We start from the raw sequence: 72,089 nt of genomic DNA, 5'->3' as shown, positions 1-72,089 counted from the left end.
CAGATAGGAAGGGATGGAAAGAGAGAAAGATAGTGTGACAAACAGTGTGAGGAAGAAGCATAGGTAGAACAGGGGCCCATAACACAAAAACTTAGCAATCATAGAACACTTACTAATGATTGATTGCATTGACTACAATGACCCATTAATCGCAAAAATTAAATGTACAATTAATCGCTAACCTTTGTGTTACGGGACCCAGGTCGGAGAGAGAATGGAGGGAAACAGAGACAAGGAGGAATGGAAGAAAAAAGAGGAGAGAGAAAAGGATAGACAGTGTGAGGAAGGGAGGGACAGAGGAAGGGAGGGAAAAAGAGAAAGAAGGTAAAGAAAGGGGAAAAAAGAGAGTAAAGACGGTATGTCAGAGAAAGAAGAATGGAGGGAAACAGAGAGATAGAGAAAGGAAGAGTGAAAGAAGGTAAGAGAGAAAAGATGAAAGATAGCAGAATAGCTGGCAAGAACAGAAAGAAAAAAGAAAGACGAAAGCATGAATGTACACAAATCTGAAATCTACTATAATTACCAATATGCAAACGATAGACCACATACCTTCCTATCTGTGATACCCTTATAATGACTTACCTACATAATTTTTATTACACACGTTACCTTCACAAACCAAACTTGATGTTTTAATGAAATATCTTTGACAGCTCTGGGTGAATATAATCTGCAAAAACAAAGAAGGAAAAAAATATAATCATCATTACACATGTGTGTAGCTCTCCATTAGAAATTTGTGCAATTAGATAAAAATAAGTGTCCTCATTCCTGAAATTGTTCTGCATGTGTACAACAAATAATGTGCAACTTATTCTGAAAGAATAGTCCTCAATAACGACACCTAAGAAAAGAAATCTTGCTGCTCTAAGATTATCGTACATGCGTTATTTTCAATACATTTTTTTATTCTAAATATCTAGATACTAGTAGAAAATTTTATATCTCGAGGGCTTCATTAATAATAATGATTATACTTCAAAACATGGCTGGCGAAAGTGGCCCGTATTCTGAAGTACGGTTGAATTTAATCTCTGGTCTAAAAGTTGTGGTTTAACTATGGATAGCCAATTGTGACACAATTCTCTAACAATAGACATTCAATGAATCAGCTCCTTTAACTCTCAAATTATTCTTATCTGTCTGGAAAGGATAAATAAGATAACTGTCCTCACCATTAAAGAATTAGGACAGAGCACAGTAAACATGAGAAGCTGATAATGTAAATAAAATTTGGATTTGGCTTTCCATAATTTCAGCACAGAGTTCGACCATTATCTAAGTTCAACCTGACTTCAGAATACAGGCAAATATTTCTAAATCTTCTCTACTAAAGGATAATCTCTCACATATTCATCTCGTCAATATCTATATCACATTCAAAGAAAAAAATCAAGTTTTTGAAAATCATCTATAGATAAACTATTGGTGCAACTAATATCTATCCCAAATTCTTGGTATAACCAAAAATATTTTGTTTCAGTAACCGCACTGTGGATTTATCTGCCCTTTGCAATAAGAAATAGATTCCCCTTTTCTCAATTTCTGGGAAATCTTCCTTTTCATTCCTAGTACGTAAGTACTAGGAATCCTCCTGCTTTAAAACAGCAAGATTAAAAAAAATAATAATACTCTGAATATCAATTTGATAGCTCAGAGTGAAAAGGTAAAATGTACCAGCAATTATCATGCAACCTTATTAATATTAAGTGAAATTACCGCAAATGTCTGGAAAGTCATAGGCCTGTAAAAGCGCTGAGGGTGTTGTGGTCTAGTGGTTATGACTCTTGTCTTTCAATCTAAAGGACAGGGTTCAATTTCCAGCCATGGCACGTTTTCCTTCAGCAAGAAATTTACCCACATTGTGCTGCACGCAACCAAGGTGGGGTGAAAGGGTACCTGGTAAGAATTTATTCCTAGAAATGCAGTGCACATAACAGCTGCTCTGCTAAAGCCAAGAAAGTTATGCTACATTACTGTATAGCGCTCAGAGACTTCTGATAAAGTAGTGCTAAGCGCTTTATAAGCAAGTATAATAATTATTATTCTTATTATTATAGCTATATATTATGATATCATTCAAGTTGAATGTTAAGTATTAAATGTGATACATTATGTACAGCGCAACCAGTCAAACCTTTAACCTAGTAGTGGTCTCAGTAGTAGCGTGAACCTCTGTCCTTGTAATCCTTCCTCAATGGTGACCTTGATCTTGACCTTGAATATGACCTTGAGTACCTCCGATGTTTTGATGATGAACCAGATGACTTTGACCCAGATCGTCTCCGGTCTCGACTCCTTGAACGCGAACGTGACCTCCGATCTCTTGATCTTCTGCGATCTCGACTCCTGGAGCGGGAACGTGACTTCTGATCTCTAGACCGTCTGCGATCTCGGCTTCTGGACCTGGATCTGGATCTAGAGTATGTACCGGATCTGCGATCCTTGGATCGAGATCTGGAACGTAATTAAACGAAAAGAAATGTGAGGAGCGGGGAAGGTGTAATAATACACAATGAAAGATGGAAATGAAATTCTTTGTATTTTTGTGCAGACACCTCGTAGAGGGGTAAATTCTAAAAGATTTAATCCCGAAGGAAAATCCAAAACAATGACTGTTGGAATGATTTGACATCATTCACCGACAAAAGAGTGAAGAGGAAATTAATGAAATTGGATTATATCAACTAGACTCAAGTATTTGTCTGTCATCCAATAAGAGTCAAGAATAAAAGTATTCAATGGCAAATCATCTATTTTATATTCTTCTGCTTCAGAGTTTGTCATTTAAAACTTCCTATCAAAGTTACAGGAATTTCCTTGTAATAAAGGACCCGTTTAGATCAGCTGCAAATGGCACACTTCTTGAACTTGAACACTACATTTATCAGGTGACATGAGTTAACACCGGTCATGTGCGTCAGGTGACTGATCACATGACCACCCGGTTACCTTGACCGGGACCGGCTAGAACCGGAACTCCTTGACCGGTAGGATGAGTGCTGAGAGGAAACGGACTTCGCATCGGATGACGACGACGCTGCTGGCCTGGATGGCTTCTGTTCCGTATCACTGTCCACTAACGCATACGCTGAGAGATCGCCACCATCATCATCATCCTATGTCAATGAAAAATAACAACGAAGGTAAATTAAATTGCCACTTGGGTCTGACTATATCCATTTTATCTACTTACTGTTTGGTCCCATCCTCGTCTGCAAGCAGACTCAAATTTAACATTATACTAAAGTTGTGGTCAACTATGGATAGCCAATTGGGGCATAAATCCTTTACAGTACAAACAAATTTATTAACTCATTTGACACTTAAATCATTCAGAACTGTCTGGGAATGATAACTGAAAAATTTTTCTTCATTATGAAAGCAATAGGAAATAAAAATAGTAAACACAAGAAATATACAATATATACAGAATTTCTGAATTTTTGGCTCCCCATAATTATAGCACAGAGTTAGACTGTGATCTAAATTAAACCCGACTTCAGAATATGGGTCATAGGGTATAATAGGTGCAGTGTAGACAAACATGGCAATTAGACCAACTACTGTATGCAATGTATACTAATTGAATATAAACCATAGAAGACACATTATAAAATGATAAATGTCTATTGACATGAATTAACACTACAGATACTTGAATTTAAGCCTGGGGCCAGTCAAATGTATTGGTGCAAACATGCATGACCAAATGATTTCCAAACACCCCCAAAACAAGTTTTTAGTGGACTTAATTTACACTGAGATTTGAACCCAGAGCAATTTGCTTACAACAGAGACAAGAGTCAGAACTACTAAACCACAATGCAAGAAAATGCAATTTTTTCTATATATCAAGCATTTTAGTAATGAACTCAACTTTATTAATTAGAATCCAGTTTTGATTTCTTAGATACAGAACTATTTGTTTAAAACTCAACGCAAACATGTTAACAATCAAGGGACAGGTGCAAGTGACTGAGTGTAAGAACGAGGAAAAGAGAAAGAGGAAAAGGGAGGATGGAGAGTGGGGGAGAGAGAAATGGTTAGAATGTGGGAAGAAGAGAATGAGATTGGATGTGAGAAACAAAGCATTAAGTGGAGTTCAGATCCTAGCACAATTTGATTTCCTACTGGCTTTAGCCCCCTTCCCAACCCCCCCCCCCCCCCGAAAAAAAAAAATCCATTTAAAGATGCCAACATAGCATATCAATGCTTACATCTGAATCCAATTTATATGCATCAAGGTTGCCTTCGTCGTCGTCCTCCTCCTCATCATCGTCGTCCTCCTTCTCTTCTTCTACCTCTTTGAGTATACTTTTTGGTAGGTCATCAGATTTGCGATATTTCCTCTTTCTTCTACCAAACTGTTGAATAAAAGTTTTAAAAATGTAATCATTTTGGACCGATTCAAGGACTTTTGCTCCATCAATAGGTTGCTCAAGTAGAAAATGAATGTATAAAGATCAAATGAAACCTCATCCTCCATCTTTATTCTGAACAAATATCTAAATCACCCTGCAACTATTATATGATTGAGTTCCATGACAGGTTAAATTATGGTGCACATTATGTTGATATAACTGTGGAAGATTACTGTATTGCTACCTCACAGAAAGAATCAATTTCAATCTAAAATTGCTTATCTCTGTCAGATATTGCCAAGTAACAACAAAAGGATGTGGATTTTTTTCAAGCTTATGTGTAATTACATGTAATTGCAAATTTTAATCACAAATGATTGATCTATTCTGTTAAAATTGATCAATCATTTGAAAGTGTACTTTATGCAACAGTAAAATAACAAAGTGATTTGCTATATTGCTAGTAATAGCAAATCGATTCATTCTTTTAGTTGAGCAAAGTTGATAAGCAATACCCCCTGTCTTGTGTATTCCTTCATGAGAACTCTAAATATTAAAGACCAAACTGACAAACCTCATCATATTCTTCATCTGAATCAGACCCCCTGTCATCTCTGTATTCCACTGTACCTCTCTCATTGAATCCACCTCCATACCCTATAGAAGATACAAGGATTAACATTATAAGACCAAGACAAGGGATTAAAGTTTTTTTTACTACAACAACTTCTTCTACTACCTATATTTATTGGGCAGTTTTAATATGCGTTGACAAAGTGCCCAGGTGAACTGTACTATTAATAATAAAAAAAAACACATGTAATTTTCAAATTTAAAATAAATTTAACTAAAAATGAAGAAAAGATTAAATTAAGGAAACCTTATTTATCTTTGTTCTTTTGAGAAATGTTTTTGATAACTACATTAAGATTTAATTAATATCTATCCATTAAATCTATCTTTTCCTTATCTGAACCAGTTTACCGATGTGTTAGCCCATCTAAAACACATGAAAACTCATATATAAAAATTAAATTGTGGGTGGGCGTTCATGTATCTCTCTATGATTTTATTCTATCATTAGGCTGCTGTCACTGCGCATTTCAAATTATAACTTAATGAAAGCTAACCTCAACCTAAAAAAATACAAACAAATAAATAATGTAAGAATTCCATATTTACCTGTTCTCTCTTCAATTTTTCCAAATTTAGGTGAGTGACAAACATTGCATTCATTCCTCCTGGCCCAGTTGACATTACCACACCTGTTTATCAGTATAAAAAGGGGAGGGGACCAGGGGTGGAGGTGGGAGGGCGAAAACAATATAAGCGTTAATCTGAGCCTCTGGGGAATACATCAATTGTATGTGTACATACATCGGGGAAAAATTTCCTGGTATAACATCATAATTTGCTTTAAATTTTTTGAAGACAGCTTGACACAAACAAAATATTTTGTAGCAATTTATTTTACAGGACTGTACAGAACATAGTTGAAATTTTTTCTCTTAGAACTAGAAATGCTAAATCAAAATTTAAATTTAGGAGTAAAATTATTCCCTGTATATCCGTCAAGGTGTCAATAAGATGATCAACGATGGATGACATTTTAGAAAGTGTCCATTCGGGATGAATTTAATATGAAGCCTTCACCTACGTACAAACTTTTTCTTTTGGTTAAAGGGGAATCCAGCCTTGGCCATAAAATGTTATGTTGGGAAAGAGAAAAATAAATTAAACAGAATGGTGAAAGTTTGAAAGAAATCGGACAAGCAATGAGAAAGTTATAGCTGCTTTAAAATTGAGATCACTAATACTATGTAGATTTCAAATTGGCAACTGTGTAAGTAAATTATGACAAGGGGCAAGGACAACTTTCCCATAGGCCATGTACTTTATTATCAGTGATTTGTGGTTTTCTCCTAAGTACCCATTCCCCTGGGGCAGTAATCTAAATATAACCCAGGTAGTATATTGTAGTATGTCCTCATGAAAGAAAAATATAATTTGAAATAAAACTTTTGGGAAAAATGACATTTTAGCCATAATATGTATTGGAGTACATGGAAGAGTAGTCCTTGCCTTACATCACTATGACATCCCATATGCGGCCAATTTGAAGTCACCATGGGTATAGTGATTACCAATATTTACAACTTTTAAAAATTCATAACTTTCTTGTTGTTTGTCCAATATTGTTCGAACTTTCACCTATCAACTTGTCTGATTTTTCTTTTCCTTATAAAAACAAGTTTTTATTTGGGTTGGATTCCCCTTTAAAATTATGTGAATGCAGAACTGGATTAAAAGGCTAATCTACAGGCCTCCCAATACTACTGATTGGTCTGTGACTGATGTGGAATAGACTGCTATAATATTTTAGCAATGTAAACATTTAAACATTGAACATCTTACTATCTTAAGTTCTGAGTCATCATACTTATACTAATAATGCTGAATGCTATTATCATTTAATACTTGAATTCTCTGACTTAGTTGAATTCTCAGTTTCAATTGTCTACTGATGATCTTAATTCAATTCCCAAATTGATTTTTCTTTGCTTAGTGACAACCCCCCCCCCTGATATTCCTAGGATTATCATTAACCTCAAATAGCATAATTTTTCTTCTTTATGTTGTTATTCGATTCCAAACTGTGGTGTAGACCAGTTATATATTGTGCTGTGGCCCAAGGAAGGCACATGGACAAAAAATAACAAGTCGAGCGCCTCTGGCAGTCTCACCTGCATTACGTGATTCAATATAGCAGCAGTGCTGACTTTAAAAACTACTTTAAAATAACTATTCCCAACAAACACCATTCATATAATGATACAATACATTCATTGACCCTAAATGACATTTGACCTTGATCATGTCACCTAAGATTTGTCAGTGATATTTAATTACCCCTATGTCCGCAATTCATAAACTATATCCATAGACTTTGAAAGTTATGACAGCCATGTAACAATTACCTCCAACATGGGCCATCGGAAAAGCGGTGCCTATTATAATAGTCTCACTCTTCTATGCAGGTGAGACAAAAACCAAGGCTACAGATACATCAGCTGACATTTGCAGCAATAAAATGGCATCCCATGGATTATAGTATAAATTATAAAATGCATTGAGTGCACAATTGAAATCAGTGCCTCAGAAGAAATGCTACATATCATATGAACTGGCGACCCATTGTTAATGGGAGACATTGATGAGTTTGGATAAGAAAATAAAGAATATACAACATGCTAGTCCCGCTTCTAGAATTGATTTGAAGCTAAAATAAAAAGGATGTCAAACTTATTCTCAGATATGTTGATCAGCAGAAAGTGCACTACAAACACTAATTACATCAATAGTTCGGAATGAGAAAAACATTACTAGATTCCAGTGTTAAAAAATGGCTTTAGGCCTAGTTCTTTATATCCTGCTCAATTGAGGGAAAATATTAAAAATAATCTGGAAAGTCAACCTTTATAGAAATACAGTGGATGGTCTGACAGTATTACTTACATCTTACACTGCCAATCATCAGCACTGAATAAACCATGACTCTTCTCGGCCATCTGTTTTCCAATGATCAGGCCTCCATCTTTTATCTTCATTCGACTCTTCTCTGAAAATAGACAATATCAAATAAAGTATATGTAATGATGCATGATGGCTACAAGATTTCATAATGGTGGGGGGGGGGCAACCCAGAAAAGGTTAAGTTTAGTAAATACCGTAGAGAAACATTAAAGAAGCATAATGCCAAAAATTTCATAAAAATTGGATGTAAAATAAGAAAGTTGTGGCATTTTTAATTTTTGGCTTATTTTTCACAAAACAGTTATATCCACAACTCATTGATATGACATTGAGAGAGTCAATGATTTCCCTCACTAGTTCTTGTTTTTACTGTTTGAATGATACAATTTTTTTTTACAGATTTGACAATAAAGACCATTATATATATTGGACCCCAAAATGTTAAACAAAGGTAATTCTACATGTTCAGGGAAGAATAAAACTGTTTCACATGACGATGAGAAAATTTGAATTTAATATCATAAGTCATATTCCATGAAAAGCAAAAGAAATAGTGATGAGTGTACACAAATGTTTTGGGAAAGTTAAAGCAAAGCTTTACAATGTTACATAACTTTATTTTACATATGATTTTGACGAAATTTTCAGTGATATTTTTGCTTGATTTTTGTCTTTTATTCAAATGAACTTTTTGTTAGCTTGGACTTGTCATTCAAATTGCAAAGAAATTTAAGGGCAAGGCAACTTTTCAAAAAAGCGAAAAAATATATGAGGCCAGTGAAGATGAGTTGGAGAAATTCGAAGGAATAAATTTATTACCCCTTTGGATACTTCAATTTCAATGAGTTTGGCAAAAATTTGTTAACAAGCAAAACAAAGGGGGTTCTTTTGAAAAAAGTTTTGTTGCAAAGCAGAATCTGACAAGAAAAACAAAAACAAAATAAGAATCTTCATTACAAAAGGGTGTTACTTTCATCATGAAATCGAAAGGGGAGAAGTTTACGATTTTTAAGGTAATAATAATGTAAAAATTCATCTTGATTGATGACCATAAAATGTTAACATAGTAAATAGACATTGACCAATGCTTACATAAAATCTGAACTCTCTCTAAATTGTATTCATAACAGTTTATGAACATGAGGGTAATTAACTTTTCTAATGTTTTTGTCTGGAAGATTACTTTTTGAAGGTTTTTAACACAATACCAACTGGACAGTGTGGTTCATACATTAAGTCCATAAAAATGCAATCAATTAGTCAATAGGTTAATAAAAAAAAACTTACCTGCCCCACATCTGTTGCAGTGAGTTCTCCTTGCAAAGTTCACATTGCTACACCTACAAAATATAAAACCAAAATTCATTATATTACGATATACAAAAAGAGCAAAATCTCCATTTTCAAACTTCAAGTGGATAATGGTCAATAAATACTTTAACTAAGGTTTGACCCAAGTCATGTCGGAATCGTTTCATTCTAAAATATCCGCCAGGGTGGTGCTAGTCAAAATCCAGTATTCTGATAATTGAATGTTAGAAATAAGAATTAAACACAATACAATAAATATAGTTTCTAATATCCATCAAGTCTATAACAAAATTGGTATCTAAACAACAATCAAGCAGGATTGGCATGTCACAGACCTCTCCATTTTATTCCAAAATTACCATTCTGTACAATGGCTTCTGTAAAGGACATTGTCATACATGTACCATGCACTGGATGTCACCAAAGAGGGTGCTTAATCTCAAATTCATATCAGTGGACTCACTCTCCATCTCTCTCTATTATTATTATCAGTGATTAAATTTCTTTGAATGTATCAAAATTGAGCTACTGTCTTCTTTATTCAAATAAGTTTGCAAAAAGAGTTCCACATGTAGGGGAGACCGGGGTTAGTTGGAACATGGGGTAAGTTGAAACATTGTAATTTTCTTTAACGCCTTTATAATAAATTTATGCAATACTGCCCTATTGCAATAATAATTCAACACTGTTGTATCATTAATAGCAATAAATTGAGGGCAGTATTGCATAAATTTATTTTACAGGCTTTAAAGAAAGTTACAATGTTTCAACTTACCCCATGTTCAACTAACCCCAGTCCCCCTACCTCCCCCCCAAAAAAAAAATGTTGAGACTTCCGGTTTATTCACTTTAGAACGATGTGCGAGAAGAGCCAAGATCCGCAGGACCGAGTGCGGTATATCCATTTGGCGAGTCGAGCACAGAGTTCATTATTTAGGTACTCTATGCACAGGAATGCGTGCATTGTTTGTTTTATATAACCCCCTCTTCCCCCCATGATACTGAGTTGCCGAGAATGATACATTTGATCTAAACTCTATATAATTCTAGATAATTCCAGACCTCGCACTATCCTGCACTCTTCCGTCAGAGTGCAGGATAGTACTTTTGGTATGACGTCAGAGTGCAGGATAGTGCATTTTGGATGCCATAGTGCAATTTGCTGAATATCATGTGATCCGATTGGGACCAATCAGATTACAGAACATTCTTGGGAGTTGTATAAGACAGGCTGGCGCATTCATATGCTAAAGCTGCAAAAGAAAATATGACGACAATCAATCGTTGGAAACGGACATCAACTCTTTGGAATTCAATTTTTGGATCTTAAGTCATATTCATCATAAGAAACTGGTAAGCCGATTGCTTTAGTCACACGCTTTTTCTCTGTAAAAAAAGGGGGAATTAAAGAGCAATCAAAGAGGGTGCAGTAGAACACTATTTTCTTTCAGCACCGTGCAAAGCACCATCAACTACAAGTTCTATGACTAAACTTTGATCTATTGACGGAGGGGATCAGACAGTCTCAGCGGATGTTGTTGTTGTTATTTTGAATAGGCAAACTAGTCAGTTTTGACTATTGTTGCCTTATAAACATGCTTTTCTTTTTCTCCAAAATATATGATAAATAATATGAGCAAATCCTGACACTCTATAATAATCCGCTTCTTCATATAGCGCATAATACATCGGAACGACGTGTCTAAGCGCTTTACAGATATATCTCTGATATTACAGATATTACTCTGAGCTCGGACCCTCGCACATGCCATGGTTTGAAACTGGCAGAAAATTATTTATACATGTGAGGTCTGGAACTCGATGCTGGCTGTAAATCACCAATTGTGAGGTTAACCGGAGGATGGATATGGAGTGAAATTAGGATGAAAAGTAAGAAATTAAGCTTCTTAATCTCTTCAAGCTACATGTAGTTTTGGTGTAGTATATTTACAATAAATATGCATTTTTTCCCAACTTTGCCACTCAGAGTATCAGAACGAGTTTTGGACCTTGATGTTCGGGTAGGTGGAGCGTAGTGTAGCGGTAATGATGGAACCTGCATGAACATCATTAAGGTAGAGGTAGACCAAGTGAAAAATAAATGCCCCAAGAAACACACTCACACGTATTGCGAGGTCAGTATACTATACTAACCTCGCACCACCATGTTTACGTAATGGATTTTAGAGCTGTCCGTTAACATCGCTTCATAACACGAATGATGTCAGCCGAAACTCATTCCACTACTCACCAGGGCTTTTCACAGTGAAAGGCATTCCATTTTCAATTTTTAACATATCTTTTAATATAAAAAGGATATAAGAGCAAAATTTGCAAAGTCGCTTACCACGGCATGGAAAATGGCTTCACATGTCTCTTCCACGGAAATAAAAGGTCGTTGGTGGTGCTAATACAATTCACAACCTTAATTCAGCTTGTCATTACTTTTAAAACTAGATTCTTGATTCATTGTATGTGCAATTCCTAAAAAACATACTTTTTATATTATTTTTGCTGAAGATAATTTTGGAAAATATTCAAAAGTGACCGTCAAACTAAACAAAAAATATAGAAAATTCTATTTAGGAAGGGGGGTCGGGTGTCCGGACACATTGAATTTTTGAAGCTTTCTATTTTGTCTTTGGATTGTAACTCTAAATGTACGAATTCAATAGTTGTAATCATCGTCCATTTTGTTCTTCATAATATTTCCTAACATTTTGTATTAAAACTGATGAAACTTGGCTTGTAATTTTTTCCAAATAACTTTCTAAAATTGATCGTCCGGACACACAACAACTTGGTATACCTTGAACAAAGCCCCGCAAGTGCTACCATTTGTTTGTCAATTAACGTTCCACCAAAGTCTTAAAAAGATTGGACACTTTGCCAACTTCAAGAAACGCTTTGCATCGAATTGTACCTAGTCTTTCCCTTCTTCTTCTCTATAAGTACAGGCCACCGTCTGGCGTATTGTCGTACTGTTGTGCAGCTGCAGGTGCAATGTATGTACAGTGTCTCAAATAAGGGGTCTAAAATGAACTCAAGAATGTGCAGCTAAAAAGACATCCGTAGAAAGTTAACGGAGCTGGATTTTCTGTACCTCTCTTTTGAAACTTGGAAGAAAGGTACATGAGACGTGCCCTCTTAAGCTCATTCAACAAAAAATTTCGGAAATCGCAGGCTCACTCCATATATATCTTATTATTTTTGCCGGAGTTCGTTGCGGAATTTCGCATGCTCGTGCCTTCAATTTTCCTGTAGGCCTACACGGCGGCAGTAATGCATTATGCACCCATCAAGGCATCATCATCATGATCATGCCCATGCATGTATGCCATAAACTTAAAGAAGGTCAAGGACAATCTCAATTTATCAAGACACAATTTGTCTTGGTTTATGAGGATATCCTTGCTTTCTATTCTGGGACAATCCCAATTTTCAAACCAGCGCCTCTACCGACTAGTCAAACGTAGCGCTTCCCTTCATTCTTTCCAAACGCCGCGCCCACTCACATAGATATCAATTAGTGGGGCAATGCAATACAAATATCACTCTACCAAAACGCAACATATCACCAAGCATTAATAACCGTTCTCACTTCACCAACAATAATCCAAATAATTATCCTGATTATCAGCCAGTCTATTCTTTACGACTATATCACTTACTTTCCGTTGTTGCATACCCAATCGCCATCATTTCCCATAAACTTCTTCCCCGACATAACGACATCGGTAATAGACATCACACGGAACAAAGTACCGGTAACTTTAGTGCCCGCGGCGCCGCGGTCCCCCGGCGCGGCCGGCCCGGGTGGGCGATTCTCGAAATAAATTAACATGATAACGCTATGAGATACGTGCCCTGTACGTGCCACATCAAAGTCGAAAATAGGGGGCTCTGGAACTCCAACTTAGTCTTAAAATGGGGGTCTCCAGAACGGCTCTTGGACTCTTGGAGGCTAAAATTGGGCAAGACTTCCATACTTAAAATGTAGAACTAATAGATTTCGGAACATGCAGTCCCATCCCATACTAGATCGACCTCCTAAATTCTCAATCATAATTAACCCACATCTATAGTATGGTATTTCTCTGACTGCTGCTCTTGTCAATTGATTTTTTAATCATTAGTATGTCACATTATATGTATAATATATGTACTCTATTTCTACTTGCAATTATGAACATTAGTCAACTATTTTCACCACTTGTATACAATCATTGTTTTTAAGTATTGTAGATGACATAAATATGCTGTTTGATATGCTTATAGAATTAGCCAATTTATATATAATCAAATTTCATTTAAAAATATATGATCTTTGAAAATCAGGTATTATTGTATTACACAAGAATTGATTTTTTTAAAGGTTCATAATTCCGCATATATACATGTTAATAGTCTTAAATTTGACACTTATTCCAACATATGGACTCGTATGATCTCTATGTTGTATTCCTTTCCCTTCCTAGCAACTCTTTTGTTCCTGTTGTTTGTTTACTTTACTTTCGAATTCTTCTAACTTTGTTTATTCTTACAACTTCATGTTTTTTACCTCTTTCATAATGTTTGTACCTTCTTTTCTTCTGACTTTCTGCTCCATTTCTTCCCTTCACTCCCGCCCCCTCTCCACCTCTCTATCTGCCTCTCCTTCCCACCTCTCTCGTACCTTTCCAAAATTCCACAACACAAGTAGTTTTCAATACAATACTTTATCCGTATCATTTATTTTGTAATTATCTGTGTTATATTCTTTGAATATTTTTTGTGTCTTTATTACCTTGTGGATACATCACAATTCGGCCTTAGCCGCGATGATGTCTTGATTAATAAACCATTTATCTATCTATCATATATCCTCACCACATAATAATAATGAATAGGGGTTTCCGAACTATATCTGGTAGGCATGGCATATAAGCCAGCGCACTTCCAGAATGAGAAACACAAATTTGAGGGTCTCTGGAATGGGGAAAATAGGACTTTCTCTGGCTATCATGATGCTGGAACAACTTACTGATTTAAAATTGGGGTCTCAGTGCCCTCCCATCGAGTGCCAGTACAGACTTCCCCACGATAACCACTTCCACCACGACCACTATATTACCGTCATCAACATCACCATCGATCATCATGCATATTCAATCATGCATCATCAGCATATTATCACCATACCACCAACATCATCATCGCCATCATCATAGTAATTTCAGGGTCTTAAAGCCAAGGATTCACAAACCAAAGGGTTCACAATTGTGAGGCCGCTTTTTCTCAAATCATTGGCATATTTCTTTAATCAGAATATAATTTGTCGTCGCTTCATCAATATGTCAACGAAGTCGCAGCTAATAACATAGGCAATAGTCAGAGTGTTGAATAATTTGCAGGCAAACTATAATGAGTTAAAATTCATTAATTTTAATGACATGCATATCCAGATCGAGCAGTAGCGGATCGTGACCCGGAGAAGACAAAGCATTGGGGGGGGGGGGGCACTGCATCGTCTGTGAACAATGCTGTGCCCCCATGCTTTGTCTCCTCCGGGTCACGGTCCGCCACTGAGATCGAAACATATTCGGCTTGTATTTCAAATTTCAATATTTTAGATTTTTTTTTCTAATCTAAAAAAATACATTCATATCTTGAAATTTCAATTTAAATCCAGAATTTGGCAATTGAATGGTCATTGGTATATTTCACTTTGTCAAGTCAGTTATGTTTGTCTATATCTTGCTGTTGTAAATGGAATAAAATCTATATTCCAAGAAGAAAAAAGTATAAACCATAACAGAGAGAAAAAAGTACTATGTTCATTGACCCTAAATGAAATTTGACCTTGATCATATGTGACTGAAGACTTGTGCAAGACAATCAGTGATACTTGAATACTCTTTTGTCTACATTTCAACAACTAGATCCATAAACTTTCAAAGTTTTGGCAATCCAACAAATACCCTCGTGGCCAAAGTTCATCATGCAGGGTGACCAGACTCAGTCCCGTATTTCCCGGGATCGTCCCGTATTTTTCTCCTAATTTGTCTCGGCTTCCCGACAAACCTTCAGGGGACGCCGATTTGTCACATATTTCTGAATAAGATATAGTCAATACATTTAAGTGACAAATTTTCACCAAATAACCAAAATAATTATGACGAAGCAGAGACTACAATAAAATCGAGAACTGTAAACTTTTTGGCAGTTCTACGGTAATTTTCTTGACTTAATGCATTGCAAACAAACTGGCCTTTTGCCTGTGGAGATGTAATCAGAGGAACAAGTTTACTGAGTTCTCAAAGTTGTTTCAACTTTCGTTTCGAGTCTTGTGATCTGTGCGAATTTATAATGGGATGGGAGAGATGCCTGTGTATCGTGCCGCAATGTTTCCTCTGATTATTTGACAATGTTTGATTTTATTGTTTGACAATGTTTTATTTTATTCATTTCCAGAACACATCAGTTTTAAAGAAACATTAAAACCCAACAAAAACCATTATGATTTTTCTTTGATAATTTTTTTTGTTTGCTTGAAAGTTCAACTTTTGTCCTCTTTCTTTCTGTTCTATTTTTGATCTTCATCCTTTTATCCTTCCTGATTGCCTTTTTTGTTCTTCATTTCCTATCTTTCTTTCCTATCCTTTATCTATCTCTCAATTCATTTTTCTTTTCTTTCTTTCTCTTACTTTCCTTCTTTTTTAACTTTCTTTTTATTTCCTTTATTCTATCCTTAAACTTTTCTTTCTTCTCCTTTCCTCTTTTTCTTTCTTTTTTCATTCTTTCATCCCTCTCTTTCATCCTTCCTTCTAATTATTTCCCTTATTATTTCTTTCCCTTCCTCCCTTCCCCTCAGCTTTTTGTGTTTTTCTTTGTCCTATCTTTCAGAGAATAAAAGAAACATTTTTCTTTCCTTCATTCTTTCTTTCCTCCTTTTATCTTACTTTTTACTTTCTCTCCTTTCACACATTTATCAATTTCCCCTTCCTTTCCTTTTTTTCTTTCTTTATTCTCTTCAAAGAATGATGGAAACGTTTTTTCTATCTTTCGTTATTTTTTCATCCTTCTTTTATTCTTTCTTTTAATTTTTTTCCTTTCCCCTTTATTTTTTTCTTTCTCTTTTCTTTTGTCTATTCTTTCTTTCCTTCATTCTTTCATCTCTTCCGATTCTTTATATTTTTTTCTTCTCAATTCATCTCTTTCGTCTATTCTTTCTCTTTCATTCTTTCGTTCACCCTCCCTTCCAATAATTATAGTCTAACCTTCTTTGTTTTTGTACTTTTGTTAAGGCCATCCGCTCATGTAGCGTGCTTTGTTGATTGTCCCGTATTTCATTTTGAGAAATCTGGTCACCCTGACATTGTCATGTGACCCGAGACTCCCACAGGATATTCACTGATACTTAATTACTCTTATGTCCAAGTTTTATGAACTAGATCCATATACTTCCAGAGTTATGACATGAAAAAAACTTGAGATTTCATATTGATTCCCCCCACATAATATAAGTTCATTAACCGCAAATGACCTTTGACCTTGGTCACACAAGTTGAAACTCACAAAGGATGTTCAAGAATAATTGATTACTCTTATGTCCAAATTTTATGAACTAGCTCTATAAAACTTACAATAACTCTATAAAGTTACAATGGAAATTCAACAAATACCCTTAACATGCCCAAAGTTCATTGAACCTAAATGACCTTGGTCATGAGACCTCAAACTCTGGCAGGATGTTAAGTAATACATGATAACCATTATATCCAAGTTTCATGAACTAGGCCCATATACATCATCAGTTATTTTGACATTTCAAAAACTTAACTTTTGGTTAAGATTTAACGATGCTGCCACCATCGGAAAAGCAGCGACTATGAGCAGACGAGACCCCATCCCCCCCCCAAAAAAAAAAAAAAAAATATGGGTCTAATCAAAACTATCAAAACATCCATTTGAGCTGGTTTGGTACATAGCCATAATTTTATAGTAAATAGAAAAATGTACACTCTTTCATGAAATACTACAAAGACATAACAAATTTCTTACATATAATCAGTTTCTGCGGCTAGTTTTGCAATGACTAATATTCATATTTAATCCTGATAAGATTAAACAGATTCATTGTAATATCTCCATTTAACTCCAAAATACCATCATTTCAGTACACTCAATCATTTTTCATCTACTCCAGTTCTTGAATGAGTAGAAAATGTTAACAATGAATATAAACACAGTTGTGTATAATTCTACCTGTTCTATAAAATTGAAAGTGATTTTTAAAGCATATTGAGCATGCATGTGTTATCTATTTTGGAGTCGTATTTCACATTCGGCAAAAAATTGTGGTCCACAAAGAATTGACAAAGGTAGACCTACTTATCCGTTTTCTTCTTGGCAATTAGACATACATAAAATAATGAATCTCAAATTATAAATCATCAATGCATATAAACGAAAACAAATATAGAGCTATTGTATAAAATAATAAGTGTCCCTTTTAAGTGGGATTCACTGTCATTCTAGTTTTGACTCCATCAGCTTGGAAATGTTTTATCCTATCTCCATTTTTTTTGCATGTGCGCATGTTTGTATACACCAGATTTCCTGAAAAGGTTGGTTACATGTACTTTTTCATGGATTTAATCTATTTGATGGCACATTTGAGTACAGGTCAGTGCAATTTCCTCCTTTTTTGAAAATGACTTTTATTAGGACCAGAGACAAAATAATGCAATACTGTAATAAATGCACAATGTAAACTCATATCCTATTCATATATACCAGGTTGCCAATACTTCTTTTTCTTTTGTAGATTACATGCTTTACTTTTCTGATAATGTTATTGTTCAATTCAGTGGATTCAAAAAATTGTGCGCCATCTATTGGTTGCATTGGACATGCTGAAATTTGCAAAGCCTCATGGGAAAAAGTCTACCTATGTTGCACACACTAGTACTTTTAAAGGGGAATAAAACCTTTGGAACAAATAGGCTTGTGTAGAAACAGAAAAATCAAAGAATAAGAATAAAGAAAGTTTGAGAAAAATCAAGCAAATAATGAGAAAGTTATGAGCACTTGAATATTGCAATCACTAATGCTATGGAGATCCTCCTATTGGCAATGCAACAAGGATGTGTGATGTCACTGATGAACAACTTTCCCTTTGGTGGACTATAAAATACCCTCAAAATGTCTCTTTTTACTTTTTCTTATGATGATACAAACTCTTTATCCATGATGTATTCTTAAAAAATATGTATTACATGCCCTCATGTAGAAAGAACACATGATCTATGGATAGATGTGATAAAGAGGCAATTCAAGTGAAATATATACTAAAGTAATGGGGAGAGTTGTTCACAAGTGACATCACACATCTTTGTCTCATTGCCAATTTGCTATCTCCATAGCATTAGTGATTGCAATATTCAAATGCTCATAACTTTCTCATTATTTGTCTGATTTTTCTCAAACTTTTGTTGATCTGTTTCTTTGATTTTTCTGTTTTCACACAAGCTATCTTGTTCCTATGGTTTCATTCTCCTTTAATAGTGCATGCACATGCATATTCAGTGCTGGCCGACACGGCTCAAACAAGTATGCTGTTTACAAGGGTCCAGGAGGTGGGAAAGAAATTTGCCTGCATGTTTCTTTGCAAAATTTAGAACGTTTTTTGTGAATTCTTGTCAAATGGTTTTCATTTTCGAAGCATCACAGTCACATTACAGTACACTAGCACTGTGCAAAGCCTGCGCGTGATGTCGACCCCAAAGATAGAAAATTGGCCTGTTTGCTGCAACAGATGGCGACCATATTGTGAATCCACCAAATTCTTGCCTTTATGATGCTGAAGAATGATTAACTTTTGGTAGATGTGCATTGACTGCCTAAAACAGGATTCACAAACGTTCTAAACAAATCCACCGTTTCATCACATCTCATTCTTTCATACAGTGCTCTATCAGAAGAAATTATTTTCACTGATTTAAGTTACTGAAATAGTTTCTCAGGAATATTAAAGGTAAAGTCCACCTCAGAAAAAGTTGATTTGAATCAAGAGAGAAAATCAGATAAGCACAATGCTGAAAATTTCATCAAAATCGGATGTAAAATAAAAAAGTTATGACATTTCAAAGTTTCGCTTATTTTCAACAAAATAGTTATACTGATGAACGATCCAGTTACATCCAAATGAGAGAGTTGATGATGTCACTCACTATTTCTTTTGTTTTTTATTATTGTTTGAATTATACAATATTTCAATTTTTACGAATTTGATGAGTAGGACCTCCTTGCCTGAAGCACAAAATGTTACAATAATGGAATTCCATGTGTTCAGGGTGGAATGAAACTTCATTTCACATGACAATGACGAGAAAATAAAAATATTTCATATTTCATATAATAAAATACAAAAGAAATAGTGAGTGAGTGATGTCATCAACTCAGAACTAATACTCACAACTAATACAGAACCATTTCATGAAAGTCCACTAGGTCATCATAATACAAGCATATGTTCAGATAATGACAAAACTTTAATATCAACCGATAGCAGATTTAATATTCTGTTTGATTCATGTGACATCATTTGTTGGCTACTCTTCTGACATGATATGTGCTACATTTTTCAACACAGCTTTATAGTAAACAAATACGTATTTACTTGAAAATAAATAAGTATGGTTAATTCTTTTTTGAGAGAGGTGATAGAGCAATTTATAGAATTTAGTACACAAAAAAAATCCAAGACCCCCATGTCTGTCAAACTTCAATGTTGATAGTGACACCTAAATAGGCAACATTTAGAGATGTACATGGTAATTCTTAAAGGTGCATGCTTCTATGATCCTATGATCCCCGGGGCCAGGGGGCACTTCCATTGACGAGTGAATACCATGTGCGACCATGGGGTCTCGAAAAGCACCCTAAACACATATTTTTCATATTCTGAAAATGCACCCTTAGCAAGTATTGGTGTGTGAAACCCTACCCTTAACAAATATTGGAAACAAAATGATATCCCTGAAATGAACCCCTAACAAGTACTGCGATATTTTATTGTTATGTCATGGGTCCGTCAGTTTTACTTTTACACACCATTTGGTTTAACAGTTAGTACAGCCCCCACCTTTCACATCTCGTGCTAATCAGACTCTAAACACATAGTGTTGGTGCAGAAAGGACATCCTTATAAAACATTTTGTTTTATCATCCCCGCCATATTGACCCTAAACATCTGGCTTTCCTAGCGAAATAGATACCTTTTTTTCATTATTTTTGTGTTTTTGACAACCTTATCAATGTGCCCTATCTTGAAAAAGACATCCTATTTACGTGTTTTTTTTATCGCGCATGGTATCCACTCGTCAATGTAAGTGGCCCTCCGATGCTCCCTGTATATTTTTAGCTGCTCTGAAAAGACTTGAGGTTAATGTAAATGGTTTACAATCTGGGTTTTTTTTCACCAAGATTTAACCCTAATACGACAGGTGGGGGGGGGGGGGGCTGATTCAGCCCCTTTTCGAAATACATCCACCATGTGTTGTTGAGTAGATTTTTCAAAATGAACCAGTCGTTTTTACAAAATATATAACTCAAATAATAAAAACAATTCAATATCAATACAATAAAAAAAGGAGAGCTTGCATTTTTTGTTGATTCGCTATTTTGCAAAATTAATGAAGTTTAACCCCATCTTTGACCGCGCTGCTCGCTGACTTTTTATTTTCAAGTCTTGCGCAACTTTTGAGACCAATTTTGCGTCACCTGGGTACGTGGTTCCAAAGTTACGCAATGTTATGTTAGTGCATGTCAGACCCAAAATTGCTCAAAAACGTGATTTCATATACAAAGTCAATGTAAATTGTGTTTTCAACCAAAAATCATAAATGTATGAATATTTTTAGTTTTGCTGGCCTAAATGTATGTATTTTATGCGGCGCCTATAGTCTCACTTTGCTTCGCAGGTGAGACAAAAACTAGATGCACTACTGGAACATGTTCTTAGCTACATCGGGATTTAGCTTTTATCAAAAGAAAGGCCGAGGAGCACCAGTTGTGTGTAGTCATGATTTTCATCATTTTTTCATTTGCAACATACGAACAGATCTTGGTATCGACTGCATAGCCAAACTATGAATCTAAGCATTCATCATTTCTAGAAGTGCTTCCTCAACTTCTCCATCAGTGGCAGCAGAATCTTCAATATTCCCAAATTCTGCACTTTCCCCTTCATATGCAGCAGCCCCTGACTTTGCTGGTGGAGGTGACCTTGCACTAGGGACATCAGCCACTGCCGACTCTGCGGACTTGGTGACTTCGGGATTCATCCGTGATAGGACTCTCTTCAGGGTGATCTTATGTACTACATCCAGATGTCTCCTGAGCGCCGGCATGTCAGAAAACCCTCGGTTACAAATCCGACATTCATGTGGTTTCTTGTCCTGATGGGTATACATGTGTTTGGTCAAGTTACCCTTTGTTAGAAACGACTTGCCACACACCTCACAAGTGTGTGACCTGATGTTATTATGCCAATCCAAATGCACTTTCAACTTATATCGAGTTCGAAAACACTTGCCACACTGTTCACATTTAAACGGCTTGGCAGAAGCGTCACTGGAATGAATTTTCATATGGGCATTCAGGAGTGTCGCACGCTGGAATTTCTTTCCGCAAACCTCACATTTGAAGTTGTAGACATTGGAGTGGACGGTATTATAATGCTGTTGAAGGCTTCCCTTATACTTAAAAGAAGCTCCACAGAGATCACATAGACTTTGGTGAACATTGGAATGGACCGTTGCTTTGTGGTTTTTCAGAAAATACAAAGCGACAAAGCCTTTTCCACATTCTTCACATTTAAATGCTCTATCTTCTTTACTATGACACAGTACATGCATTCTCATCTTTTCAGCAATGTAGAAAACTTTCCCACACAATTCGCAAGGGTATGTCTTCTTTTTGGTGTGCTTAGAATTGACATGTTTTGAAAGGCCACTTGCAGTATCATAAGTTTTATCACACCATTTGCATTGAACTTTCACTGTGGATTGGTTCTTCTTCCTTTCTTCAATGTCTGCATGGGTTATTACATGGGATTTATATTGGCTCTTATTTGTGAAAATTTTACCACAGGTACTGCACTTCTGATAAAAATATCTACATTCCTTATGGCTTTCAAAGATGTGCTTCCGTTGAAAATGAATAGAGGGAAATTCCAAGTGGCAAATGCCGCAAACTAGTTTCCCAGATTTTCTTGACTTTTTTCTGCCTGTCTTTGTTCCTGCTTCCTGGGAGTCACTGCCTTTCTTGGAGTCACCGCCTTTCTCTTGTTCATTTGCTTCACATGGTTCACCCCTTCCGTCTTGATTGCCAACAGTCAACGTACTGTCCTTCTCTTCAAGCTCTACCTCTGGCACAGGCAGCACTGGTGTTTCTCGGTCTCTACAGTCTATTACAGATTCTCCACTAATGATTGGGGTATGTGACTCCTTTTCACTATCCCAATGTACAGACGACCCTTGACCAGTACCATTGGGATTATCACATAAAGTCTCTACAACCTGGTGTTCATCGGAATCATGTCTCTGCTCTGCTGTCCCTACATCTGAAGTCACAGGAGAATTCCCAGATTTAATAGTCATTCTCTTCAACGTATCATATATTCTTAGCTTCAGATCAGGAAGGACTTGTGTCTTCAAATGTGGAGGTGTATTTGTTCTGTCACTCTTTGTTTGTGTTTTCTCTTCCTGCACATCTCTCACAATTCTTTTCTTCTTCCTCGCCACTGTCTGCTGCTTTGTTTGCTCTCTTAATTCTCTGAGGTTTTGAAGTCTGCCAGATCGCCTTGCAGGTGGCTCATTAGTTTTCCTTGCATTCTTCTTCGAATTCTTTCTTGCATCCTTCTTTGATCTTTTCCTACGACCCTTCTTTAAACTTTCTCTTTCATCTTTCTTTGCATTGCTTTGTCTTTTTGTACTTTTCAGACCTTCCAGTTTTTCAAGAAGTTGAGAGGAAGTGATGTCACAATCATGAACATCACGTAGGTGTTTAAAAAATGGGAGCTTCATACGAAAGGACCTTGTACATTGGTCACAGTTGTATACTTGCTGGGTTGATTCTTTAAGCTCTTCACAGTCCTGCACTCTGTGCAGATCTAATTCCCATGTGCTGTGAAAGACTGCATGGCAACTAGGGCAAGGGTGTTCCTCCCTTAGCTGTTGAGTTGTACTCGGGTGGACACCGTCTTCTGCTCCCATGGCGTCATTGTCATCTGTATCATTGGATTCTGACATCCATGCTGAGTAGTTCCCATTATCCTCATCATCACTCTGTTCTTTCTCAGCACTTTGCTGTTGTGGAGCAGTAGAAGGTTGAGCAGTTGCAGGTGTGGCAGTGATCTCTTGGCTACAGACACCATCCTTGGCTTGTCCTGAATCAGCATGTTCTGTCTCTTTATTCTGTCCAACATCTAATTGAATAGTCACTGAAAAAAAATAATGAAATCCATCTGAAATTACCCACTACACACCTAATGAAAACAAAAATTTAACTTTCATTTGAAATAAACTGTTTTTGTTAATAACCCAAATTATGTTTCAATGGGCGCTGGAAATGGCATACAATGGCATTTCACTTTCTGCCTTAAGAAATTATGGGGTTATGCAAGCAAGGTTACTATCGCCCTTCTTTTTATATTAACCACTGACTAAATAATGGTATTAACCCTTAAGGTGAAACGGATCCAACTACCAGTAGACTCAAACTACCAGTAGACTCAATAGTCTAGAATAGACTAAACAATTTGAATTTTGTAAATGACCTCACCATCAAAGGCAGGGAGTAGTTGGGGGGTGAGGTCAGATAATCAAACTCTGGCCAATTCACCAGAGAAGGTAGAACATTTTATTGACTGAAAGAATAGTGTAGATCAGGGAGGGTAATACACACACACATGCATTGGTACTATGAATAAATGAATTCACCATATGATCTATATTTTGAGCACAACACAAATGTTTTAAGGTGACCAAAAACACATCTCTTGAATGCAGATATGGTAATTTAAACTGAGGGAATTTCATTTCTATTATAACAGAATCATTAACTATGATATAATTTTTTGAACAATAATATTCCAAATCTAATTTGCAAGAGGACTGTCCTGTAATAGACAGGGAAATGTAAGTTTATGGGGGAAAATAGCTCTGGGAATGTGCACTTACTACTACTACTGGGCAATTCCATAAAATGATCAACCTTTTTTGTACATCCGACCCCCATTTTTCTTAAGTCTTACTTCATTTCATTAACTGACCAAGTAATGAACATTTGAGAGCACTACATACTATCAAACGAACCAGAAATCAGGGACAGAAAATTTCATGAAAGTCCCACATATTTCATGGAATTGCACTACTACTGCTACTGCTACTACTACTACCACCACCACCACCACCACCACCACCACTACTACTACCACCACCACTACAACTACAGTAAACTACTACTACTACTACTACTACTACTACTACTACTACTACTGCTGCTACTACTACAACTACTACTGGGCAATTCCATAAAATGATCAACCTTTTTGTACATCCGACCCCATTTTTCTGAAGTCTTTTACTTCACCACATTAACTGACCAAGTCATGAATATTTGAGAGCATTACAGACTATCAAAAGAACCAGAAATCAGAGACAGAAAATTTCATGAACATCCCACATATTTCATGGGATTGCCCTACTATGACTACTACTACTATGACTACTACTACTACTACTACTACTACTACTACTACTACTACTTCTACTTCTACTACTACTACTACTACTACTACTACTACTACTACCACCACCACCAGCACCACCACCACTGCCACTACTACTACCACCACCACAACTACAGTAAACTACTAGATGGATTCTCGCTTGTGTACTGCTATAACTGAAATATATTATCACTTACATCAAAGATATAAAAAATATTTTCTTATCAGATTTTCACTCCCACGGGCATCCTTAATGCAATTAGTGATTATGGACCTCTACAATAAACAGCATTTGCTGATAGGGTACGAGTAGTAAATAAATAAGAATGTATAATTCTGATTAAGCTCCTGCACATAGAGTGGAATTGCCATGACCTCCTGACTATGACCTTGTGAGTGTGACCCCAACCACCAACTCACATCCTATAGGAGTCACTCCTTAATGCAACTATGAGTCAAGTTTGAATTTGATCTCTAAAATGTTTCTTTAGTTATCATAATAAAAGGACATTTTCTTGTATGTAATGATAACCTCTGTGACCTCCTGTGTGACCTTGACCTTAAGATGATCATATCATTCTCGCTCCAATGTGAATACATTCACCCTATTTGAACTTAATCCTTCAAAGCATCTTTCACCTATTGATTAATTTCAATGTTATATACAACTATCATTATACAGGAACATTTAGCTCATTACAATCTAACCTTGTTTCTGAGTAGCTGATTGATGGTCATCATACTGAACAGTAATCTGTGCGAATCCAAGCTGTATCAGAAATGAAACTGCTGCATCTTTCTCTGTGGAAGTATAAAGAGGTCATTACATACATGAGGACATTTTACATAAACTGTTATAGCAAAGTCACTTTTCCCCTACGGCGGCTGTACGGCGAATTGAAAACCACTGTTTTAACATATTTTGGTACCATCTACATATACATATAGGTGGTTTAAATAACAAGTGGAATGCCTCTGGCCGTCTCACCTGCATCACGCGGTTCAATATAGCAGCAGTGCTGACTTTGCATACTACTCTAACTCGCACAAGATGTTCAGTGATACATGGTTACTCTTATGTCCTCTTTTTATGAACTAGACCAATAAACTTACAGAGATATGATGGTTATTCAACAAAAAACCCCAACATGGCCAAAGTTCATTGACCTTACATGACCTTTGACCTTGATCATGTGACCTGAAACTGGAACAGGATGTTCAGTGATACTTGATTACTCTTATGTACAAGTTTCATGAATCAGATCCATAAACTTTCAAAGTTATGATGGTAATTCAACAGATACACCCAATTCGGCTAAAGTTCATTGACCTTTGACCTTGGACATGTGACCTGAAACACGCACAGGATGTTCAGTGATACTTGATTACTCTAATGTCCAAGTTTAACGAACTAGACCAATAAACTTTCAAAGTTATGATGGTAATTCAACAGATACCCCGATTCGGCCAAAGTTCATTGACCCTAAATGACCTTTGACCTTAATCATGAGACCTGAAACTTGCAAAAAATGTTCAGTGATGCTTGATTACTATTATGTCCAAGTTTCATGAATCAGATCCATAAACTTTCAAAGTTATGATGGGAATTCAACAGATATCCCCAATTCGGCCAAAGTTCATTGACCCTAAATGACCTTTGACCTTGATCATGTGACTTGAAACTTGTACAAAATGTTCAGTGATGCTTGATTACTATTATGTCCAAGTTTCATGAATCAGATCCATAAACTTTCAAAGTTATGATGGGAATTCAACAGATATCCCCAATTCGTCCAAAGTTCATTGACCCTAAATGACCTTTGACCTTGGTCATGTGACGTGAAACTCATGCAGGATGTTCATTGATACTTGATTAACCTTATGTCCAAGTTTCATGAACTAGGTCCATATATTTTCTAAGTTATGATGACATTTCAAAAACTTAACCTCAGGTTAAGATTTCGATGTTGATTCCTCCAACATGGTCTAAGTTCATTGACCCTAAATGACCTTTGACCTTGGTCATGTGACATGAAACTCTAATAGGATGTTCAGTAATACTTGATTAACCTTATGGCCAAGTTTTATTAACGAGGTCCATATACTTTCTAAGTTATGATGCCATTTCAAAAACTTAACCTCAGGTTAAGATTTGATGTTGACGCCGCCGCCGCCGTCGGAAAAGCGGCGCCTATAGTCTCACTCTGCTTCGCAGGTGAGACAAAAACCAAGGGGAGAAATATAGAAGAGGGGGAAGGGGGCAGAAGGGAAAGGAGTTGTGAAGCTGTGTGCAGCTCTTGCATGCAGTGCTTGCACTGGACAATTTGGGCAGGGCTGGGGAACTGAGATGTGTCTTAACCATGTCTTGCGAGTTGGCCAGGGCAGCTTCTGAACAGAACTGTTGTCATCCCTAGTATCTAGAACACTGAAACTTAAGTCTGTGTAACGGGATCATCAAAAACCCCGAACCACCAATGTGAGTGGCCCCCGCCCCCACCTACCCACCCTTTCCGGGAATCTACTCAAGTCTGTTTACTTCTCCCTACCTATCCCCCTACATTGTATATTTCTCTCCCTCAGTAGTGTTAACCTTTTTGAAAGGGTCATCCTTAGATTTTGTGTTATATAAGAATTTAGCATTTTACTTTAAAAAAGGAATGATGGTGTTCCACAAAGCCTTGTCTTCTCCATCATGCACTCTAGTGTCATACAAACTCACAGAGGGATTAAGATAGATCTAGCCTTTTTGTTTGTTTTTTGCATATTGGATTGAAATTCTCTTGAAAATAGGTTTTCAATGTTATAGTTTTTAACAGATCTTGCATACTCAGTATTCATATAAACACAGCAGAGAAAGCTTACCAACAACAGATGCATTTCCCATGGACCACTTCTCAACAACCTTGGAACTCTCTATTTGGAACTTTGACATCACAGCCTTATCATCTTCTGCTGAAATGAAGCTCCACATGGGAGTAGAATCTGAGATGGAAAATTGGGAGAAAAAATACACACTTTCAAGTTATCACATTAAAGACCACATATGAAAATAGTCATTCTCAGTAAAAGAACTGATAATGACAATGCAGTGAGATATGGTATTACAATAAAAGATAGCATCGTCACAATCTGTTTAATAGTTTACCTCTATTTTGCTATTCCCTGAGTGTATTGTTTTGGTTCATGGTTTCATTGGCATGCCTACCAAATTGTGCAAGCACTTCAATTGTATGTGCATAATGATAGACCTTCATCCATATAATCGTGGTAAGTGCATAATGTCTGTTTTCACTATTTTCTTAGTAAGTTATTGAGACCCCAATCTACCCCAGTCCCATGCCTATGTCTAAATGCACGGTGGACTCCTGGGCTCACGGGCCAAAGCTCCCTGGGTTAGTTGCCCCGAGGCCTACCTCAAGCGAAGTTCGTGCAGGCTCCACTCCACTTCACTACCGCCACACTACACTCCAACATCCCAAGTTTGGGATGGTGAACTCGATCAGATATTCCGAGTGACAAAGGTGGGATTTTATGGGGGGAAAATATAAAATTCATGGAACATCACGATCTCTAAAAACAATTAAAACTAATATTCTTTTATTTTACACAAAAGCTTTAATTCTTTTCCATGCTTCTATCGGTCTCAAAATTGGTGATTTAGAGCCAACATGAAGTTCCTCACATGCATAAATAATTCGCTGCCGATTTCAAAACATCGCATGCGCAGGGATCTGAGCTCGGACCGGACCCAGTACCTCGCACATATCGCATCCACATGCGATGTTTTGAAATCGGCAGCGAAGTATTTATATGTGTGAGGAACTTCATGTTGGCTCTAAATCACCAATTTTGAGACTGATAGGAGCATGGAAAAGAATAACCAAGGGAGCTCAGGCTCACTAACGGAGCCCAGGAGTCCACCATGCATTTACCATAGACATGGTACAATGTAGATTGTGGTCTCAATAACTTGGAAAGAAAATAGTGAAAATAGAAATTATGCACTTACCACGATTATATGGATGAAGGTCTATTGTGTGGCAGTATCCTGACATCGAGGCACAGACTGGAACCTCAAAAAAGGCGAGAAGCTCTGTTGCAATACCTCTCCTTTTTTTTTAAATTCATTACAAAATGGCTGATCGAGACTGGGGTAGGAGGAGAAAACTTTATTTTTTTGAGGTTCCATTCTGTGCCTCAATGTCAGGATACTGCCACATGATAGACCTTCATCCATTATAATTGTGGTAAGTGCATAATTTCTGTTTTCCCAATTTTCTTTACAAGTTATTGAGACCACAATCTACCCTAGTCCCGTGCATTTATCACGGGTTAGGAAAAGAAGTGAAACTCTGAAACTCTGAAGTGTAAAGTAAGAATATAAGTTTTATTTTTTAAAGATCATGATGTTGCATGAATTTTGTTTATTTCCCCCCCCCCATAAAATCCCAACTTTGTCACACGGAATATCTGATCGAGTTCATGGTCTCGAAGTTCGGGTTGGTGGAGTGTAGTGTAACGGTAGTGAAGTGCAGTGGAGCCTGCACAAAATTCGCTCGAGATACCCTAGCACAGCGACAAATTGTGCACAACAGATAGCTCGTCGTTTCAAGCTCGTCAGGGGGGCAGGGATACGTCCTTTGCATAGGTGGTGGCTTGTCAGGGGGGGGGGCAGACTGCCCCCCCCATAGGTACGCTAGTGGTTGAGATGTTGTCCGTTTGGGCAAAATGTCTGCCTGTTTGTTGGACTGGCACCTGTTGCAAAAATTATTAAGCTGATGGAATCAGAAAGTTCCAACTGTTTCATGTCATACCGACAGTGACAGGATTTAGCGGTTGTAGGTATAAATCGTGCTCTAACGCTCTAAAACTGTGTTCTTTATCAAAAAGTTGTCCTTCATATTCATTTTCGCAAAAGAATATCAAGTTTTCAATCAATATTGTCTATAGTTATCCTGTTTATGATAAAAATACTTAGAAATTGGGTAAGGTTAGGGTTATCAAATTATCAGGGCAGAAAATATATTTTTTCAGTTTGCGCGTCGAGCTGGCATTATTTGATCTGTGAGATTATGTTTTTAATGACATTCATTCTATTCACATCAATATGTTATTAAACATTGCTGTATGAATTATAAATAGGTCTATAGTTATCAGGTGGATAATTTACCGCTACACACTGATCATGCGGATACTGTTTTGTAAATTAAAGGGGAATTTCCCTTTGATAGAAAAGATTGTGAAAACATAAGAAAAATAATTTCAAAATATCGATGGTGTTATTTGAAAAAAACAATTGGAGTTAATAGAATTTTGAATGCTTGATTTGTGACGTCATAAACAAGCAGTAGATGTATATTCTATGTAATATAAAATGCCAAAATTTCCCATTTTTAATGGTCCGTAATGACCCACTTTTTTCTTTTTGGAACGAGTACGAAGTTATCTGATATACTGAATGAACAATAAAAGTCATTATCACATGTTTCTTGGCATTTCATTTACTTTTTTACCATAATTATATCCGATAGCTGCTCGCAAAGGCCTAAGCCGTCAAAAATTATTAAAGAAAAATCTCACCTTGATTTTTTTTTTGGTGGGGGATGGATTTTCCTCGAACGCATACCAATTTTTCAAATTATTTGTTTCTGCTATTTTCATAATAAAATTTAATTGAATTCACCTTTGCACTACTTAATTTTTTCAAAGACAAAATAACGAAAATTACATTTAGTCATCATCATCATCACCAACTTCATTCTCATCATCATCACCACTACCACCATCATTATCACCATCATCATCACTGCCACCATCACCACCACCATCATCATCACCAATTTCATCATCAAAAAAAAAAAAAAAAATTATGCGCCGAATTTGCCAAATCTCTGGTAGAAAACCCCCATTGTCGCACTTGGTTACCACCTAAAAAGAAAGTTTACATGATGTTAAGAAACACCCCCAAATTCCAACAATTTAAATGCAAAACAAACCGCTATCGTAATAGTTCCCTGCCCTATCTTATCGATCTACTAAATGAAACTTAAGTGTTACGATACTGCAACAAATAACAAGTAAATTTGATTTAAATTTCCTTTTTTTTATTACAGGAAACAATTATACATAAATAAAACAAATAATGATCTTACATAAATCTCTTGAAGTGTCCGATGTAAAATCCCGAAGTGATGATATTATATCCAAGTAATAATCCAAATGATAAAATCCTAGTTGACTGGCAAAAATTCACAATGATGGCGATGATGAAACTGATGTTGAAGTCCGATGAATAATAAGAGTCACTGCAACGAGTTGAAATGTCCGTGAAGACGATGTTGATGATGATTAACAGTCAATTTCAGCAATCCATGGGTTGAAGCGTGTTCATTGAACAGGTTGATGATGTTGATGATCTCGATGAGAACTGATAATTTCTCAAAATAACTGCAAACAGTTCATTGATGCATAAACTGCTCTGATCTGGTGAAGTGATCTCATATGATGTGATGTGATCTCCTGCTCTCACATGATGTGATGGTGTGATCTAATATGATGTGATGATAATCTTGAAGAATCCGCCAGCTTTATATCAAATTTCAATCTAATCTAGAAGCTTCTAAAAAAATGTCACCACCATAGAAGGTTCTAGCACCTTCTTCCAAAAGAAAATTCTCCTATAATGGAGCAGTCAAAAATCCAGAAGACTCTTGAATGACCTTATTGAAATCAAGAGTGTCAATAACATAGCTAAGCCTATTGTTCCTAATCTCTATTCAGAAATAACAATACAACTCCTTGGCTTTTAAATAGGCAAGGCCTGCATAATAAAAAGACATTCTTGAATGTTCTTTACAATTCTTGGCTATCCTTAAAGGGAAATAACTAATAGATAAATGTAATTGCCTTTTAAAATTCTTTTACAATTATTCATATATGTAACACCTCCCCCACCGGGGAAAAGAAAGCTTTACCGTAGTAAAGGTTTCTTTATGATTACTTTTTCTTTTAACTGTTCAAAGTCATCTTGATAAATCATTTACAGTTATCGTGTACAAAGATATAGTACTTAACGAACATGTTAAAATAAATGAACATCAAAGATGTTTTCTTCAAATGACACACTTGGTCAAAATCATGAATAATTTCACTTTTTATACTCTTGATAGAGCATCAGCAATTACATTATTCTTTCCCTTTATGTGTACAATTTTCAAAGGGAATGGTTGGAGCATTAGGCTCCATCTGTACAGTCTTTGATTCTTTGTTTTGAACTTCTCCAAAAACACAAGAGGATTGTGGTCTGTATAGACTGTAATCTCTCCATTGGTTAGATACACCTCAAACTGCTGAAGGGCTAGTACGAGACTCAGGGCCTCTTTTTCAATAGTTGAGTATTTCTTTTGAAACCGATTGAGTTTCTTAGAGAAGTAGCACACTGGTTTTTCGATGCCTTCTTCATCTTCTTGGAGCAATACTGCTCCTACTCCAACATCACATGCATCAATAGCTACTTTGAACGGCTTTGTGAAGTTTGGAGCTGCCAAAACAGGCTCATTCACCAAAATGGCCTTTAATTTCTCAAACGATCTTTGACATTCGTCAGACCAAACATACTTCACTTTTGCCTTCAGCAGGTTTGTCAGAGGACTAACCACTGTACTGAAATTTGGAACAAATTTCCTGTAGAAGCCACTCATACCTAAGAATCTGAGCAATTCTTTCTTAGTTGTGGGAATTGGGAAGTCTAAGATAGCTTGTATCTTGATTCAGATGATCATTCCAAGTATCACTGTATACTAGGATGTCGTCAATGTATACGACACAATTGTCAAGTCCGGCAATCACTTGATTTGTCAACCTTTGGAAGGTTGCTGGTGCATTTTTCATTCCAAAAGGCATGACTTTGCATTGAAATAAGCCTTCAGGTGTGACAAAGGCTGATATCTCTTTGGCTCGGTCAGTCAGTGGCACTTGCCAATATCCTTTAAGCAAGTCTATCTTTGTGATATAGGCAGAATTTCCAACCCTATCAATACAATCTTCTAACCTAGGAATTGGATACGAGTCAGTCTTAGTTACTGCATTTACCTTTCGGTAATCAATGCAAAATCTCTGAGAGCCGTCTGGCTTTGGAACCATTACAATGGGGGAACTCCAACTACTCTGACTCGGTTCAATTATGTCATTATCTAACATAAACTGTATTTCCTTATTCACCATTTCCAACTTGCTTGGATTGAGCCTATAAGGATTCTGTTTGATAGGTCTTACATCACCTACGTCTACATCATGTACAGTTAAAGGTGTACGACCTGGTTTGTCTTTACATATATTCTCATATTCTCTTAACAGGCCAGATATATCATTTCTTTGATCTTCAGGCAGGTGTTTTAATGCCTCATCCATGTTTCCTAACATCTCTGAGTTAGACAACTTTACACCACATGGTTCGTTCTTAGATACATCTGTATAAGACAATTCATTATCTGTCTTTCCATAACATTCTTCTTCATGTACATCTACATGTTTTTCTTCTTCTTTGACCTGTGTTGTACCTATTGGCTGACTAGCCTCTCGCTCAAAGTATTCTTTCAACATGTTTACATGACAAACTCTTTGAGACTTTCTTCGATCAGGGGTACTGATCACATAGTTGACATCATTCAATTTCTTTTTGACTATGTAGGGACCACTAAACCTAGCTTTCAAGGGCTCACCTTGCAAAGGCAACAACACTAATACTTTGTCTCCAGGCTTGAAACTTCGCTCTTTTGCATTTTTGTCAGCTTGAGCTTTCATTTTTCCCTGCGACTCTTTCAAGTGTTCCTTAGCCACGTCACAAGCTTTTGAGAGCCTTTCTCTAAACTTTGACACATAGTCTAGAAGGTTTACATCATCATCCTGAACCATAAACCTCTCTTTGATAAGCTTTAGAGGACCCCTAACCTCATGACCATAGACCAATTCAAATGGACTGAAACCTGTGGACTCATTCGGGGAATCCCTGGTTGCAAACAGTAGGAATGAGATCCCTTTATCCCAGTCATCGGGATAGTCTTCACAATAAGCCCTAATCATGGTCTTCAAAGTCTGATGATAGCGTTCTAACGCTCCTTGGGACTGTGGGTGATAAGCAGAGGACTTGATCTGCTTTATTCCCAACTCCTTCATAACTTGCTGAAATATTCCTGACATGAAATTTGACCCTTGATCAGATTGAATTTCCTTGGGCAGACCATACCTAGTGAAAAACTGCACTAACGCCTGCACCACTGTCTTTGCAGTGATACTCCTCAAAGGTATCGCCTCTGGAAACCGTGTAGACAAGTCCATAATCGTCAGGAGAAATCTGTGACCCGACCTCGTTCTGGGTAAGGGTCCGACACAATCAACAAGAACCCTAGTAAAAGGTTCATCAAATGCAGGAATGGGTATCAATGGAGCAGGCTTGATAGAAGGCTGTGCCTTACCAATAATCTGACATGTGTGACATGTCTTACAGAAATGCACAACATCTTTGTGCATCTTAGGCCAATAGAAATGCCTCATAATTCTATCTTCTGTCTTCCGAATACCGACATGACCTGCCATAGGTAACTCATGAGCCATTTTCAGAATATCTGTGCGGTAACAAGGAGGAACTACAACCTGGTGAATTATACACCAATCTTCATCAGCTGGTCTCCGGGGAGGTCTCCATTTCCTCATCAAAATGTCATCTTTGACATAAAAGCACTCAGGTACCTTATCAGCCTCAGCCTCAGAACATGCTTTTTGTGACAAGCTTTTTAATTCTGGGTCTGCCTGTTGTGCCTGTACAAGGGAGGATTTACTAAACAAACTATCATTGTTAGCAACAGAGCCTTCAACACTATCCCCATTCAAATCCTTGAAAAAGGTTTCAGCTAACCAGACATCAGTACTCTCCTCTACATCAGCAGATTCCGCATCATCCTTTTCAGCTCTACGAGTCTGAGACCTAGTAACAACACAATCCGGGAAAATCCCTGGAAAATCTTCCTGCAACAATTCAGTTTCAGCTACCTCAACGGGCTTCTCCGAAACTACTGGAGACGCAACAACTCTATCTCCAGCCAAGTCGTTTCCTAACAAGAAATCAACACCTTCCATGGGTAATTCTGGAACGACACCAACAGTCACAGGACCACTAACTAGGTCACACTTTAAGTCGACCTTATGCAAAGGAACCGACATGAAATTTGGGCCAATACCTTGAACTAAGACGTTGGCATTCTCTGAACTCTCCGGAGGAAGAGCCGAATCCCCTGGCACCATCAGGGACTGTGCAGCCCCTGTATCCCTAAGGATCACCACTGACCTACCAGCAGCACCAGTCGAACAAGGGGATACTTCACCATCATGCAAAAAACTTCTAAAAGTTTCATCAACCTGCTTGACTTTATCAGCAAATACCAGAGAAACACTCTCAACATCTCGATTGGGCTCTGATGGAACAAACTCCATCGAGGGAACACTTGTTTGCTTGACAAAACCCATGTCTTTCTTAGTTTTGGTTGGCATTCCAACCAATTTCCAACACGATTCTTTCAAATGTCCCGATTTATGACAATGAGTACAAATTTTGGAACTACGACTCTCAGACCTTTTGGTTGATTCTGTGCCCCCACTAGCCTGATTCTTGTTAGCGTCTTTGTCCTTGCTTGCATATTTTCCCTCACTAGGTTTATTGTGGGATTCAAATGACCCTTTACCTTTCTTTTTCCAATAATTTTTGAAAGGAGGCCTATCTCCACTACCTGTATGTGTGACCTCAAATTCATCAGCTACTATGGCTGCTTTACTGACTTCAGTAACTCTATGGTCATCTAAGTGAGATTTAATGCCAAAAGGAAGACTCTTTTTGAATTCTTCTAGGAGGACAACTTCCCTAAGGTGAACAAAATCTTTGTCAACTTTCAGTGATCTGTACCACTTATCGAACATCATTTCTTGTTCCCTAGCAAATTCAACATATGTCTGGCCTGATTGTCTTTGCATGTTCCTAAATTTATGTCTGTACGCTTCTGGTACCAACTCATATGCATTGAGAATTGTTTCTTTTACTGTAGCATAGTCACATGATTGCGTTTCAGAGAGCGAAGAATAGACTTTTGCAGCCTTTCCAACGAAAACACTTTGGAGGAGAAGAGTCCAGTATTCCTCAGGCCATTTTAGTCTCTTAGCCACTTTTTCAAATGACACAAAATATGTATCAACTCCCTCTTCATCAAATTTTGGCACAAGGCGAATGTTCTTCGCCACATCAAAGCCTTGGGGAGATTTATCTTTAGCAGAGTTAGTATTTGCATGAGCTAACTCCATTTCTTTCAATTTCAACTGGTACTCTAATCTCATCTTCTCCATTTCAATGTTTTCTCTGATTCTTTCCTTTTCAATCTTTATTTTCTCCATTTCAAGGTTTTCTTTGATTCTTTCCTTCTCAAGGTTTTCTTTAATTCTTTCCTTTTCCAATTCAATGTTTGCCAGTTGGATCTGAGCATCCTCTGACATATTGATAGAAGTTTCAGACTCCTCTGTAAGCTTCATGTGACTAGCTAACAAGTCAATTATCTCTGCCTTCTTTAAACCTGGGGCTAGAGATACACCCAAATGATCACAAACTGTTATCAAATCATCTTTCTTCAGTGACTTCAAATGATCATATGACAATTCTGTCATTGCAAGAAATTCTTCAACATCAAATGTAGCCATAGTGAATATACACAAATACAAGCAAGTAATAACACAGTACAGTATATTCTAGAACTTTCCAAAATGTTTCCAATTCAAATTGGCTTTTGTTTCAAATTGGCTTTCGTTTCCTGAAAAACTGTTTTTAGTTTCAAATTGGCTTATACAAATTTGGTTTTCGTTTCAAAATTGCCTTGGCTTGTACAAATTTGGTTTTCGTTTCCCGGACAACTGTTTTTTTTTTGTTTCAAATTGGCTTGTACAAATTTGGTTTTTGTTTCCCGGACAAGCCCCCAAAATTATTTGTTACGATACTGCAACAAATAACAAGTAAATTTGATTTAAATTTCCTTTTTTTTATTACAGGAAACAATTATACATAAATAAAACAAATAATGATCTTACATAAATCTCTTGAAGTGTCCGATGTAAAATCCCGAAGTGATGATATTATATCCAAGTAATAATCCAAATGATAAAATCCTAGTTGACTGGCAAAAATTCACAATGATGGCGATGATGAAACTGATGTTGAAGTCCGATGAATAATAAGAGTCACTGCAACGAGTTGAAATGTCCGTGAAGACGATGTTGATGATGATTAACAGTCAATTTCAGCAATCCATGGGTTGAAGCGTGTTCATTGAACAGGTTGATGATGTTGATGATCTCGATGAGAACTGATAATTTCTCAAAATAACTGCAAACAGTTCATTGATGCATAAACTGCTCTGATCTGGTGAAGTGATCTCATATGATGTGATGTGATCTCCTGCTCTCACATGATGTGATGGTGTGATCTAATATGATGTGATGATGTGATTGAAAAAATCTGCAGCTTTATATCAAATTTCAATCTAATCTAGAAGCTTCTAAAAATGTCACCACCATAGAAGGTTCTATCACCTTCTTCCAAAAGAAAATTCTCCTATAATGGAGCAGTCAAAAATCCAGAAGACTCTTGAATGACCTTATTGAAATCAAGAGTGTCAATAACATAGCTAAGCCTATTGTTCCTAATCTCTATTCAGAAATAACAATACAACTCCTTGGCTTTTAAATAGGCAAGGCCTGCATAATAAAAAGACATTCTTGAATGTTCTTTACAATTCTTGGATTTCCTTAAAGGGAAATAATAGATGAATGTAATTGCCTTTTAAAATTCTTTTACAATTATTCATATATGTAACATAAGCAAAACATTTTTTTAAATATAATAAAGTAATAATGTACTTCAATTTTAGCTTATCATATGCCGAGATAAAAACACAATATCAATATATGGTTTGTTACTTTTGTTTTGTATGATACTGTATTTAATTTCCTTCCCTGGAATCAAATGATTTTTTTTCTTCCTTGACCGAATCAATTTACTAGACTTAGTTTCATACTTCTCATGATCCTTTTACCTTACAATCTTATGTTTGCATGATTTACAATATTTATTTGTGTACCTTCATATGTTTTCCAGTTAGACGAGCAGGCCATTAAATTCCAAGTCCACTTTTGTTTCTTGATTTATAATTGTATTCTTATGCTTTGTCCTTTTCTCTCTCTGTCTCTCCCCCCTCTCTCTCAATCTCTTTATCTTTACTCTCATTTTTTATCTGTAACTGTTCTCCATTATATTATCTGTGCTTCTAATGTTACTTTGCGAGACATTATGTTATTTCGATATTGTGAATTCAAATTATAACGCAAACGTTTTACATATATGAATTGCAATTATTACATTTTTCGGTATATTTCGTTTTCCTACATATACACATGTATGATTCAGTTTCTTCTTCGTTTCTTTCATTTCCCTTACCTTCTGCCAACTCATTCAAGCCTTTTCATTCCCACTTCTCCACCCCATGATTTATCCTTTTCTAAACATCTCTCCCTCTCTCCCAATTTTCCTTTCTCTTATCCTATATGTCATCCTCTCCTTCCTTTCTATGTTTCTTTCTCTCTTGTTCTCTTTCTCTATGCCATCCTTTCAACCTTTAGTCTGTTAAAAGTTGTATTTAGTCTTAAGATGTAGTTATTTCATATTATTATGTAATCGAATTGTGAAAATGATGTGTAATCAAATTTTTTAACATTACAATTGTAAACTTCATGTTATTCAGCCTTTGGGCTGCGATATGTTGTTTTTGCCAATAAATACCATTTTACTACTAGTTACTACTTCTTTTTTCTTTCCTATTTTCCTCCCTTTTTAGAGGGGCACAATGCACACCTCCACGCCCCCTCACTGGATATCTGCCTCTAAAGTTTGTTGTTGTATATACAATGTAAGTTGGCGGCCTGATGCCTCATGAAATGAAACAAAAGGGAAAATAAGGAATGGGAAAAGTAAGAAGAAAAAGAAGAAGGATGAGGAGATGAAAAATTAAGCCAAACAAGACAAAACAATATCAAAATTTTGTAATAAAGTATATATACGTCAGTTTCATTATGTTTTCATTAAAGAATTGAAACTAGTAAAAAGGGCTACATCATAGTTAAAAGAAATAGAGGGGAAGCTCCAAGACACTAAAAAGGGTAAAAAAATCAAAAAAGACTTTGAAACACAACACGAACATGATAAAAAATTGGGAATAAGCGAGGACAAGTAGCTGAGGGACCTTCCCTCTTTCTAGTTATTTATCTGTCTATCAAACTTGCATATACAAGAGAACTTCTTACTAATCAAAATATTGCGAGCAAAAAACATGCGCTGACATTTTTTTAAATATTCAAAACTGATAGAGAGACACATTTTAAACAATTCATGAAACATTTTGTTTTTAGCGCCTCTAAATACCCATTATTACTATTATTATTATTATTATTGTAGCTACCAATCGAATCATTCGATTGCGACAGGATCTGAGAATTTAGTGTTTTTAGGAATTCATTAAAATCATAAAATTGTATAACATTAAAATAAGACGGGCGCAACGCATGAGCTAAAGCTTTATATACCAAAAAAATTTGGATATTTTAAGCATTTTCGGTAGTCATGAAAAAGATTGATATTTCATGAAAGCTCAAATCCTGAGGAATATTTTTATTAATTGACTCTTAAAAAAAGGCTGTTCGAATTAAGCCCCATTTAATATTTGATTACAAATCTCGTTAAACAGTTAAAGAGGAAAAAATAAAGCATATTGTGTTCCTCAATTCTCTTTCTCTTTCACCTTTTTTTTTGGGGGGGGGGTATTTTGGTAAAAAAGAGAGGAAAAAGATAATTGCTGGCTAGTTGATGTAGTGGTATATAGGATATAGGGTCACCCCCCCCCCCCCCCTGTAGTTACGCCAATATGGGACCAAATGATCCTACTTGTCCGAGGCGAAACTTGTACAATCAATTAAATGTTATTTTTGAGAAAATTAAAGCTTGTGCTGTTTAAATTCAATCTCTTTAACCTAAATTTGCGACGAATGCTAGCATTATGATTATGAAATATAATATATACATCTGGCGAAAAGAATAACCAACCGATCAGGTGACGAGAACGTGTATCACGTGATCTGCATATCAGCTTCGATCGCGAGTCAGAAGTGAAGAGCAACTGGCAATAAAATGTGGAAAAAGTCGTCAAAATGTAAGTTCCCCTTCATTTCTTTCAATTTTTTGTTATTGCTAACAATGCTAATGTCTTATTAAATCCAAATTTAATCAAAAGACTCAAATTTAGCTCGTACTTGTGTTACAATTACATGTCGCCTATGATGGTCCATACATGTACATGTAATGTTTGGACCTCATTGGTACTAGGTGTGGGAGCGATCCGATCACGAACCAAGACCATTTCCCGCGTTCACAATGAGACTGGATATTGTTATCGATACTTCCGCACTAGCCTACAGGACTCAGTGATCATATTTTTCATGATTTTGATATTGTCATTTAAATGACAATATCAAAATCATAAAAACTTTCACCATAAATACACAAATACCTACAAAATCTAAATATGCAGATTTTTTTTCATTTCTATGATATCAGCTTTCAATCTTTTGGTCACTTGAAAAAAGGTATCGTATTACCGAACGTGTGTTTTCTAGGGGAAAAGTTGGGAAAACAACAAAAAGTCACGGATGAGCTATTTTCAATTTTGACCATAACTTTTGAGGATATAAAGACTTCGAAATTGTGTTTTTGATCATTTTCCATCGTTTTTCTATTCGGAAGGATGTTGCCACTCTAGGCGACACCGCAATACTTACCCGTGTTAAGAAACTGGGACTCCACTCACGCGCATTTGGGCAGCCCTAGCTTAGAACTAAGCTTTCTTTCCGTAAAAAATCTTTATTCTTATGATTCAATAAATGTAAATGAATATATAATTACTGTTAAATCGGTACTCACCGGTTCTTTTCTTGAATTTTCTGCCAAATTCCCACGCTTCTGGCAACAATTCCGCCTACTATTTTGTCGCCATAGACAGCTGTAGTAGCGACTGCCTTCGGGGCCCGGGTTCGGGCATTTCCGGGAGACATCGGGGACAATCGGCGGGGTTTCCCGACCTCCGACCTGGGGTCGGGGGTCGGATGGACACAACAAAAACACATGATCCTGAGACTTCGAACGAGACACAACTACTGACAAAAGAGAGCTGTGTTTTTCAAGGAACAAGCCGGCAGATTTAAGCTGCAGGTGAGTTTAATATTCATTTGCATTAAACTTCGTACCTGCGCGGCTTCACAGCTGTTCATGCAACTTTATTTATAAATGGAGCGCCCCTTACGAGAGTTGTTAATGCCGCGGAGAAATAGTTGGGCATTTTGGCCTGTGATCAAGGCTTAGCTGTTCTATTTTTTTTTATGTGTGAGATCGAAATCACAGCGAGCAAACACTCTTCCATATGGAAGAGTGTATACTCGCTGTGATATGATCCCGATAGGGAGACGCAACACCCCCACCCACATGGGCGCAAATCCCAGGGCCGGGGGACATGTACCCCTCACCCAAAATAGTAGGGGCACATTATGAAATATCCCCCTGCTATTTTTGGTCATTTCATTCAAAATCGAAATAAAACATTTGGAAGAGACAATGTTACTTTTGGGATGCCCCCTTTTTTTGCTTGTTTGCTTGTCAAATTTCTTTTGGTTAAGATGACCTTCTTTAGGGAGTGATAAACCTTCCGTTTTTGTTTGTTTTTTGCTTGTTAAATTTTCCAGCCCCTGGTCCCCCTACCTTTGGGAAGAGATTTCCGCCCTTGCAAGTAGACATACTCTTGATATTGTTTGCGAATCTGCACGGGTGTCAGAGGCTGGGGGATGAGGAAAAGCGGTGAGACGAGAACAAAAATAGAAGGGAAAAGAGGACAGAAACAAAGTGAAAGAAACAAAAAATAATGGAAAATAAAAGGGAAGAGAAAATAGGGAGAAATGTGATGGGTTATGAAAATACTTACCTGATTTTCTTATTTACGAGATAACTCATACATCTACTTGATACCCTCCCACCGACCCTCCGCCTTGCGTAGCAACATGTTTCAACGTATGGGCTTGCGAAAGTCGAGGAAGATGGACGCTAATTGCGAGGTGATCATGGGTAGTAAGCCTGAACGGGAGAGGGCGCGCTCGCGCTTTTTAAATTCTTGGGAGTTCTTTTCGGGTATGGCAGTCCAGAGGGCTGAACTAGCAAATCAAGTAGATGTATGAGTTATCTCGTAAATAAGAAAATCAGGTAAGTATTTTCATAATTTACTTCAATAACTCCATACATCTACTTGATTTGCTTGACCAACACGGACTCAAACCGTAGGGAGGCATGTTTTCAATTGTAAGCCTAAGAAAATTTAAAAAACAAAAACAACAAAATTTAGGGAGAGGGGGAAAAAGCCGCAGCTGCTTTAAGCGCCGAAGCAGCAAATCTCGCCTCGCTGGACGGGATGTCCTTCAAGTAGAATGAAGTGAAGGAGTTAGTTGAGCGCCAAAAGGCGGCCCTCAAAATGTCCTCAAGAGGAATGCCCTGTATACTCGGGAATACTCAGTATCATGGGCCCTCGGCCTAGTGTCAGGAGAACATCACCTGCTGACTAGAGCGTAAGATTCGGAATTTGTTGAAAATTTCAACAAGAATCGTGATCGGAAAACTGAAGCTTTTAAGGCTCAGTACGTGATCAATCGACCAATCTGAGAAGGTGAGATGTCTCAGAAGCCTCCGCGTGGGAGAAAGCGCCCAGAATTCGATATCTGTCTCAAATGCGTGAGGGCAGAAAATCTGCAGAATTCTGATAGAGAGCTGTGGCAAAAAGTTACTAGCGGTCCGAAGGGGACCAGGAACGACGGAGAGTAGGGATTTAAGAAGAAAACCACTCGTAAGGCAGTCAAGGGTCGAGAAAGCGACTGAGTGCCATCCTGTTAATAAGGAATGCCGCGGACCTGCTGTCTATGTAGAATAGAGCAGTCTGGTCAAAACAGCTCAACTGGGCGTGTCAGATAAACAGCGCGGTACACATCACGACAAAAGTGTGTTAGGCCGAGTGATCGAGAGAGAACTCAGGATCCCCTTTCTCCCATACTGATTGAAGCACCCATCTGAGGGTGCAGTGCCCGCGGTGGAAGAGGTGGCTTGGCTCAAGCCACCATCGCCGAGAGAGCCCATGAGGCTAGGCTGCGATGGCTGTCCGCTGGGCGGGGGAATCCCTAGCAGCAGCAAGCGTACGTCAGAGGGAGCTGGCGAAAAAAAATCTGTCACGATATTACGTGTAAACGACAATCAAAGGATGCTCTAAACGAACAGACATCGCCAGATATGATACCTCAACCGTTACATTCCCAACGGAATCGAATGAGGTAGCAACGGCCCTGTCCTATCAAGTTAGGGACGGAAACTGGCTAAGAGTGTCGAAGTCTTCGCTTGAAGAAACAAGCGAAGGAGACTTGAGGAAGTAATCACAAAATTTCCATCAGTCTGCGGTGAGAACCAGTTGTTCATGAAAACAGTCACAAGGCCTGTTTCTCAGGTGATCGTAAGAGCAAGCACCGCCGGCGCCGGTTGCGGCAGCGTGGAACAGACCGATATCGGTAAGATAAGGAGCTCCAAAAAGCTGCGGGGGGCGGCAAAAATGACGCCCTAAGCAGCGGGGGATGAGAATCTAAGTTTCTAAAAGAAGAACTCCAGTGAAGTAAATCACTTACATGGAGAGACTCATCCACAGTCGGCCCGAGAGAAGGCGGGTCGTAGTGATCGTGGTTAGGAAGGCATAAGCATACATCCATCCACGGTTACATCATCGTCGGTCGCGCGGTGACCCTGGCCACATGCATTGCATGGAAGGAGGATGAAAGCCGCATGCGAGGCGACTCGAGTGTGCCGAGTGAAAAAATTTCTAAGTAAGAAGACGATTCGACAAACGGGTACGGTAAAGACATCCACCGTAGACCACTCCGCACAAGGAGGGAATGGCGGAGACGCCCGCAAGTTTGACCCACATAGAGGGCAGTCTATAAGATAGACAGTTAGAGCTCGACCGATGGTCTGGCGGTGTACAGTTTGGTGTGAACTCGCCGACCCGGTACGGTGGGTGTGCCCAGAAAGTAGGCATAGAATGCCGACAGAGAATCCAGGGGCTTTAAACAAGCTTGAACGCACGTACATAGCCAACAATCTCATGAGATGTACGGCGGTTACTTTCCTCCGAGATGATGTTTACCCAACCGGGAAAGACTCGGGGAACAGCTGTGAATGTCAACAGGAGGGATATCTAGCATATGAAAAGCTGATTCCTTCCACATATTCGGTGCGGGTGCTGCCGGCGGTGTCCGGGGGGACGACCGGTGATGGCAGCTCGGGCAGGGCTCGTACGAGCCACCCGAATACGAGACAAATAGGTTAACATAACCATAATGCACCGGGTGGTGAAGGCATAGCGATTATTAAGCACAGACTTTTTAATCGCCGTGACATTCAGATCCGATATACATACTCATGAGCTCGGAGAGCTATGAGATAGTGAGACATACCGCTGAGCGGTGATGGTGCTCATATCAGAGTCGTCCTCTCTTCAGCGGCGATCGCTGGAGAACGGGTGTCTGTACTAGCCCTGACTCTGGCCTTGCAAGGGTAGGAGCTAAGTAAGACAGGGCACCCTTACTTTCGAATAGAAAGTGAGGTTCAGGCCAGAAAACGACGGTCCCGTCGCCTGGGCGGACGGTCTGCGGATGTGATAGGTTGCCCTCTCAAAGCAGCCAAACATTCTCACGAGAGAAGTGCGGCATGCGGTATGTAAGAGATTCATACCTCCAATCTACGGGCCCGCTTAGGGGGAAGAATGGAGAGAGTTACCGCTGAAGGAGTCGTCGCCGTATGTGAGCTTGACGTAGAGGGCGAATTCGGGAGTACCTGCATAATAATCCCCTGCCTCTGCCTTCTCGCTAGCCTCGAGAGGCTTGAAAGTTTCGAGACAGCGGTGCCGGAGCCTGGCGCTTCCGGGCAGCAGCAGAGCGGGGGTGGGTTTGCACCCTCAGAGCTTGCGGCTTCCTCGTCGTAGGAGCCGCCTCGTCTAGGGCGACCCCGTCACTCTCCGAGACCCCCAATTCGGCCGATTGAGCTCGGAGCGCCTGAAGAGGCGGGGCGAAAAAATAAGGACTCTCCTGCTTCATCAATACCCCCGCTCGGAGGGTAGATGTGAGGTAGGTACTTGTCAAGCAGCGCCTGAGCGCTTACTGAAGAGTCAACCGCGGGATAGGGGTTGTCCTCGCACTGGCCGCCTTCGAGAGACTCCTCGTAAAGGGAGTCTCGCTCCATGGACTGAACCGGGAGGTTGTCCCCATGACAAGTTTCCTCCCCTGGAGGAGCTCCGGGAGCCGTCCGGCCTCTCGGTCGGCTCTCATGAAGGCAAGGGAGTCCAGTAAGCGCCGGGGTGGCCCCGCGTGTCGGCTGGGACACGTGCTCTGAGATCGACGAAAATGCTGGAAAGCACACGCGATCTTGAGGTACCCGGTTAGCCGGTGCACTGGCTGGCGATTTAACAGAATCGCTCAATCGCTCGTGTCTGGTGGTTATTGCCCACTTGTCTCGCTTGATGCTCAGGGGCATCAGCGGGGTGAGTAGACGTCGAGGGTGGGGTGAACCCGCACTGCTCGAAAGCAGAATGTAGCAGCATGAATAGCTGTGACATTTGACCACCGACACAAGGGTCTGAAGGAGGAACGCCCATGGCAACAGGGCCGGCCGACCTCTCCTTCGACCTCTTCTTCTTCGCGGGCTCCGCCGGCGTGGCCGGGGCAGAAGGCACAAGAGGCACGGGTGATTTCTTACGATTTGCCGCCCCTGGGAGGGCGGCCGCCAACAACGAAACTTCACCCGAATCTGACGGGGTCAGATTGTGGTCACAGTCTGATGTGTGACGCCTCTCGCAGTAGCAGAATGTAGCAGCATGAATAGCTGTAACATCTGACCACCGACACAAGGGTCTGAAGGAGGAACGCCCATGGCAGCAGGGCTGGCCAACCTCTCCTTCGACCTCTTCTTCTTCTTCTCTTTCTGCGGGCTCCGCCGGCGTGGCCGGGGCAGAAGAAGGCATGAGAGGCACGGGTGATTTCTTACGATTTGCCGCCCCTGGCAGGGCGGCCGCCGACAACGAAACTTCACCCGAATCTGACGGGGTCAGATTGTGGTCACAGTCTGATGTGTGACGCCTCTCGCGGTAGCAGAATATAGCAGCATAGCATGTATGACTGTAACATCTGACCACCGATACAAGGGTCTGAAGGAGGAAAGCCCATGGCAGCAGGGCTGGCCGACCTCTCCTTCGACCTCTTCTTCTTCTTATTTTGCAGGCTCCGCTGGCGTGGCCGGAGCAGAAGGCACAAGAGGCACGGGTGATCTCTTACGATTTGCCGCCCCTGGCAGGGCGGCCACCAACAACGAAACTTCACCCGAATCTGACGGGGTCAGATTGTGGTCACGGTCAGATTGTGGTTACAGTCTGATGTGTGACGCCTCTCGCGGTCAGGGGCTGGGCGATCTCTCCCGATGCTGTCAACGGAGGACGACTTATACGACAGAGATCCTGACCTGTGCCGGGGGGAGAGAACCGCACTCTCCCTCCGGACTTCTGGTGACCCGGTAGCCGGTGGGTCGCATAGCCCTATGGGTGCTGCGGCGGCAGGACCTAGTTTAGGCTTGGAAGCCTTGGCTACCACTTTTTTCTTTGTCCGAGACCGTGGCACCACAGTCTCGGCCTTCCTTCTCTTAGCATCCGACCGCAAATTCGGAATGCTGATCGACGCACCCTCATACTCACCGCCGCCGGGCGCTCACCGCGGCGTCCCTCCTACTCGTCTGGAGGCGGCCGACTTCTGTAAACTTGCAATCGGGACGGTCCCCGTGGAGGGCACCAGGTCCTCTGGGGCTGTGTAAGTCCCATTTATCGGTACCTCTCTCTACCCTGAAAAAAGAAAAACAAGAATTTTTCTTTTTTTTTTTTTTATTATTACAAAGATCTCGCTTAGATTAAAAGTGGAGACCGGAGTGGTCTTTCCCTCCTCCTATAAGAAATTTGTTTGAGCAAACAGAACAAATCAAGAGGGGAGGGGTGGGGAGGAGGAAGAACCTAAGAATAGTTTAGGTATCTGCCTGTAAGAAAATAGAAAGGAGGTCGGAGACTTTGAAAAAAAGAAACTCCTACAAGGTTACCCTACTATATTCTCTTTTTTTTTTTGTGCCCGAAGGAAAAATTCGAAACAAAAATTCAAAAATGAATGCAAGTTCAGAAGAGAACGAAGTTTCCACCTGCGAAGAAACACAAAAACAAGAATTTCAGAGCAGGAAGAAAAGGGATTGAGAGACAAACAATTCCAGATATGAGAAATTTTACGATAATTTCCAAGAGGAAAAATGTAACCTCCTGTGGAAAGGTAAAGAATTTCAGAACAGGAGGAAGGAGGAACGTCTCTAGTAACGATTCCAAGAGGAAGAACGACACAGTAAATCCTCAAAAAGAAATCGTAGAGCCCGCCTGTCGAAGTAAAAAATATAAGACTAGGAGGGAAGAGGGAATTGAACGAAGAAAACAATTCCGGGAAAGGTCAAAAAAATTTCTAACAGGAAGGAGACCCCACCTGTAAAGAACAAAAAAAATTTTTTTTTTTTTGGGGGGGGATTGAATAACCAATCAATCAAGGTATAATTGCGTAAGCCGAATTAAACAATCCCCGAAGCGTCTGTGAATAAAATATTAATCAAGAATTTTATTCAGAACAGAAAGGAAAAAGGAATTGAGCTTTAAGATCCGCCTGTGAATAAAATATCAATCAAGAATTTTATTCAGAACAGAAAGGAAAAAGGAATTGAGCTTTAAGATCCGCCTGTGAATAAAATATCAATCAAGAAATTTATTCAGAACAGAAGGAAAAGGAATTGAGCTTTAAGATCCGCCTGTGAATAAAATATCAATCAAGAAATTTATTCAGAACAGAAGGAAAAGGAATTGAGCTTTAAGATCCGTCTGTGAATAAAATATCAATCAAGAAATTTATTCAGAACATAAAGGAAAGAGAATTGAAGAATTAATCAATAATCAATCGAAAATCTTAATAAATCAATTCCGGAAAACAAGGAAGGAACAGAGTTGGAGATCCCAACCTGCAAAAAGAATTAACAATAACACCCTCGACAACAAAGTGTAAAGGCTGTCTAGAATTTAATTCAAAAACGGCACCACAAACCACCACACTTTGAACGTGAAGAACAATAACCATGGCAGGTGGTGAAGGCTTGCTGCCACGTAGGCAGGCCAAGCCCGGTGCCTCGCGAACGCGCTAGCGATGCGGCGCGACGAGAACTCAAACGTTAGAAAAACAATTTAAGTGTCACCAAAAACACGCTAAAAAGTCGCGCCAGGTGTAAATTCTGAACACAATCTTACACACAAACGGAAAGATTGAATTTAAAAGGGAGAATGCACAACAGATAAGCAAAAATAATATACCAAAGCTCAAAAAAGATTTGAGCTCTTAGGAGACTTATCTGAGCACGTCTTGACAGGTGGCTTGCCGAAAGCAAAAGAGGAAGATGGACGCTAATTGCGCGGTGATCATGGGTAGTAAGCCTGAACGGGAGAGGGCGCGCTCGCGCTTTTTAAATTCTGGGAGTTCTTTTCGGGTATGGCAGTCCAGAGGGCTGAACTAGCAAATCAAGTAGATGTATGGAGTTATTGAAGTAAATAAAAAAAATTGGGGAAAGACAGAAAAAAGTGAACAAAAGAAAAATTAATGGAAAATAAAAGGGAGAAAATAGGGAGATGGGTTACGTCGAGATTTTATGTGCCCGTGCAAAAAGAAATGAGCAGAGGTTGAGATGTTGTCCGTTAGGGCAAATGCCTGTCTGTTTCTCGGACTGGCGCCCGTGTTGCAAAAATTATTACAGTAAGCTGATGGAATCACTGCTTCATACCGACAGTGACAGGATTTAGAGGTTGTAGGTATAAATCGCGCTCTAACACTCTAAAACTGTGTTCTTTATCAAAAAGCTGTCCTTCATATTCATTTTCGCAAAAGAATATAAAGTTAATTCAAATCATTGTCTGTAGTTATCCTGTTTATGTTTAAAATACTTAGAAATTGGGTTAGGTTAGGGTTACCAAATTATCAGGGCAGAAAATATATTTTTTTCTGATTTTGCGCGTCGAGCTGGCATTATTTGATCTGTGAGATTATGTTTTTGATGACATTCATTGTGTTCACAGCAATAATTATTAAACATTGCGCACGCGCCGTGGGAGCATTTCATGAAAGGACTTGTCGGACGTTTTATCTGACAAGTCCCATTTTATCCGACAGTTACTATAGTAACAGTGCCTCTCAGCCAATCAGAATCACGAAAAGATATCAGATCTGACAACTTGTCAGACAAAAATGTTGATGAAACGGTCCCCAGTGAATAACTTACCGCTACACACGAGCAGTTGCTCTATATATTCTATGTAATATAATATACAGAGCAACTGCCCATTTTTAATGGTCCATAATATACCCACTTTTTTCTTTTTTGGAAAGAGTATGAAGTTATCTACTGATATACTGAATGTACAATAAAAGTCATTATCATGTATTTCTTGACATTTCATTTACTTTTTTTCCCATCCCATAGCTGCTCGCATAGACCTACGCCGTGACAAATAACAAAACAAAATCTCACTTTTTTTCTTTTTTGGTGGGGGATGGATTTTCCACTGGATACGCAACGGTACAATTTTTCTAATTATTTTTTTCTACTATTTTCATAATAAACTGTAAATGATTTCGCCTTGCACTATTATTTTTTTAAAGACAAAATAACAAAATTACATCTAGTCATCATCATCATAGCATCGTCACCAACTTCATTCTCATCTTCATCACCACTACCACCATCATTATCATCATCATCATCATCACCGCCACCATCACCACCACTATCATCTTCACCAAGATAATTTTCATCATCATCATCATTGCCATCATCGTCTTTTCTTTTTTTCTTATTTTTCCCCTTCCCTTCTTTTTTTCCTTCCTATTTTCCTCCTTTTTTAGAGGGGCATACCACCACGCCCCCTCACTGGATATCGGCCTCTAAATATGTTTGTTGTTGTATATAAGTTGGCGGATGCCTCATGAAATGAAATAAGAGAAAATAAGGAAAGGGAAACTAAGAAGAAAAACAAGAAATGAGAAGAAAAAAGAAAGTCAAACAAACAAGAAAAAAACAATATCAAAATTTCATGTTGTAAAGTCTTCTACGTCAGTTTAATAATTATGTTTTCAGTGAAATGAGAACATAAAAGAATTGAAACAAGAAGGGCTATACATCGTAGCAAAGAAATAGAGGGAAGCTCCGAGACAATAAAAAGGGTGAGAAAAAGAAGACTTTGAAAACCTCACAACACGTATGAGCATAATAAAAAAAATGGAATAAGCGAGGACAAGTAGCTGAGGGACCCTCCCCCTCTCTCTCTATTTATTTATCTATCAAACTCGCATATACAAGAACTTCTTACTAATCAAAATATTGCGAGCAAAAAGCACGAGCTGACATTTTTTTTTAAATATTCAAAACTGATAGAGAGACGCATTTTAAACATTATTCATGAAACTTATTAATCATTCATTTCCAATCATTCGATTGCGACAAATGATCTGAGAATTTAGTGTTTTTAGGAATTCATTAAAAGCATAAAGTTGTATCTCAACATTAAAATATTGCAGGTGCAACGTATGAGCTAAAGCTTTATACAAAGATTAAAAAAATGACATTTTAAGTATTTTTGGAATCACGAAAAAGATTGATATTTCATGAAAGAAAGCTCAAATCCCGAGGAGGAATATTTTCATGAATTGACTTTAAAAGCCGGGGGCCACTTCCATTCACGGATGGATACCATGCGCGATCATGGGGTCTCAAAAAGCACCCCAAACACGTAATTTCCTGATTCTGAAAATGCACCCCTTAACAAGTATTGACTTGTACCGTACCCTTGACAAGAATTGGGAACAATTCCCTGAAATGCACAAGTATATTCCCTGAAATGCACAAGTACTGAATGTTTATTGTTACGGGTCCTTCAGTCTTCGGCTTTTTTTACCTTTAATTGGCTTAGTACGACCCCACCTAGCTTCTACACCTTGCGCAAATTGGACTCTAAACACGAAGTGTTGGGGAAAACAAGGACATCCTTTATAAAACATTTTAATCTTGTTTTATCATCTCCTCAAATTCGACCCTAAACATAATTTTCCGAGCGAAATAGATATACCCCTTTTTCATTATTTTTGTGTTTTTGACACCCTTATCACGTTACGTACGTAACGTGCCCTATAGTGAAAAAGATTTTTTTTTTTGGTCGCGCATATGGTATCCACTCATGGAAGTGGCCCCTGGGCTTAAAAAACTGTGGAAGCCCCATTTAATATTTGATTATGGGATTATAAGTCGAATAAATAAAAGCTGAAAAAATAAAGTATTTTGTGTTCCTCTATCATAATTCTCTTTCTCCTTAACACTAGTTCCCTTTTTTTTGGGGGGGGGGGGGTATTTTGGTTAAAAAAGCTAGGAGAGAAAAAAAATCATAATTTCTGGCTAAGGTCGTTGAAGTGGTAGGGACACCCCCTCCCCGCTTTCACCTGAATTTGCGATGAATGCTAGCGTTATGAAATATATCATTATCAACGTCTGGCGAAAAGAATAACCAACCGATCACCTGACGAGAAAGCGTATCACGTGATCTGCATAACAGCTTCGATCGCGAGTCAGAAGTGAAGAGCAACTGCCAAGAAAATCAGGAAAAAGTCGTCAAAATGTAAGTTTCCCTTAATATCTTTCATTTTATTTTTGTTGCCAACAATGTATTTACGATCCTTAATTATAATAGTGGCCAAAAAAAGAAATAGAGCGCGTACTGGTGAAATAATATCGAAATATCCTGTACTCAAATATTTCTAACCCCGCAATTCCACTGATGTCGCCTATGAGGTCCATGCATGTAATGTTTGGACCTCATTGGTACTAGGAGTGGGATGTTGCCACTTGTTCACTGCTACCATCCTGCCTGTGGGGAATCTACAGGTAGGACTATGGCATGCCAATGTTGAACAGAGCACACACTTTAAAAATCATTAAAATCATTAAAATATCACTTTTGTGACCAAAATTACTAATTTCCATACAGTTTCAATTTATTTTTAATCAATAACTCAAGAATAATTTTTGTATTCACAAGAGCGCTCAAAAACTTGAATTTTAGGCATATTTTTTGTACGCCCTCTAGTGGTGGAAAGTAATATGGCAAGAAAATTTTCATTTTTTGATCTCTATTTTTAATTAAGAAAAAAATAATTTAAAGAATCAAATTTAAATAAGAGTCAAGTTGTATGAATAATAGGTGTAATGGAAACTGTCAGTGTAAAAAAATCAAGCATTTTCCCCAAAGAAAAAGAGAAAATAAGCCAAACATTGCCACCCTTATTTTGCCACACATGGAGATGTACAAGTGAGAACAAGGTTATATCATAACCTACATGTAGACCAAAAGCTTCGGTCTCTTGTTATGTTGGATGTTCAGCTGAACTCCGTTGGCTTCACTCACCAAATACAGAGACCGAAGTTCTAGCGCGATCTGTACAGGGACTCAATGGCCATATGTTTATGTACTTAAGATTGGACAAAACGGGGAAGTGAATTTGAGTGACAACCGAGGTAAGTCACTATATTTGTTCCTTTTAACTTGATTTTTCTCCGTTTTTTGGCAGATAATGCCAAGAGGGAATATTAATTTGCATTTTGGTCACAATAATTGTCAATTTTTTTATTCATTAAAGACAAAAATTGAAGAGCCCCGACGAGGGGATTTTGCATTGCAAGTCCCCTAATGGTGCGTGCACGATAGCGAGCCGTCTGTGTACGAGGAGAAATTTAAAAAAAAATGTTAAAAAACTCCTCGAAACAGACGGCTGCCAGCTGTCTAATCATAACCTTGTTCATTGAATGAGTGGATGTTGAAAAGGTTTGAGCGTATTTGATTATTTTCTGACGCATATGATGCGCATGTTCGGTAATACAACTTACAAAGCCGGTCGGTATACCCAGTTGTTGTGTGTCATGACAATCAATTTTAGAAAGTCATTTGGAAAAAAATAGTAAATACAACAAGCAAAGTTTCATCAATTTTTAGTACAAAAATGTTAGAAAATATTATAGACAAGGCTCGACACTAGCGGCGGTCCGACGGTCCCAGACCGGTAAAAATCGCTGTTGGGCACGTAGATTTTCAAAAATTGGAAGATTTACTGGTCCGACATGACCAGTAAAAAATATCATTGTCGGGCCAGTAATTTTTCCAAAAATAGCAAGATTTAAGGGTCCGACATGACCAGTAATAAAAACCATTGTTGGGCCAATAACTTTTCCAGAAATGGTCAAATTCACAGCAAACCATTTCCCCCCGTGAAATTCTGCAATTCACACACAGAATACACACAGAATGAATCGCACGTGTTACTAGAGTACTATACAGCCTGCATACAGTGTACATGTAGTCAGCCACACAATCCACATGGTGAATTCTCCACTGGCCGCACGAACGAAGCCTGGCTAAACTCTGGCAGAAATCTCTCACAGAACTGTCAAAATTCACGGTTCATACTCATGAAAGGCTCTTATAATGTCCATATTTCCTAAAAATTGGAGTAACTCTGTCATCTGTAAGCAGTAAAAGGGTAAATTTTCACTTGTTTGGTTCAAACAGATCGGGTCTCGGGTGGTATCGTCTGAATACCTCTTAGCCCTACATATGCATTTATGTGTGTGTTGATACACTTGGTTTCCGACTTTCTTTCGTAGCTATTTTAATTGAGCCAAAAAAGAAACAAACTATTTATGATAATAGTTTTAGCTTTCTTCCTCTGTTTTCTTCCTGTTTTCTTTCCTTCTTTCTTTTCAATCCTTCTTTTAATTTTTTTTCTCTATTTCTTTCCTTCTTTCCTTCCTTCCGTCCTTCCTCCTTTCCTCCCTTTTTCCTTCCTTCTTTCATTCCTTCTTTCCTTCCATCCTTTCTTTCTTTCTTACTTTCCTTCCTTCTTTCCTTCCTTCTTTCCTCCCTTCTTTCCTCCTTCCTTCCATCCTTTCTTTCCTTCCTTCTTTCCTTCCTTCTTTCCTTCCTTCCTTCTTTCCTTCCTTCCTTCTTTCCTTCCTTCTTTCCTTCCTTCTTTCCTTCCTTCCTTCTTTCCTTCCTTCCTCCTTTCCTCCCTTCTTTCCTTCCTTCCTTCCATCCTTTCTTTCTTTCTTACTTTCCTTCCTTCTTTCCTCCCTTCTTTTCTCCCTTCCTCCCTCCCTCCTTCCTTCCTTCCTTCCATCCTTTCTTTCTTTCTTACTTTCCTTCCTTCTTTCCTTCCTTCCATCCTTTCTTCTTTTCTTCCTTCCTTCCATCCTTTCTTTCTGACTTTCCTTCCTTCTTTCCTTCCTTCTTTCTTTCCTTCCTTCCTTCTTTCCTTCCTTCTTTCCTCCCTTCTTTCCTCCCTTCCTTCCTCCCTCCCTTCTTCCTTCCTTCCTTTCTTTCTTACTTTCCTTCCTTCCATCCTTTCTTTCTTACTTTCCTTCCTTCTTTCCTTCCTTCTTTCCTTCCATCCTTTCTTTCTTTCTGACTTTCCTTCCTTCCTTCTTTCTTTCTTTCTTACTCTCTTCGTTTCTGTTTTGCTTTCTATTTGTCCTTCATTCCTTCGTTTTACGGGGGGGTCACGAAAGGCTAGAAAAATAAACTTGCGCCTTTTTTTTAATGTTTTCTTTACTTTTTGGGACCAGTAGATTTTAGGTTCGGACCAGTAAAAATTTGAAAAACTGGGTATCTACTGGTCCGACATGAATAGGTTGGACCAGTAGAAAAAATGGGTTAGTGTGGAGCCCTGTTATAGAGAACAAAATTAGGAGAAGATTACAACTATTAAATTCATATTTTTAGTGTTATCTAAGACCAAAAAAGAAGGCTTCAAAAATATAGTGTCATGCAATCACTCACAGTCTACGGACGATTTGTCGTTGTGCCTTGGCCCTACAAATACATAGACATCAATACATGGGACATGAAGACATTCGTAAAGTCGTTCGTGAGCAGTGCAAGTCGTTGGCAGATTTCACTTAATGCGCATAACATTTAAAAAAAAACACATTCCATGTTTAAAACTATAAAAATATCAATTTTTCAGGTTGGCTACAAACTTACCTTCCCCTTGAACTGCTGTATTCTTGATTTCCGTCATTTTTGGATGGTTACGACTCAGCACTTGCCCTGTATGGTTGTAACGGTAAGAGGGCGCTATCTCTGTGTTTTGGCTAGAGTACCTACATTTTTTGGCAAGGCCCTACCTTGTACCTAAACATACCAGACCATTCGAGAAAAGGGGCCCCACAAATTCCATAATAGTCGGATCTAAGTTTACACGACCATTCTAAAAATTTGCTACAATTTTCGTAAAACATTGGGGTACACTGACAGTAAACTGGACGCGACCTTTTGGGAATTAAGGGTGCCCTTTTCTCTGATAGTCTGGTAAAGTGGACCCAATGTTTCGGGATTTTAAGGGGCCCTTTTCTCGTAAAGTTGGGTTTCATGATTGCCCGACCCAACGCGACAACCTGCCTTTTTTTAATAAGAGCCTTAAAGAAAGAGATTAACCAAGGGAATATAAATGGCGGACCTGGGGCTACATTATTGATTTCTGTCATTATGCACGGGAACAAAATTTGAAAAGAAAGGAAAAGGGTGATCTTATTTTCTAAATTATGATATTAAAAAAAATCTATCACAAAATTAGCTCTTAATAGTATAAGAAAAACTGAGGTTTGTGAATATCTAATCCACTAATTGTCAATCCAACATTTTTTTTTCTTCGAGGTAAAAAATTGAATAAACTAATTTCATATTATAAAATACAAAAGAACAAGAGGGGAATTTGACATCAGTTTGCTCAAGGAATATCCATAAAGACGTGCCTAACTGTTCTGAACAGGTTATTCTTTGTCCGAATTTGATAGAATTTTCGGTGTTTTGTTTGATTTTGTTTTTAAATCTGTTAATTGTATTATGTAGCCTGGAGTATCCCTATAATTCACTTGTCTCTCTTTTATTTCCTTTAAGGGCTCAATTTGCCCTCCCCAATCTGTAAGCCAGTGGTTGCTGATCATTAATTTATGATAAGCTTAATTGTGAACTTCTTACAACATTCCTTCTTTATTTCATAGCCTTTATCATTGTTATATCTCACGTACGTCAAATATCGAGCTATTGTCATGCTTCAACTGATTTGAGTGTATGTTTTTAACATAGATTGATAAGCAGCATATTATGCCAAAAGACTGAATATTAAGGTTTTTGGACTATAATGCAATGAACAGGAAGATTAATTGCCTTTTATAGCTTGGTCATGCAGTTTTTTGTAATTATAAGGAAAATAAGATTTTGTCGTGTTGGGATCTTTAAAAAGGGACATGGGAAACATGTTGTATCATAATAATAACAACAATAATAGTACTTTAAGCTCGCACACTGGGCCTGGGGTGAATGTAAAGGGAGGCCGGGGGGGGGGGGGTGGCAAGGATATATTTAAAAGAATGATTGAAAAGGTCTCTGGTTGAGCCAGGCAAGGATCCAAGGGGGTGGAATGGCCCCCCCCAAAAAAAAAAAAGAGAAATAGAAAAAGAGAAAGGGGGAAGGGCAGAGGGGTAAAGAGAGAGAAACAAGTAGTAGGGAGAGAAAGAAGGGAAGAGGAGAAATCAAAGAAAGGGAAAGGGAGAGAAAGAGAAATGAGAGGTGAGAGAAAAGGATGGAGACTAAGAGAAAGAAAGATAGAAGGAAAATAAAATTAGAAGAGAAAGGGAAAAGAGAAAGGGCCGGTGGACTGTTTTGTTAAGAGGGGGTTGACCAGGTGGTATACCAAACCGGGTACAGCAGCACATTCCCCGAAGAAGGTATATGACTACCGAAACTTTGGAAAGTTGATAAAGAGCTTGTTGGCATTGCAAACTTGCATTACTCATGAATATCATTTGTTTCACATTTCTGATATATGTAATATATATATATATATATATATATATATATATACATATATATATATAATCATAAAAAGAAAATCATAGATTTTAAAAGGAGCATAGCTCTCAAAAATGAAAGGTAAAGTCATACTCTTTGTCAGTGCCCATGATGTGACAAAAAATATATATATGATTATTTTATTCCATTCGCCGAAGCAGACTATTTCTATATATATATATATATATATATATATATATATATATATATATATATATAAACCCCTCAAAAAAGTTTTGCAGCTCAGTTTTGGGGGATATCTTTTTAGTTTATGAAGTATAAAAGATGAAACTGGTATCATTGGAAAGCTGAATTACTCCTCTTTACAATGACATGCCATTTCCTTTGATTATGTAATCATGGAATATGCAACCACCCTGAACATTGAGAAAAGTCAGAAGTGAAATGTTGCAAAATGCATTGATTTCATTCCATTTCTATAGAATTTCCACCATGTAGGTGACAGTGAATGCACTCGGTTTATCCTCGAAACAATTGGAAATCCGCTATTGGAAACGACGCATTTGCAACATTTCATTTCTAACATTGCTGCGTATTATCATGTGTGTGTATTTCATGATGACACTAGCATTACAAATGACACATGATTGTAAAGAAGAATAATCATGCTTTCTAAAGATATCACTTTTACACATGATGATGGCACATTAAGAAATTTATTAGCACTCAAACTTGCAGTTTGAGTCGCAGAACTCAAACATGACATGGCAACAAATTTTGCAACATTTCATTTTTTACATTGATGCATATTTATCATGTCTGTGTATTTCATGATAACACTTGCATTACAAATGACACATGATCGTAAAGAGGAATAATCATACTTCCCAATGACACCACTTTTTCATATGATGATGGCACACTAAGAAATTTATTAGCACTCAAACTTGAGTTGCAGAACTTTTTTTGAGGGATTTATATATATATATACCCTCAGATTTAAGAGATAATCTACATAACACTGTATTCTGCATGTATACAAATGATTACATCACTGTTCCACCAGTTTAGACTGACTTCTGTGAACCACAGTCGGTTTCCATAATATATTCAAATTTTTTGCAAACCTTTTAACACATAAAGGTATGCATGGCATCTGGCTAAAGCAAATTAATTTCAATTCATCTTTATTTCACATGCCAATGAAAGCTCTTTAAAAACAACACACAGTATAAACAGTTCAAGATAATATAATGCAGAGCAGCTCATTACAGAATATAATAATGTTCCATTATGCATTGAGATACATGTCACAATACAGTGGAAAGAGAAATACAAGAATGTGTTCTAAAAATGAAAGGCTTGTGAGGCACACCTATTCGGTCTTTAGGCCTGGGACAAGGTAGCCAGTATAAGAGATGATAGCCATTGAAGAGGAGAACACATGGGTTAGGGCAATAGGCTGAAAGGGTCAAGAGACAAAAGAAGAGTCAGGAGAAGAGGTAAACTGAAAGAAAAGGTAAAAGATAGGAAAGTGAAGAATAAGATGAGCTCCAGAGTAGAAAAGATATACAAGAGAGATTGGATGAAAATATAAAAGTAGGGGAAGGCAGTAAGTTATTTTAGCATAGGGGTAAGTTGAGCCACAACCCCTAGATGAATAATGAAAGAGTCCGACATTGTGGTGGTGTCATGTATTGATGACCCATTGCATAACCCTTAACCCCACCTCATTGTTTTCAACTTTTTAACAAAAAAGTACATTTTCAGAGGGGAAAATACAAATTTCAGCTGAAAATTAAAAAAAGGGTGTGAAATAGATAAGTGCTTTGAAGCCACACACGTCTTTAAATATAATAAAGACATAAGAACAAGAGGTATGGATCCTCATTCTTGTCATATTCTTTCACATGATGGATGCGAGTGGATGTGAAAATATCGCATTAAGTTTGGACTGGAGTAAGTTGAGCCAGCCAACAGGGGGCAAGTTGAGCCATGGTATTCTTATGAAGTATGTTAAAAAACAAAAACCTTAAAAAGCCATTGATATGCAGGCAGAATGAGGGGCAAAGTCATGTGACGGTTCTTTACTTCTAGAGGATGTTATTATTTATAGAGAATTAGCAAGTGAAAGACTTTAAATAAAAAAATTACATGCTGTTTTTTCCCCATACATTTTGTACATAGATTTTGTGGCTCAACTTACATTAGGTGGCTCAACTTACCCAACAGATGGGGCAAGTTGAGCCGTTTTACACCGTTTTCTTTTCAAATGTGACAATGACTTTCAGTTTTAGGGTATATAGATGAAAAATATTTCCAAAGAATTAAATTCTAAGGCAAGGTACTTATTTCTACAAGATTATTCATCATATCAATTCTAACATGCAAAGAGCAAAAAGTGTCACAGGTTACCCCAGCTATACAAAGTATAGGAAGGCGGGGTAATAACCAGACAAACTCAACACAAACACAACTACATACAGACATGCATACCCAGATGTAATGTACATAACAGTGTTGTAGTGCCTTGATGCTCGGCCTTGGCCTTAAGGCGCCTTAAGGCCTATTTTTTCAAAGCCTTGGCCTTGAACATTCAGGCCTTAATTGGCCTTGAGAGGGCCTTGGCCTTGAGGATTTTGAGCCTTGAAATTTCAAGGCATTTTCAAGGCTTTTTCAAGGCATTTTGTATTTTGTACTTTCATTTGTTTTATACAAGTAATTATAAATGTTTGAATTGTTCTGTACATGTACATCTAATGACACTAAATACTACCAGTCAGCAGCAGCAGAAGCAGTATGTGTACTTAGCAGTGCCATCAATTGCAATTATCATCACATAATTATGTAACAAAGAGAAGTGATGAAAATTGATATTATTTATTGGTAATATGACGTAATCATGACTAATAAGGATAATGACAATATCAATAATAATGATAATAATTACGATTAGGATTATAGTCAGTGGCGTAACTACAGGGGGGCATGTGCCCCCCCATCGGCTGACTAAAAAAAAGGAGGAAAAGAGGGAGAAAGGAAGAGAAACGTAGTGGGAAAGAAGACAATGTTCATTATAATGTTATAATTATGTTATGTTACATTACATAAGAAACATTTTTTTCATATAAATGAAACATAATTTGCTCAGGGCATATGTCTTCATTGTTCCTGGTGCTCCCATTGTCTGTTTACCGAGATATATAATCCTGTTATACTAAAACGTCCCGTTTTCAAGTCAATATACACCAAACTACCAAATATATTTCCTCGCACTTCGAGTTATTCTTTTACATGTACAAAAGTATGCTTCTTTTTCATGAAAACTTTAAGTGATTGTCCCATTTTAAGGTCTTAATATAAAACATTTCCTGTCCGTGCTTACGTTCACAGTGGATTGGTGAAAGATGTCTGCTCTCCATCAATTCCTAGAATGAGTCCTTAAAATGTTTCTTTTTCTGTTTTCTGATCTGAATATCAAAAATTTTCAGCTCGCGCTTCGCGCTCACATCATTTGGTTAGTGAACTATGTAAGTCCTTCTTGAATTCCTACAAACAAGCCTTAAAATGCCCCTCTTCAGGTCTGAATTTCCAAAATTTTCAGCTCGCGCTTCACGCTCGCAAGATTTGATTAGTGAGATGGGTATGTTAATTGTTAATCGTGATTACAAGTGCTTTATGTGCATGTTTAGATGTAATTCTAACAAAATCAGCAAGCGCTTATTGGCACTCCCATTAGATGACTATGGTGAGATGTGTATAATCTTAATAGATAAAAGATTCCTAAAATATAGTCCTTAAAATCTTCCTGTTTGGGGTCAATATTTACAAAAGTTTCAGTTCGCGCTTCGCGCTCACATTATTTAACGAGACAGGTACGTATCATGATTACAAAAGATTGTAATGTCCCTTTTTAGGTTTGAATATCAAAAATTTTAAGCTCGCGCTTCGCGCTCGCATTATTTGACTAGTGAGATACATGTCCGTTTATTGGCACTGTCCTTATAAAAATATCTCTATTAGTTCAGTATACCTGGCAACTGGGAGCGCTTTGCGCGCTCACTAGGCAATTCCAAGTTTTTGCTGGAGCCTCCCAATGCCGTGACCCACGGTACACCACTGATTATAGTGATTTTATGACATGAATAACTCTGACAGATATGACTGCAATTTTGACAACAATTTTCATACTCTAAAAATAGCTTACTCTGAAGAATGATAACAAGGTTGATTTCTATTCCATTAGGTTTTCCTTCTATTATTTTCTTTGACAAACAAGAATGTTTTAAGTCTTAATGATATTCTGAAAAGATTCGGTAAACTTGAACACAAACTTCAATTTCGTCACTTCCAAATGGGCTATGGCATCAATGGCATGATGAGCCAAGCATGGCATACAGAGCAAAATTTTAGGTTTCAAAATCAACAAATTTTGGATTGTGCTTGCATATATTATTGTTAAGTAAGGTTCGCATTCAATTTACACAAAAAAATGCTTAGAATGTCTAGTTTTTAGATCGGAATATTACAAATTTTTGAGCTCGCGCTTTGCGCTCGCATTTTTTTGATTGGTGAGTTATGTATCCAATTTATGAGTCACTAAATGCAGTCCAGAACAGCTTCCTTTTCTGGTCACTAAAAATTTCTGCTTGTGTTTTGTGCTCGCGTTAATTTGTTTAGTAAGATGCACACCTTTTTCATGATTACAAAAACAGCTCAAAATATTTAAATTTCATTTCTTATTACAACATCTCGCAAGGATGCCCTTTTAACAGTGATTGGCACGATTAAATTGACCCAAAATCGAGTTTCACAACTTCAAAATTGATTTTTTTTTTCAAAACCACTTGCTCGCTATGCTTTCTATAGCGGGAAATTAAAGCCTAAATCAAAATATCTGTCTTATCAATTAGAAATCACTTAAAAAAGCTTTGCTGAACTGCACCAAAATTCTCATTTTGACTTATACTGTAAGTGCATTTTTGGCTTTGACCTCCCCCCAAATACATTCTGCCTCCCCTGTCCCAGGTAGAGGAGAAAGACATGTTGAGAATGGGCATGCCATGATCAGATCACCTTGGTAATAATAATTATTGCAATGTGAATCGCCTAGAACAATAATGAATTGTACAAATGTAACTATATGTTTATTTTGATTTCATGTCTAAATCTATATGATCTATCATAAAATTATTTTCGTTTTAAATGTACAAGGGTAAAAAATTTTGCTCACTCACACCTTTTATACATTTGGTCCTGTGTGTCATGTATGCCGCCTAAGCATTGTTGTCTTTTTTTCCATATATTGTACAATTGAAATGTCTTGGCCTTGGCCTTGAGGTTTTCAGGCCTTGGCCTTGGGCTTCCATGCCTTGGCCTCAGCCTTGGTTATTGAAGCCTTGGCCTTGGGTATTAAAGCCTTGGCCTTAGCCTTGGAGGTTTGAGCCTTGACTACAACACAGGTACATAATTATGCTACTATTCAATGTGAGCTTGTATATAAATGTATTTAATGAAGGCGAGTTCTTTCAGTAGGATGGCATATCATTCCAAAGCTTTGAACCATTCACTGTGATCAAGGAGCGTCAAAGCTTCTTGCTGTGATCGAGTTTGAAGAGAGCATGTTTGATTTCAGGAATGAGGTGCGGAGATTGTTTTTGACAACCTGAAAGTTTGTCTGGCATAGCAACAAATCAAAACTGGATTCTAGATGTATGAAGGTTTGCATGCTTATGGCACAAACAATCGTTGAAGTGCCGGTACACCCATGGAACTACTACTCTGACAGAGTAGCAGGTCCATAGTCCACCTTATGTAAAGTACTAGAAAGGACTGATATGAAAGTGGATAGAAGTTGAAGAGAAATGGAGAAGAGAGAAAGTGGAGGTTAGAAAGTAGAGTGTCTTTCGGAAATGAGTGTATAGAGTAAAGAGGACTGTAAACTAGAAAGAGTTAAAAGCTTTCAGTAGGCAGGATGAGAGGTTTGAGTCGAAGGCTGGTTGAGTTGGAAGGGTGAGAGAAGATCGAGTAGATGAAAGAAAGTTGGCTTGTTGAGTTGTAGACCAGGAGCGGGAGAGAGGACTTAACATTTCAGGCAAGTTGACTGTCCACAGGGTAACATATATAATATTTGTTGCTATGTTAGACAATCTTCTGACCAGCTATCAGGAGTGCCCCATACAACCTCTGCTGTAAATATATTGAAAGTTTATGAATACCTTTAAAATTCAAAGTTATACGTAAAATTTGAATATAATATGAAAACCGACTGGATTTCACAGAAACGCGATCAAAACCATTTGGAGACATGCATATTTGTGTGAAGTCATGGAACTGCCATAGCCCATGTAGTACTACATTTGAATGAATGCAGTGTTTTTATAAGATTTTCTTTTTAAAAATTTTGCCATATACTGAATATATATCCACATATATATATATTTATATATAAATATACATATAATTTTTTTTTGGTCACAGTCAGCCGGTAATATTGGGGGGATCTTGAAGGGGTAATTTTCAATTTTTATGGGTGTGAAATCCTTAGCGAGTAAGCGAAGTGACACACCAAGGGGGAGGGTGTAGACTTTCTGTATTAATAGACTATGAAATTACCTTTATATTAAACTGAATCATTTATGAAAAGGGGAAGTGAAAAATGTTCAATGCGATCGAAGAACTAAAACTGTCATAACTTGTGAAAACTATTAATTTAAGTACAGAGCGAGGGATTTAAGTTTTCAGAATATCTATCAAATTGCGCATAACACTTTTTTTTCAACTCGAAATATCAGCAGTCACTTTTATAATGCAACAATATCATTTCAGATGCATCTATCTATACACAATTTAGTCTGTAATGTATTCATTAAAAGGTTAAAGACAGCGTAGGGGTGGTGGTTGCGGGGGGGGGGGGGGGGGGGCTCAACAGCCTATATCAACAAAATGATACATGTTGAGGAATTGGTTTATGCCACTAAATTTCCCTACTAACCAAGGACAATGACTTAAGAGGAATTAGCATAATGCACAAATTAACACATATTTGCAATATGCAGTGCATCCTAGAAAAAAAGGAAACCTGAATTTAGTGTAATATTTACCATCATAATTATAAATCTGCTTCACGAGATGAACATTAATGAAAAGATACACTTTCCCCTTTCATTTGAAGCCCATCTCCACATTCATATTGGATGCATGACTAAAATGAAACTAATGCTAGCAAATTTCCATTTACACAAGCAAGTTATGAATGTGAGTGACTTTTTCTGGCTATGACGTATAAATCCATATATTGCACATATGTTAATTAGCACATTGTTTATTAGAACAATTACTTTAGTTAAAATGGAAAACTAATGTCACAAATGAATTCCTCGTCATAGAAAACCTTAGAAGAACTGCATTGTCCATGTCTTGAGAGCATCTTCTAGACAGACATTCGTAAATAAGTACATATTACACTTATACTAATTAGCTCATTATGCTAATTACATGTATGTTGATCATGATGATTGTGCAACTTGAAAATTAAAAAAAGTATCAATCGATTCCTTGTAACAGAAGCCATTAGAAAAGTTATTCTCTTTATTTTTTCAGTCTGTATGCTGTGTGTTAGTATGCTTATTAGGCTAATAAAAGACAGTGCTCAAGGTTGCCAAGGTGGCAATCAAGCAGAATTAACTTCAATACCCATCTAGAACACAAATTAACCAAAAAACCTTGTACATTAACAATTTTTCAAGGTATGAAAATTTTCTACTCGACTAATTTCGAAAGGGTAAAAGATGCACTTGCAGAACAGAAGGGGCACTGAATGGGAATTAAGAGTGATTTTTGAAAAGGTCAACTCATCTGATGTGAGAATGGACACTTCATAACATCATGAGACTGTTCCTTCTAAGATGAAATGGGCACTGAATTCATTTGTAATTGGGTATTTTTCGGTACAAAGGGACATTTTTAGTGCTTAAACTTGGGGGCACCATCCCCGGTCCCAGGATCGCCGCTCCAAATTGAATGCACAGTATGAGCAATTAAAAAAATCTTATTTGCTAGAAAATGTAGTAAAAAGGCCTACTTGTTTTAAGATGCAAGCTACCACCTTTTCAAACAATTTACTTGTTAGTGCAACTACATGTCACTAGTCAAGTGTTACAAATTAGTATATTCAGACTGGAAGTTTCTTAATTGTTTACTCCTCTTTCTTTAATTGTTGTTTTCTAACTTTAAGTGGGTAAACTTTTATGTGGGGCCCCTATGAGGCATGCATGTGTGGTCCCCCATGTGGCGCCCCTATGCCTCCCCCCTTTCCAGCACCCATGGACCCAATGATGATCACCACTCCCTCCCTTAAGGGCCCAAGGTGAAGTTAACCCCCTACCCCCCCTCCTTCCCGTAAATTCACCCCTGATATCTTCAAGACAAGCAGATTATCTAATCCAACAGACAAGCAGATTATCTAATCCAACAGGCAAGCAGAAATACAAGGAAAATTTTCATTATTTTTAATCTGACATGAAATTTTTCTTATTTTCCATTTATTCTCCAAATCTCCCTTATATCCTTGTTTTTTCCTTTCCTCACTTTTGAGGACCGCCCCCCTGTAGATCCACCAATGGTACAGTAGAATATTCCAATTATTCGTCTTGTACATTTTACTCTGTCTCTCTCGCACATACTCTCTCTGAATTCCTTTTTTATTAATAAAATTAAAAATATTGCCACTATGTAGTGTTGGTATCCACACTGCAGAGTGAGTTCTTCGCATGAGGCCGAGGATCAATCACATTGTTCTCGACCAAAACTATTTTCTACTTACCCCAACCTTCCACATCTTGTTTTCATTTTCAAAACATGCCCCAGAATAGTTGACTTTTTTGGTTAAAATGTTTTCTAGCATATAGGCCCTATTTCATTTTTATATTGCATATCAGACTAAGTAGAATTTTTTTTTTCTGTAGACAAATCATGTCAGGGACACCCGTCCTGTGAACGTTATCCACAAAACCATAACCTAACTATACGACACCTAGATAGATCATTGTCATTTAATTGGGTATTTGAAGTCAACCATTCATCCCATTTTACGACGTTATTATCCGTGCAATTTCAGATCCGTAAGACCACTCGTGTTTAGTGCGTGTGCTTATATGTATGCGACAATCAAAAGACCGTGTTCATACCGAGTGCATTTTTACATTCAAATTTATGCCAATGATCTATTTTTTAGGTGCCATATAAAACAAATGTTCTTTTCATTTGTGCAATGGACATAATACTTCATTTATATGAAAATCTGAATGTCTTCATCATTACAATCAACCAACTCTGGTTCCCAGGGGCAGCAGAAGGGGTGGGGAGGGACTTGGTGGGCATCAGCCCCTCCCCCACCACCTTTTTTGAAAACCATGTACAAAACGGAATAATGACCATATAATTGTCATTTTGCATTGACACCCCCCTTTTTTTTAAACTGTTTCGCGGACCAATCGGTTCCCATAATGTCTTGCAAACAAAAAATTAAGCCCCCATAATTCTGACTATACTGATATACTTCCAACGATATTCCTTCTCATGCAAGCTCAATTCACTAACCATTTTTTTTCAGATGTCTTTCAAAAGTTTGTCACTTTCATCTCACTTGTCTCCTGTCTCTTTTTCTTGTCATCTGCTTTATAATACACCTTTTGAAAATAAAGACACAAGACATAGTTTTTTGAGAGGCATAATAATTTTTTTTATATCAATAATCTTTTCATGGCCCCTATATAAGAAATAAACAAAAAAATTGACATAATATAATGAATAATAAAGTTATGTCAAATAATATATATAAATGATACAATAATATATGAAAATAATAGCAACAACAATAATAAATTATAAAATAATAATAGCAGATAAATAATAATCATGGTAATGTAAATAAATGTTCATAATAACAACAATAATGAGTAATAAAGAGTCAATTCATTATATTGTTACCACTCCTACCTGATTGCTTGTGTATAGACAAGTCATGGCATGATCATATCTCCAAGCAAACAATGACGCAGGTACGCCCGATCCGAGTCGCAATCAACCCCTGTCACTTGCCAGTAAACTGGCCAATGACAGGGGCTGAAAAGTTTCCCAAACCGGGCGCCTCCCACATTCCTTGCATCATCAATTGCTTAGGGATAAATCACACCATGACTGCTCTACACACAGGCAATCAGACAGGAGTGGCAACAATATCACAAAATGACAGGGGCTTGTAATAACAAAGTAATAATAAGGAATTAATTGTTTTATTGTTACCGCTCCTACCTGATTGCTTGTGTATAGACAAGTCATGGAGTGATTATATCTCCAAGCAAACGATGACGCAAGAACGCCCGGTCTGAGTCGCAATCAACCCCTGTCACTTGCCAGTAAACTGGCCAATGACAGGGGCTGAAAAGTTTCCCAAACCGGGCGCCTCCCACATTCCTTGCATCATCAATTGCTTAGGGATAAATCACACCATGACTGCTCTACACACAGGCAATCAGACAGGAGTGGCAACAATATCACAAAATGACAGGGGCTTGTAATAACAAAGTAATAATAAGGAATTAATTGTTTTATTGTTACCGCTCCTACCTGATTGCTTGTGTATAGACAAGTCATGGAGTGATTATATCTCCAAGCAAACAATGACGCAAGAACGCCCGATCTGAGTCGCAATTAGCCCCTATCACTTGCCAGTAAACTGGCCAATGACAGGGGCTGAAAAGTTTCCCAAACCGGGCGCCTCCCACGTTACCTGCGTCATCGATTGCTTAGGGATAAATCACACCATGACTGCTCTACACACAGGCAATCAGATAGGAGTGGTTACAATGTCACAAAAAATGCCAATAATAAACCATGATAATATTGCAACAAAACTAATAAACAGTAATAAGATCATAATATAACAAATAATATCAATAAACGCCTCCATAATGTAACAAAGCACTGATACAGTGTATGAAAAATATATAGATGACACATGGAATCATGTCAGTAACACATAGGAGTGGTACAAATACCACAAAATCATCCAATTATTACAAAAAATAATACAATAATATCTGAATAATATTGCCAAAAATGATAAGGCCATAATATAAAAATAATTGAAATAACAATAACAAAGAAATAATAAGGAATTAATTGTTTTATTGTTACCACTCCTACCTGATTGCTTGTGTATCTAGACAAGCCATGGAGTGATTGTATCCCCAAGCAAAAGATGACGCAAGAACGCCCGGTCTGAGTTGCAATCAGCCCCTGTCAATGGCCAGTAAACTGACCAATGACAGGGGCTGAAAGTTTTCCCAAACCGGACGCCTCCCATGTACCCTGCGTCATCGATTGCTTAGGGATAAATCACACCATGACTGCTCTACACACAGGCAATCAGACAGGAGTGGCAACAATATCACAAAATCATCCTTTTATTGCAAAAATAATACAAATAATATGTGAATAATATTGCAAAAAATTGTAAGGCCATTATAAACAAGACTTGTAATAACAGTAATAAAGTAATAATAAGGAATTAATTGTTTCATTGTTACCACTCCTACCTGACTGCTTGTGTATAGACAAGTCATGGAGTGATTGTATCCCCAAGCAAAAGATGACGCAAGAACGCCCAGTCTGAGTTGCAATCAGCCCCTGTCAATGGCCAGTAAACTGACCAATGACAGGGGCTGAAAGTTTTCCCAAACCGGACGCCTCCCACGTTCCCTGCGTCATCGATTGCTTAGTGATAAATCACACCATGACTGCTCTACACACAGGCAATCAGATAGGAGTGGTTACAATGTCACAAAAAATGCCAATAATAAACCATAATAATATTGCAACAAAACTAATAAACAGTAATAAGATCATAACATAAAAATAATATCAATAAATGATCATAATATAACAAAGCACTGATACAGTGTATAAAATATATATCATGTCAGTAACAAAACTGACTTACAGACTTATGTACATACCCAGACTTACACGTACATACCCAGACTTACTTACATACAGAGACCTACCTAAATACCTAGACTTAATTACAGAGACCTACCTACATACCCATACTAAGACTTAAACTACAATAAAATATAAATAAATAATAACTACAATACAATAATATAATACCCATGTGAGCAACTGTTTCTGGAGTAAAAATGGAGATAAAAGATTAATTCATTACATAATTACCACTCCTACCTGATTGCATGTGTATAGACAAGTCATGGGGTGATTATATCTCCAAGCAAACGATGACGCAGGAACGCCCGGTCTGAGTCGCAAATCAGCCCCTATCACTTGCCAGTAAACTGACCAATGACAGGGGCTGAAAGTTTCCCAAAACCGGGCGCCTCCCACATCCCCTGCATCATCGATTGCTTAGGGATAAATCACACCATGACTGCTCTACACACAGGCAATCAGACAGGAGTGGTAACAATGTAACGAGATCATCCTTTACTCATTAAAAAAAATGTAATAACAGTGGCAATATTAATAATAATGAAAATAGTTACAATAGTGAAAATATTGATAATAATAACACCAAATAAAAGCCCAAGTAATAAAATAATACCAAATAAAAGCCCAAATAATAATACTACCAAATAAAAGCCCAAATAATAATAATACCAAATAAAAGCCCAAATAATAATACCAAATAAAAGCCCAAATAATAATACCAAATAAAAGCCCAAATAATAATACCAAATAAAAGCCCAAATAATAATAATACCAAATAAAAGCCCAAATAATAATAATACCAAATAAAAGCCCCAAAATAATAATAAAATACAATAAAACACAATAACGGTTTCACCAGAACTGCAGTGTAAGACAGGAAATAATCCTGCTATGCGGATACTCATGCACCTAACCTGGGTGAAGTGCAGCATAGTGTGCTGAAAGAAAACATGCCATGGCTTGGATTCTAACCCACGACCCTCTGGTTGAAAGACGAGAGTCAGAACCACTACACCACAACGCACCCATCACGGGGAAAATAAAAATCATCCTGCCATGCAAATACTCATTCACCTAAACCTGGGTGAAGTGCAGCACAGTGTGCTTGCTGATAGAAAACATGCCATGGTCAGAACCATGATACATCCATCATGGAAAAATTGAAAATATTGATAATAATTATAATAATAGTACCATGAAAATAAATTCCCCAAAATAATAAGAAAACATAAAGTAATAAAAGTAATAACTACTACATCAGGTAATCTGACATGGTAACAATACCCCCCTCAAAAAAACATATAAATAAAACACTTATTGCAAAGATAATATCTGAGTAATAATGCCACTTATAAAATGTAATAACAATGCCACTATAAAAAACTAATAACACCACTCTTGAAAAAATGCAAATAATATCTGAGTAATAAGGCCACATAAAATGTGAAAATAACAATGCCACTCTAAGAAAATAATAATGCCACTTGCAAAAATAATTCAAATAATATCTGAGTAATAATGCCACATAAAATGTGGAAATAACAATGCCACTACAACAAAATAATACCATTATAAACAATATCTGGAATAAAAAAATCATCCTCTATTCTCAATACTTGTTATAATAACAAAGTAATAAAAGCAATGTTCCGAAAAAAAGCCACAAAATTTTTTTGAAAATAAATTCTGAAGGACAATAGAAACACAATAAATAAATAATAGGCAATATTTATAATAGATGCAATAATAATAACACACTGGAAATAACAATTCAAACAAATAAAATAATATAGGACTAATAATAAGTCACATAATAATGCCAAAAAATAACAGCAACAATAGAAATAATTATAGTAACAATAATAGCAATAAGAACAATAAAAGGAAAACCCAAATGATAAAAGTTTCATCCAACTAGGTTAAAGGTAATGCACAGTGTCGACCTCCACCACTGTGGTGGGAAAAATGATTAAGAATATACCTGTTTAGTAATGCGTGTAGAGACCTGTTAGAGTGATACGTGATCACCAGTAAGTGTAATTAGCATTAAAAAACATATGCACTTTATAGAAAATGTGCTACTTATCATCATATTTTTCTCAGTGTTTGCTATTTGCTGTATTATGATAACATAATAAGCTTGCAAATATTAACATATTCCGTTGTGTAAAGATGGACTAAACATGCAATATATTAATATCCGTCTTGGGGGGAATAAGACTGACTACCATAAATGGAGTTTTGGTATAATTCTCAAAGCTTTAGTGCATATTGACAAGATTGCAGGCTAACATAAATTTTAGCCGGAAAATACACATCAGGTCTCCACTGTGTGAGATGGACTATGTATACATTATATCCATCATTTGAAAAGAAAAATTATGTATTTGGGGTACAACCCTCAAATAAAAGCTTATCTTAAATATACTGTTGAAAATCTTGTAGGCTATTCAACATTATAAGCCTAGAAACATTGTGTGAGGGATGGACTAAATATACATTATATCCATCATGTAAAAAAAATATCACTCCACATGGATGACCATGGAGACGTCACTCTTCATAACATACATGTATGTATGTATCATCCTATCTTGTATGCATAACAATTGCATTTTGGTGACAAGATTGTCGGCTACCAAAACAAGTCTGAATATATTAACATTTCCATTACGTAAGAGATGGACTAAACATCTATTATATCCATCATGTAAAAGGGCTTTTAACATCAAGGATGGATTCACAGATAACCATCAAGCCCAAAGTTAAAATCCTCTATGATCATAGAGGATTACTGTATACTCTGATCACTATGTGATCCAAATTACACTGTGCATTACCTTATCTCAATTAGGAATGGTCAGTCAG

General features: G+C 37.6%; 2 protein-coding genes across 3 annotated transcripts in view; both read right to left on the bottom strand.

Moving 5' to 3' along the window:
* The window catches only part of LOC121424043 (zinc finger Ran-binding domain-containing protein 2-like), a 15,456-nt gene extending 2,438 nt beyond the window's left edge, over positions 1 to 13,018 (bottom strand). The window contains exons 1-9 of one of the 2 annotated variants that reach the window (XM_041619621.1): positions 12,881 to 13,018; positions 9,186 to 9,238; positions 7,881 to 7,983; positions 5,547 to 5,629; positions 4,939 to 5,021; positions 4,221 to 4,367; positions 2,953 to 3,119; positions 2,145 to 2,457; positions 1 to 670 (exon numbers count right to left, since the gene is read on the bottom strand). The exon at positions 1 to 670 is cut by the window's left edge and continues 2,438 nt beyond it. In XM_041619621.1, coding sequence (XP_041475555.1) covers positions 2,157 to 2,457; positions 2,953 to 3,119; positions 4,221 to 4,367; positions 4,939 to 5,021; positions 5,547 to 5,629; positions 7,881 to 7,983; positions 9,186 to 9,238; positions 12,881 to 12,957 — 1,014 coding nt within the window. In that variant the 5' untranslated portion in view covers positions 12,958 to 13,018 and the 3' untranslated portion in view covers positions 1 to 670; positions 2,145 to 2,156. Of the gene's footprint in view, positions 671 to 2,137; positions 2,458 to 2,952; positions 3,120 to 4,220; positions 4,368 to 4,938; positions 5,022 to 5,546; positions 5,630 to 7,880; positions 7,984 to 9,185; positions 9,239 to 12,880 lie in introns of both variants that reach the window. The other variant, XM_041619620.1, reaches the window with a different exon arrangement.
* Positions 13,019 to 21,304: 8,286 nt separating this feature from the next.
* On the bottom strand, positions 21,305 to 55,471 carry LOC121424042 (zinc finger protein 37-like). Its single transcript, XM_041619619.1, has 4 exons — positions 55,383 to 55,471; positions 27,850 to 27,969; positions 25,696 to 25,788; positions 21,305 to 23,697 (listed from the first exon to the last, which is right to left on the bottom strand). Exons 1-4 carry the CDS (start codon positions 55,417 to 55,419, stop codon positions 21,350 to 21,352), a joined length of 2,598 nt encoding a protein of 865 aa, XP_041475553.1. The 5' UTR covers positions 55,420 to 55,471; the 3' UTR covers positions 21,305 to 21,349.
* Positions 55,472 to 72,089: the final 16,618 nt, after the last annotated feature.

Source organism: Lytechinus variegatus, chromosome 11 (genome assembly GCF_018143015.1).
Source record: "Lytechinus variegatus isolate NC3 chromosome 11, Lvar_3.0, whole genome shotgun sequence".
NCBI classification, from domain to species: Eukaryota; Metazoa; Echinodermata; class Echinoidea; order Temnopleuroida; family Toxopneustidae; genus Lytechinus; species Lytechinus variegatus.
Note: the sequence above shows the minus strand (reverse complement) of the source record. Positions and strands in the feature narration are given on the sequence as shown.

What these genes read in the sequence shown, in the direction of transcription:
- LOC121424042 (XM_041619619.1), bottom strand. Translation starts at nt 55,419, where the DNA reads ATGACGGAAATCAAGAATACAGCAGTTCAAGGGGAAG. An exon ending in TACAGCAGTTCAAGGGGAAG is followed by an intron (nt 27,970 to 55,382) that starts GTAAGTTTGTAG and finishes TTTCCATCTCAG; the next exon opens with ATTCTACTCCCATGTGGAGC. An exon ending in GGGAAATGCATCTGTTGTTG is followed by an intron (nt 25,789 to 27,849) that starts GTAAGCTTTCTC and finishes ATACTTCCACAG; the next exon opens with AGAAAGATGCAGCAGTTTCA.